At 28.9% G+C, this 66290-nt stretch overlaps 9 protein-coding genes across 16 annotated transcripts in view; 6 read left to right on the top strand and 3 right to left on the bottom strand.

Annotated features, from left to right (window-relative positions):
• Positions 1–4181, bottom strand: part of LOC127257186 (uncharacterized oxidoreductase At4g09670-like) — a 5610-nt gene extending 1429 nt beyond the window's left edge. Inside the window, exon 1 of the mRNA XM_051283562.1 lies at positions 3638–4181. Within this exon, the coding sequence (XP_051139519.1) occupies positions 3638–4117 (480 nt within the window). The 5' untranslated portion in view covers positions 4118–4181. The remainder of the gene's footprint in view (positions 1–3637) is intronic.
• A 16207-nt stretch (positions 4182–20388) lies between these two features.
• LOC127257165 (probable F-actin-capping protein subunit beta) lies at positions 20389–24230 on the top strand. The gene is made up of 8 exons (XM_051283520.1): positions 20389–20590; positions 21906–21976; positions 22107–22220; positions 22445–22527; positions 23119–23192; positions 23299–23418; positions 23546–23641; positions 23909–24230. Exons 1-8 carry the CDS (start codon positions 20462–20464, stop codon positions 23990–23992), a joined length of 771 nt encoding a protein of 256 aa, XP_051139477.1. The 5' UTR covers positions 20389–20461; the 3' UTR covers positions 23993–24230.
• Positions 24231–27685: 3455 nt separating this feature from the next.
• LOC127257430 (uncharacterized) lies at positions 27686–28405 on the top strand. Its single transcript, XM_051283849.1, has 2 exons — positions 27686–28079; positions 28167–28405. The coding sequence occupies exons 1-2, from the start codon at positions 27708–27710 to the stop codon at positions 28335–28337; spliced, it is 543 nt and encodes a 180-aa protein (XP_051139806.1). The 5' UTR covers positions 27686–27707; the 3' UTR covers positions 28338–28405.
• A 6111-nt stretch (positions 28406–34516) lies between these two features.
• LOC127257239 (polyadenylate-binding protein 5-like) lies at positions 34517–36273 on the top strand. The gene is made up of 4 exons (XM_051283624.1): positions 34517–34766; positions 35081–35856; positions 35944–36021; positions 36100–36273. The coding sequence occupies exons 1-4, from the start codon at positions 34517–34519 to the stop codon at positions 36271–36273; spliced, it is 1278 nt and encodes a 425-aa protein (XP_051139581.1).
• Positions 36274–40037: 3764 nt separating this feature from the next.
• LOC127257237 (polyadenylate-binding protein 5-like) lies at positions 40038–43923 on the top strand. The gene is made up of 7 exons (XM_051283622.1): positions 40038–40221; positions 40619–41394; positions 41482–41559; positions 41637–41726; positions 43073–43348; positions 43434–43640; positions 43714–43923. The coding sequence occupies exons 2-7, from the start codon at positions 40678–40680 to the stop codon at positions 43921–43923; spliced, it is 1578 nt and encodes a 525-aa protein (XP_051139579.1). The 5' UTR covers positions 40038–40221; positions 40619–40677.
• LOC127257393 (uncharacterized) lies at positions 42733–45626 on the bottom strand. Of its 6 annotated transcripts, XR_007839973.1 has the most exons (7): positions 45384–45626; positions 44930–45242; positions 44659–44832; positions 44164–44484; positions 43729–43917; positions 43501–43623; positions 42733–43360 (listed from the first exon to the last, which is right to left on the bottom strand). XR_007839973.1 is itself a non-coding variant. In XM_051283788.1 (5 exons), the coding sequence occupies exons 1-4, from the start codon at positions 45429–45431 to the stop codon at positions 44183–44185; spliced, it is 837 nt and encodes a 278-aa protein (XP_051139745.1). In that variant the 5' UTR covers positions 45432–45626; the 3' UTR covers positions 42733–43917; positions 44164–44182. The 6 variants fall into 6 exon arrangements, 1 of the variants encoding a protein (XP_051139745.1); XR_007839971.1 differs by having other exon boundaries at positions 42733–43371; positions 43501–43917; XR_007839970.1 differs by having other exon boundaries at positions 43501–43917.
• Positions 45590–47313, top strand: LOC127257394 (uncharacterized). 2 transcript variants are annotated; one of them, XM_051283790.1, is made up of 2 exons: positions 45590–46369; positions 47071–47313. In XM_051283790.1, the coding sequence occupies exon 1, from the start codon at positions 45624–45626 to the stop codon at positions 46269–46271; it is 648 nt and encodes a 215-aa protein (XP_051139747.1). In that variant the 5' UTR covers positions 45590–45623; the 3' UTR covers positions 46272–46369; positions 47071–47313. The 2 variants fall into 2 exon arrangements, with proteins under 2 accessions (XP_051139747.1, XP_051139746.1); XM_051283789.1 differs by having other exon boundaries at positions 47052–47313.
• A 1105-nt stretch (positions 47314–48418) lies between these two features.
• LOC127257465 (protein PIGMENT DEFECTIVE 338, chloroplastic) lies at positions 48419–53078 on the bottom strand. The gene is made up of 8 exons (XM_051283898.1): positions 52246–53078; positions 50599–50673; positions 50438–50509; positions 50012–50092; positions 49828–49925; positions 49608–49733; positions 48946–48994; positions 48419–48836 (listed from the first exon to the last, which is right to left on the bottom strand). Exons 1-8 carry the CDS (start codon positions 53017–53019, stop codon positions 48663–48665), a joined length of 1449 nt encoding a protein of 482 aa, XP_051139855.1. The 5' UTR covers positions 53020–53078; the 3' UTR covers positions 48419–48662.
• Positions 53079–60514: 7436 nt separating this feature from the next.
• Positions 60515–65885, top strand: LOC127257458 (type IV inositol polyphosphate 5-phosphatase 3-like). 2 transcript variants are annotated; one of them, XM_051283889.1, is made up of 11 exons: positions 60515–60661; positions 60779–60884; positions 60993–61076; positions 61796–61874; positions 61956–62060; positions 62231–63017; positions 63751–63935; positions 64569–64677; positions 64887–65029; positions 65238–65466; positions 65640–65885. In XM_051283889.1, exons 1-11 carry the CDS (start codon positions 60617–60619, stop codon positions 65652–65654), a joined length of 1887 nt encoding a protein of 628 aa, XP_051139846.1. In that variant the 5' UTR covers positions 60515–60616; the 3' UTR covers positions 65655–65885. The 2 variants fall into 2 exon arrangements, with proteins under 2 accessions (XP_051139846.1, XP_051139845.1); XM_051283888.1 differs by having other exon boundaries at positions 60779–60890.
• The last annotated feature ends 405 nt before the right edge of the window (positions 65886–66290 follow it).

Below are 66290 nucleotides of genomic sequence, written 5' to 3'. Positions count from 1 at the left end.
ATATAATTTAAATAAATTTGAAATATGTGTTTAAATATTTTAAATTTTATATCTTAATAAAAATATTATTTTATAGATAATAAAATTTTAAATAATATAAATAAATAAAATATATTCGTTTTATTTATAATTGGTAAATTAATTTTAAAAAGAAAAAGTTTTAAATATAGATAAACATATTTATTTATTGAGAAGATAAATAAAAATAAAAAAGTTTTAACTGGGTCTTATATCATGTGTGATGTTATATATTATAAAATTAATTAAGTTTATATTTGTTAAATATATTTATATTTAATAAATTTTACTAAAAATAAAAATGTCAATTAAAGTGAAAAAGATGAAAAATGAAATAAAGACAATTGAAACGGGACGAAAGGGGTATAATGTTTTTCTTTAAAAAAAAAAAATCAATTTAATAGTAAATATTTTATGTCTATATATGTACATTAAAAAATTAGTTTTAGCTGGTTAATTTTTATTTTTCCTTTTGTTTTAATAGTAAATTAAATAGTAGAAGGAAATTGTGACTAATTAAACAGATCCTAAGTGTATATTTAATTTCTATTGACGAAAATTATATACATAAGTTATTACACAACACGCCATATGATTAATATACTATATGATAAATTTTAAATAAAAATATTTATCTTATTTTTATAGATTTATTAGAAGATGATCTACTTTATTACTAAATTTGCAATATTTAATTTAATATATATTTTTAGGGAAAATACACGACGTGTTTGTTTGGGAGTTTGGATTTTGAGTTGAAATTTGAATAGTAAAAATTTTGAATTTAAACAGTTGTATGATGTGGTATAAAGAGGTGTTGATGTGATGTTTTGAATGTAAAATTGATTTTTTAGTATAATATAAAAAATGAAAAATAAGCGTTTGATTTAATATTTTTAAGGAAAAAAAAATAGGATGAATAGTGAGATTAAAATCCAATCCCCAGACAAACACACCGGATGAACAGTGGGATTAAAAGATCTTATTTTACACTTTTACTATAAATTCGGAATAATAATAATAATAATAATAATAATAATAATACAACACACCACTACCACACACCCATTATCTTTAATAAATAAATACATAAAATTGTGAAGCCAGAACTAAAAAGTGTCATCTTATCCTTAGGCATGTCAAATGGGGCGGGTTAGCCCCGGGCCCGCTCTTAATGGGGCGGGTTCGGGTCTAAATAATATGTTTTGAGGCGGATTGTGAATTTAAAATTTTAAACTCAGTCGAGTTTGGGGCGGGTTAAGGGTTTTATTAAAAATCCGCCCCAACCTGGACCCGGACCCGAACTCAGATATTTTTTAAAATTATTATAACTAATATATATATATATACATTTATATAATAAAAATATATTATTTATTTACTTAAATAATTTTAAATATAAAATTCAATTAGTCTCCTACTCCAAATAATTTTTTAAAATTATTATACTTAATATATGTATATTTATATAATAAAAATATATTATTTATTTATTTATCTTATTTTTATGAATCAATATTTGATTGTTTTTAGATTTTTTTTGTGCTTTTAATGCTATTTATTTTAGTATTCAATTGTTAAAAAAAATATTTATTATTATATATTTTTAAATAAAACGAGTTTGCTGGGTTGGCCCCGAACCCGGAGGGTTTGGGGCGGGGCGGATCCTGGGGCCGAGTGGAAGCGGGGCAGAGCGGATTTCGGAGCGTAATATTTTTTAGCGGGGCAGGTCTCGGGGCTTGCAGAACCCGTCCCGAACCCGCCCCGTTGACATCCCTACTTATCCTCTAGAGAACAACGGAAGAGTTTTCTTTTTTCTTTTTTTTTAAATAAAAATAAAAATTTACAAAACATGATAGCAATTTCTTTTTTTATTTTTTTTAAAAGATTTACAAAATATGATAGCAATTTTTTTTTCTTAAGATTTTACTAAATATGATAGGAATTTGAAAATATTATAGGTTGTTTTAATGTTTTAATTCGAATTTTAAGTTGAATAATTGTGTTTGTTTTTTATTTAAAATTTTTAAATAATATTTTGATATTATAATTTATGACAAGAAATAGTATATTTATATCGAGATGTTTAAATGTTATCTCGTATTATATGAATAAATGATTGATCTGAACCTTTTTAATAAAAATTATTCTTATAATATATAACTCTTCTGTTTTTTTTTTTTTGTTTTTTTTTTCAACAAAAAATAAACTCTTTTTATTTCTAGTAAGTTCTTTAATTTTAACATATTTAATAAATATAAATCAACCTCTTTATTTATATCTCTTTTTTATTAATAAATATTTTTATTTATTTTTAAAATTTTCATAGTTTATAAACCTAATTTATAGTAATAATAAATAAATATATATTGTATTATATAAAAATTATATTCTCTAAAAAATAATGTTAAAAATACTTAAATACATATTTTAAAATTATTTTAATTATTACTCTCTCCGTACCACATAATTTGTTCCTATTTTCTATTTTTGTCCGTCCCACATAATTTGTCCTTTTTCTTTTGGAAAATTAATTATACACTTCAATCATATTTTAAATTTTAAAATTTAAATTTTTTTAATCTTATTTAAACTATTTAGTTATCTTAATCTTAATCTATAATTATTTTTACTAAATAATAATTATTTTTACTAATATATTTTTTTAATTACTTACTAATTATACTTTACCTAAATTCTCGTGTCTACAATAATATATTCATATTACATTGGATGGAGAGAGTAAATAACTAACTTCACTATCTAAATAATTAATTTATACTGCTAAAATTTAGACATTCGAAGACTTCATTTTATGGGACGGGGGAGTATTAAATAAAAAAATATTTTTATAATTAAAAAAAAAATGAATAATGCAGGACTAAAATAAAATTTTAAATAAACATACCCAGAGTTTTGGACTAATTAAAAAAATGAAATATTAAATATATATTGGAGCCAAAAATAAATAAGAATTGTACTACTCCGTCCACGAATTAACGTTCTACTTTCCTATTTGAAATGTCCAACAATTATTGTCGTTTTTCGATTTTTATACACAAAATTTACTCTTTTACGCTTACTTTATTTACTCTTTCATTTTCTATGAAGATTAAAGGCAAATTTTTTATTTTATAACAAAAACCCTAATTACCTAAAAATGCGTGTAAATATCAGATAGGACATTAGAAAATGGACGGAGGGGGTAATATTTTTATTTTGATAGAAATATTTTTAAATTAATATTTTACATTAAAAGAATAGATATTTGATTAAATAATAAAAATAAAAATATACTCCCTTGTCATATAGAAAGTAAATATTCATTTTTTGTACGGTATTTAAGAAATAATATTATTTTAATTATAGTGTTAGTTAAAAGTAATAATTTTTTTTTATATAAAAGTAATAATGTGATGTAAAATAAAAGTATTTGTGGAAAAATATAAAATATTTAATAAAATATTTATTTTGTAATTGAACGTTAAAAATAAAAATACGTATACTTGCTAGTTGACTGAAGGAGTATGTATTTGAGCCAAACAAATCCTAATAAATAAAAAAAGAAAAAAAAAACAATAATAATATAAGTACAAAAATAAATATATGTATGGTGTACCGCTTTGAGTTTGCCAAAGCGGCGGTGATCGGAGAGAGCCGCCGTGATCGCCGCCGTGCGGGGGTGGTGCATCCACATGGTGGCGTCCATGTACTGCACTCCGTTCACTCGGCACGCCGCCAGTATCTCGTCCAGCTCCGCCACGTTCAGCGCCACCGGCTTCTCCAGCAGCACGTGCTTCTTCTTCTCCGCCGCCAGGGCCGCCCACCGCCGGTGGAGGCTCGTCGGCAACGGAATGTAAACGGCGTCAACGTCTGGGTCGTCAATAACGGCGTCGTAGGAGCCGTAAGCCCTAGCCGAGCCGGGGAAGCCGTTCTCCTTGGCGAAAGCCTCGGCTTTGGCGAGGGATCGGCTGCCGACGGCGACGACGGTGGAGTTGGGAGAGAGGATAATCGCCCGCGACACCTTACGCGCTATATTGGCGCAGCCCAGGATCCCGAACCGGACCGGCCGCTTGTCGGCGACGGCGGCGGCGGCCATTGCTAGGTTAAGGTAATTAGGTGGGTGGATAAGATTGATGGAATTGAATGAGTGATTGTATGTACTAACACACATACTTATATAGACTAAATTATACTATCTCCCTCCCCTCCTTTAAATGGTCACATTTACTTTTACTTTTTAGTACAAATAAAAAAAAAAATTACAAAAATACCTAATTAGTATTTTATAATACTAATAGAATGATATTTGTACAAAAATTATACAAATATAAGAATATTTTTTAATGTTAAATACAATAACGCAAAAGTTAAATGTGACTTTTAGAGGCAGACGAAGGGAGTATGGCATTATCTTGTGTTTTTTTTAGTAAAAATCTACAAAATATGTTGTATTTTATTTATTGCGTGAAACCTCTTATGTTGATATAAAATTTGCACGAAATATCGTCTTTGTTCAAAATGATGTTTGGTTATAAATAAATATTTAAATTACGCAAATTTTGTACAGATAAAAAACGTAAAATATCTTAAATAATTTTTTTAATAAAATAAATAAATAAATAGTTTATCAATCATTTATTTCTATAGTTGTTTTTGTAAAAATCAGATAACAATTTGTATCCAAAAAACTATAAAATGAATGATTAATCAATTTTTTTTTATTTTATTCAAAAAAATTACTAAAATATTTTACTCTCACCGTCCAGTCCCGGTGCAAGATTGTCGTTTACTTTTTTCACGTAGATTTTTAAATACTAGTATTATAATGAGTTGTAGTGAAAATGACAAAAATACCCCTATTAGTATTGTATAATATAAAAGTAATGACATTTCTGTAATATAGTGTAAGTTGGAAGGGTATTTATTATGTTAGGTAGGTACTACAATTATTAAATTAGGAAATGGTAACCTTGTTTTGGGACGGACGAAAATTGAAAATTGCAACCTTTCAATGGGACGGAGGGAGTATATTTTTTATTTGTATAAAACTTAGCGTAACTTAAGTCTTTATTTAGAACTAAACATCAGTTTTGAACAATGTGATGGTTCGTGCAAATTTTGCATTAATACAAAAAAGTTTCACGTAATAAATAAAACACAAGATATTTTGTACATTTTTACTAAAATACCAAAAAAAATGTCATATAATTTAACCAAATATATATTGCGATATTTACTGTAATTTGGGTTAAGATTTTTGTTTTATTTTCTTTTAAAGTAGAAATTTCCACGACGCCCCGACTTCTATCCATTATTGCTCTTTTTGAGAAAAACCAATAAAATTATTTTTTCATCCAAAAAATTTATTTAATTTTGATTGGACGAATATTAAAAATAATAATATTACAATATTAAACAGAGTGAGTGAAAAATAAAATAATGGCATTATAGGAACTTTATTAATAAGTTTGATAAAATAATAATAATAATATACACTCGGTAAGTAGAAAAATACATAATAGTAAAATTGTTACTATTTATTAAAAAAAAAGGAAAAAATCGTGGGTGAGTAAATATTTTATTAAAAATAGAATATGCACAAGGGTGTTCTTATATGAATTTGAAAAAAAAATGGTTTGAGTTTAGTATTAAAATAATATTTGATAAAATATTTTGTCAAAAAAAAAAAGATATATATTTTAGAGAAAAATATAAAATTTAAATAGTAAAAATTAAAAAGATTTGGCAAAAAAAAAAAACGCATCATAAATTTAACGGATGGCCAAAAAGATGTTAATATAATTTTGACGGATGAAAAAAAAAAAAAAAAAAAAAAAAACTAATTATGAATTCATATAATCATAAGATTATGAATCCAAAACCCTTCTATGCTACTTGGGTTTATACGTGGTTTGCAGAGAGAAATAGTAATATAATAAATTTTTTTTTTTTTCGTTGGTCTCATAACAAAGTATCAATTTTTTAACATTATAAATATTTTTTCAATTTATAATATATTACATAAATATCATTATTTTTATATTATACAATACTAATAAGGGCAATTTAGTTTTTTTTATCTTTACTTCTACTATATTCCAATATAATACTAATATTTCTAAAATTCTGTACAAAAAGTAAATTGATATATATAAATATGGGACGAATGGAGTAATATTTTGTATTGAACTATTAAACTTTTTTTTAAGAGTTAGGAATATTAGTATTATATCGAGATGCAGTGGAAATAAATGTAAAAAGACTAAATTACATTTATTAATATTGTATAATATAAAAGTAATGACATTTGTATAATATAATGTAAATTGAATGTGTATTTGTAATGTTAGGTAGATAATACAATTACTAAGAAATTGAAATTGATACTTTGTTATGAAACGGACGAAAATGAAAAAATGAATAGATTGTTAAGGGACCGAGTAAATATTATATTTCCTACATCCGAAATTTAAGTAAGTTTACTTGGACATCGAAATTAAAAAAATAATCTTTTTTCCATTTCGGACTAAAGTATCCATTTGAAATTTTATAATAGAATAAGAAACAATAATAGTATTTTATTGGTTAGTAAAAGTGTGTAAAAGATATATGACATTATTGGTTACCCAAAACACTTTCTATTTTATGTAGGATAAACTGTTTTTTAGTCTCGTAACTGGACCCCCTTATATTTTAGTCCCGTAAGTGGAGCATGTCGCAAACTAGTCCCATAAGTGAAGAATTTTCGTTGTTTTAGTCCTCCAGCGCCGGAGACATCTGCGTGGCTCGTCGGAGATGGCGTGTCCGCCAGGTCAACGACACCTAGCGGACACATGGATTTTTTATTTTTTTTTCATTTTTCTAAATTTTTTTAAAACTTATTTTTAATTTATTTTTAATTTTATTTGTATTTTTTTATTTTTTTTATTTGGTCCAATTAAAAAAAAAATTTAAAAAATAAATCCACGTGTCCGCCAGGTGTCGCTGACCTGGCGGACAAGTCACCTCCGGCGAGCCACGCGGGCATCTCCGGCGCCGGAGGACTAGAACAGCGAAAATTTTTCACTTATGGGACTAGTTTTCAACATGCTCCACTTACGGGACTAAAATAATAAGAGGTCCAATTACGGGACTAAAAAAATAGTTTACCCTTTTATGTATATATATAATAATACATCTGTAATTTGCATTAAAAAAAATATAGGTATTTTGATATTAAATGTGATAATTTTTACTACAATAGAATATTGATATTTTTTAGTAGATAAGACAAAAAAAAAAAGTTAAAAATAATATTTAGGTTGAGATGAAATAAATAATATTTTAATATTAAAATAAGATAAAAAAATTAATGTGAATATTATGAGAAATTCATTAAAAAAAATTAATAGAAATATAATAGGTAAATAGAAAAAATAATAATAAATTAATTATTATATGTTAAAAATAAATAGTACTTCCTCCGGCCCTTCTAAGAGTTACATTTATCTTTTGAATCATTATATTTAACATTAAAAATACCATTATATTTATATATTTTTATACAAATGTTCTTCTATCAATATTATAAGATACTAATGTAAATACTTTTGTAATTTTTTCTTAATTTATACTATGTTTTGATATAATAATTAATATTCAAATATCAACATGCAAAAAGTAAATTGGACCCTTAGAACCGAACGAATGTAATAATATTTGACATAAAGTCATTTACTACTTATAAAGTACGGTGGGTACATATAATGAAATTATAATAGAGATGATAATAGGGAATAGAATTTTAGAAATATTGAATTAGTCAAAAAAAATTAAAATTTTATTATTCTATTTGGTAAAATAAAAAAATTCAATTGGAAGAAATATATATATATATATAAATCAATTGCTCTGACTCCATCCACTTATTATGTTCATATTTTTATTTTCGTTCGTCCAACTTATATTGTCATTTTTTTTTTGAAAAAAAATTATACATTTTAATTTTATTTTAAAATTTTAATTAGACTAATTAGTTATCTTAATTTTAATTTATAATTATTTTTATTACATAATAATTAATTACACTAATATATTTTTAATTATTTCCTAATTATACTGCTCCTAAATTTCTGTATTTACAGTAAAATAGACATGATAGCCGTTACGGCGTGGGTATTATTTATTTGTCTATGTATATAGACACAAAATACACAATTTAAAAATTGACATAAATGGTGTGATGACGGCGACAGACGATAAGATTTGAGGAAAAAATAATAAATATTTATACATAGTAAAAAAATATTGAGATAGATTAGTAATAAATTATGATATTATTTTATTATTTTTTATATAAGTAAAATTGTTGGTATTTTAAATATTTTTAGTATTATCTCTCAATAAAATATATATACAATATTGATATATTATTTTATAAATAATTAAATTTTATATAATCTAAATAAAAATATATTTATTTATTTATTAATAATAAATTTAAAACTAATTTTATAAAAAAATGATCGGTGTTTTTACTTGTAAGATTTTATATCTGATTTTACTATTCTAACTTTCTTTTCCTCCAAAAATATCAAATTAAATACTCAATTTTTATTTATTTTATTAAACTAAAATATAATTCTACATTCAAAACATCACGTCAATACATATTTATATCACATCAAATAACTATTTCAATTCAAAATTTTACTATTCAAAATCAAAAGTTAAAATAAAAACCTCACAAGTAAACACAGAAGAGTTTAAAATAGAGATAAAATAATATTTGTTTATTGATGAGAGATATTGAAATAAAAAGATTTTGAGTGAATATTTCCATATAAATATAAGATGCTAGAAATTTAATTACTCCCTCCGTCTCATTGAAATGTTACAATTTTCTATTTTCGTCCGTCTCAAAACAAGGTTATCATTTCCTAATTTAGTAACTATACTACTTACCTAACATAATAAATACCCTTTCAACTTAGAATATATTACATAATTGTCATTACTTTTATATTACATCATACTAATATGGGCATTTTTGTCTTTTTTACTACAATCCAATATAATATTAATATTCAAAAATTTAGGTGCAAAAAGCAAATGTCACCGTTGGGACGGAGGAAGTAAATTAATTTAGATTTGTTATATATGCTTAAGATGAATAAATTTAAAAAAAAAAAAAAACATGGATCTTCTTTTATAGGGCAAATCAAAAAATTAGTCATCTGTGATGAGACTAAAAAAGTAATTTTTTTCGTAATTAATTCAATTCTCTTCGTTTATCTAATGATGAGAGAGGAGTCAAAGTAGAAAATAAAAAATAATCTATCTGTCCTAAATCAAATAGTCTTTTGCAAGTTTTTAATAAAATAAAAAATAATAATATTTTATATGGTAGTGAAAGTATATTTAAGAGTTTTTGATATTTTTTTGTTTGTATAAAATAATTTAATATATAACTGTTTAAGTAAAAGTTAAAGGTACTTTAATATTAATATATTATTATTTTTAAAAAAATAAAAAATACATATTTTAAAGTAGGACGACGAACATAATAAAAATGATACTTTTAAATGAGAAAAAAAAAAATCAATTCTTAAGAGCAAAGAAAATAAATTCATTTTTTTTTAACGTCGTATTTCTTTTTGCCCATATGGATAACTTTTCCAGACTATTATTGCATACGCCAAAAAATCCCACTATGCACGTCAATAATGTTGGTTTGAAAAATTAATTTTCGGCCTTGAACTCTTGTCGGGGAGGTATGGTGAATTTTTGGACATCTCGACGTGATTTTCGAATAATACTGTTATTTTCGTTCGGCTCAAAAAGTTCTATTTATTTTTTTATATTGATCTTTGAATATTAATTATTATATCAAAATATAGTACAAATTAAAAAAATTAAAAAAATATTTTAATTAATATCTTATAATATGTAAAAAAAATTATACAAATATAAAAATACTTTTTTAATATTAAGTAGCTAAAAGTAAATGTGACCCTTAAAGGCGGACAATGGAATATACGCTAAATTTATGGAAAAGTTATGTAAATCAATTAATTGAAAATTGTTAAATATCCCGATCAAAAAATAAATAAATTGTGAAATTATACTACTCCCTCCGTCCCAAAACTATAGTATGGTTTGTGTTTGACACAAGATTTAAGAAATATTGATATTATAGGGGTAGTGGATAAAAAATACGGGTAAAAGACTTTTTTGCCCTTACGAGTGTATTAGTGTAAAAAATAGTAGCAATTGTGTAATAATAATGAAAAAGTAATGGTAATTTTATAGTGATATGGTTATTTATGAAAATAAAACTATTATTTTGGGACGGACAAAAATGATAAAAAGACTAATATATTGGGACGGAGGGAGTATCATTTTTCGAAAAAACAAAGATTTTGTTGATCTAATAAATTTTTTTGACACGATTTTCAATATCTATAAAATTTATACTCCCTCCGTCCCATTGGAAGGGTGACATTTGTTTTTTGCACATAAATTTTTTAATATTAGTATTATATTGGATTGTAGTAAAAAAGACAAAAATACCTCTATTAGTATGGTGTAATATAAAAATAATGACATTTGTTTAATATATTGTAAGTTGAAAAAGTATTTATTATGTTAGGTATGTAGTACAATTACTAAATTAGAAAATGGTAACTTTGTTTTGGAACAGACGAAAATAAAAAATAAAAAATAAAAAATAATAACCTTTCAATGAGAGGAATGAAATATTTTATTTTCTTATAAAAATTAATAATTCAATACAAAATATTATTTTTTATATTCTTGATACAATTTTTATACTTCGTCATGAAAAAACATTCCAAATTAAAACACTAAACACACAAACCCAAAATATATATATAAAAAAAGTGAATAATAAAAAAAAAAAAGTAGAGAATAATTTGTAGGATGAATGGTTGGGTTTCTCCTTTTGCTAAGAGGCTCACTTTAGACAAAAGATTTTTTTTTTTTTTTTTTAAGTTTTTGAATTTTAAAAATAGTAAAAAAATATACAGAATACTACTTTTCATCTTAAGATATATATATATATATATTTTTGTGACACCCCACACACGCATCCACCCAACGACCCAACTCTAAAGCTAAGGATGTCTCACCGCTTGATCTACAAGGATTTCTAATAATTGCATTCAATTGGTTTGTTCATTTATAACTTATTTTTATAACATCCATATTTTATACTCCCTCCGTCTAGCTAGAAAGTATATATGTTTCTATTTTGGGACGTCCAATTACAAAGTAACCATTTCATTAAATACCCCATTTTTTCCACAAATACTCATACTTTACATCACATCATTACTTTTATACCAAAAAAGTAAGGGCAAAAATGTCATTTCACTACTTTTATCTACCTACTATAATTAAAATACTATTATTCCTTAATCTCCGCGCCAAAAGTAAATGTATACTTATTTAGTGGACGGAGGGAGTATTAGTACTTCTATCCGACTATAAGGATTTCATTTTTTTTTTGTGTATTAATTTTTTAATATTAATTATTATATTAAAACGTAATACAAATTAAAAACTATTTGCAAAAATATTTTCATTAGTGTTTTATAATACTAATAGAAGGATATTTATACGAAAAATTGTATAACTATAATAATATTTTTAATATTAAGTAAAATGACGCAAAAGCTAAATATGACCCTTAACGGTCGGAGGGAGTATCTCATTAATGTGCAATTAACTCTACAATTTTCTTAAGTCAATTAACTTCTAGGTTGACAAAAATAAGTACGGCTTGAAAACCCGGTTTGAGTACGGTACGAAAAATCGTGTTTGGGCTTTTAAAAGTAGGCCCAAAAATTTTTGGGCCGTGCCTAACCAGACACGCTAATGAACCGAGTTGTGCCCGGGCTCATGAAGGTCGGACTGTTCCTGGTCCGGCATTGTTTTTAAAATTAATATTTAAATTTTAATAAATATATATAGAGTAAAAATCATTTTTGGTCCTATTCAATATCATAATTATTAATTTTGGTCTCATTCAAAAAAATTATCAATTTTGGTCCCACTCAAATGAAAATTTATCAATTTTAGTCTCAAAATGGTTGACTGAGACTGAACATGGCCGTGTTGACTTGAACACGACCGTATTGGATGACTCAGAAGGTGATTGGACGTCCCAGACAGCCAATACGGCCGTGTTGATTACCCTGCACTTCTGAACACGACCGTGTTCCTGCCCGTGTTCTGAATACAGTCATGTTCATGCCCATATTTTCAACACAACCATATTTTCAATATAATCATATTGTAAGTCATTTTTATTACTCCCTCCGTCCCATGTAATATGGGTGTATTACTGTAGACACGGGAATTTAGGTAAAGTATAATTAGTAAGTAATTAAGAAGTGTATTAGTAAAAGTAATTATAGATTAAGATTAAGATAAGTAAATAGTTTAATTAAAATTAAGAAAATTATAAAATTTAAAATGCGATTAAAGTGCATAATTATATTTCCAAAAATAGAAAGGACAAGTTATGTGGGACGGACGAAAATAGAAAATAGGGATAAATTATGTGGGACGGAGGGAGTATTATTTTCACTTTTTGGTTAAAATTATTTGATATATATATTTATAATTCAACAAAAATATTTTTTACAATTATTTAATAATATAAAAAATAATCAATTTTTAATATTTTAAAAATATATAAAAATAATAATATATTAATATATATTTTTAATAATCATCATTATATATATTTTTAAAAATTTATCGTAAAATTATAAATTAAATATATTATTCAAAATAATATTTTAAAATAATACTCTCTCCGTCCCACGTTGGATGTCTGGGTCACTAGACACGAGAATTTAGGATAAATATAATTAGTACATAATTAATAATACATTAGTGAAAATAATTATTATATATTATAAATGACTATAAATTAAGATTAAGATAAGTCATTAATTTAATTAAAATTTAAAAAAAAAATTAAAAAATAGTGTGTAATTATTTCCTAAAAATGAAAGTGACATGAGATGTGGGACGGACAGAAACGGCAATGTAGACATGATAAGTGGGACGGATGGAGTATTATTAAAAATATATATTAATATATTATTGTTTTTATATATTTTTAAAATATTAAAAATTGATTATTTTTTATATTATGAAATAATTGTAAAATATATTTTTTTTGAATTATAAAAATATATATCAAATAATTTTAACCAAAAAGTGAAAATAATAATAAATATGACCTACAATATAATTATATAGACAACATGGTCGTGAACATGGCTGCGTTGAGAACATGGCTGTGTTGATAACATAGACATGAACATAGCCTAGAACAAGGTTGTGTTGAGAATATGGGCAGGAACATGGTTGTGTTCAGAATACGGGCAGGAACATGGCCGTGTTCAGAAGTGCAGGGTAATCAACACGACCGTGTTGGCTGTCTGGGAAGCTCAGTCACCTTCTGAGTCATCCAACAAGGCCGTGTTCAAGCTAACATGGTCGTGTTCAGTCTCAGTCAATCATCTTGAGACTAAAAATTGATAAATTTTTATTTGAGTTGAACCAAAATTGATAATTTTTTTTTTAATGAGACCAAAATTGATAATTATAATATTGAATAAAACCAAAAATAATTTTTGCTCATATATATATAGTAATGTTTGGAATGAAAATAATAATTAAACATGATTTAATGGTAAATTTTGTTTACTTGTGAGGTTTTGGTTTTGTGTTTTGATTTTGAATAGTAAAATTTTGAATTGAAATAGTGGTTTGATGTGATATAAATATGTATCGAAGTGATGTTTTGAATGTAAAAATAGATTTTAGTGTAATAAAATAAATAAAAATTGGATGTTTGATTTGACGTTTTTAGAGAGAAAAAAAAATTAGAATAGTAAAATTAAAGATAAAATCTTACAAGTAAACAGTATGTTTGATTGTGGATTCAATTATTAAATTCGACCCAACTCGCTTAAACTCGCTCAATTCGAAAATGGCTCGTAAATTTGTTCAATAATTTTTTAAATAGATTAGATGATCCCAACGTGACTCGACTAACACGAAATTGACCTGTTTACCCATTTTAAAAATATTAAAATTAAAATTTCACAAATCAAACTATAAACATATAATAAGTCCCCTACAAACTAGAAGTAGTTACACAATAAATAGTAAATATTACTAAATATATTACTACATCCGTTCGGCTGTAAGGGTTTTATTTACTTTTTGTCATATTAATTTTTGAATATTAATTATTATATCAAAACATAGTACAAATTTAAAAAAAATTGTAAAAATACTTCCATTAGTGTTTTATAATACTAATACAAGGACATTTGTATAAAAAAATTATACAAATATAAAATATTTTTAATATTAAGTAGAATGACGCAGAAGGTATATGTAACATTTAAAGGCGGATAGACGAAGTATTAGTTTGTGTTCTTTTTAAATTTAAAAAAATCAAAAAAAATATTAAATTAAAATTATTTTACATATATAATAAATATATTAATTAATATTTATATATTATAAACAGATTCTCGTGTTGGATTAGGATTGAATACCTAAATTCTAACATAATTTGTTTATTATCGTACTAAGTTTGTGTTGACTTGCATATATAAATGGAACAAAATTCTTAATTCAAATCCAATTATTTTGTGTCAAATTCACAGTGGATCATATTTTGCCACTTCTAACCGGAAGTCTTCAAAATCGGATCACTTTTATTGATTAAATTTTGTATAATAATAATAATAATAATAATAACTAGAAAATTTATAAGAATTTAGAAACATTATGTATTTGTTCTTTTATATTTTAAAAAATTGTATTTAATAAAAAAGTATTTATTCATATCTTTTAATAAAAATATATATATTTTTTAAAATATTTAAATAATAATAAAAATTTTGACCCATTTACCAAAATATTTTTACCTTTTGAATAAGACAAATAATATTATTTTAATTTAGTTTTTGAAGTTTATAAACAATTCTAGTCATACTATTTTTCAAGTGTATTTAATACTCTCTCCGTCCCATATACCATGTCTGCTACACTTTAGACACAGTATTTTAGGAGGGGTGTAATTAGTAGTGTTATGAGAAAACGAGAAAGAAAACAAATAAAGAACACAGAGGTTTTATGTGGTTCGGTGACGGTGTGTCAACCTACACCAGGGGCAGGAACCGGAGAAATTTTATTATACTAATTCAGAGATTTACAATATGTCATCCGACTAAGAACCATAGTTGTCTATTTACAAACACCCCAAAACACCCTAAACCCTAAGCCCTAATTTGTTATTAATTAGGATAAGCCCAAAAGGAACCCTGCCAATTAAAACAGCCATTTCGCTTTGGTTTCGAGTCGGGTAGACCGCTAAATCCAAGTCACGTTTCAACAATCTCCACCTTGACTTGGAGTTTCTCCAACCGCCAAAGGTTCGTCAGTATCTCTCAGTCGTCTCATTCCTGCCAGATGCCCCAAGAGGGCTTTACCTCCTACAAATATTCACCAAGTTCAACCAGTGCTCAAACTTCTCCGTCGGTAGCGCCTTTGTCAACATATCAGCTGGATTGTGTTCTGTAGCTATTTTCTAAATAGAAAACTTGTCTTCCTCCAGAACATCACGGATAATATTCAACCTTACATCAATATGTTTGGTTCTATCATGATACACTGGATTTTTAGCTAAACTCAAAGCGCTTTGACTATCACAGAATAACACCGGTTTCTCCACCTTTAGACCCAAACTCTGCATCAGACCATGTAACCAGATACCCTCCTTAATACCTTCAGTCATTGACATGTATTCCGCCTCAGTCGTCGACAGTGCAACCATAGGTTGTAAAGTAGACTTCCAACTGACTGCACATCCAAACAGAGTAAAGATAAAACAAGTCAGTGATCTTCGTTTCACCAAGTCACCCCCGTAATCAGATTCTGCATAGCCAACAAGACCATCACCATGGCCTTTATCATCATAAACCAGACAAATATCAGATGCTCCTTTCAAATATCGCAAGATCCACTTTACAACTCCCCAGTGAGCTTTACCCGGATTAGCCATAAACCTGCTCACCACACTAACCGCATAAGCGAGATCCGGTCTCGTATATACTATCGCATACATAAGACTTCCAACTGCACTTGAATATGGAACCGTCTTCATGTAGCTAACCTCTTCATCTGTACCCGGTATAGTGCTTCGATCAAGTTTAAAGTGTGCCGCCAAAGGAGTACTTACTGGTTTGGACTAATCAACAGAGAATGCCTGCAAAACTTTCTCAATATACTTTTCTTGAGAAACCCATAACCGTCTTGCTTCTCTATCACGCCAGATCTCCATACCAAGTATTTTCTTTGCCGCACCCAAATCCTTCATCTCAAACTCACCTTTTAGTAGAGCCTTCAAGTCATTAATTACAGCCATGTTCTTAGCTGCAATTAACATATCATCCACGTACAACAGCAGATACACAAAGGAATCAGTAGAAACTTTCTTCGAGTAAACACAGTTATCAAACTGATTACGAGTATAACCATTAGACACCATGAATGAGTCAAATCTCTTGTACCATTGCCTCGGAGACTGCTTCAAGCCATACAAAGATTTCTTTAACAAGCATACCTGGTCCCCTTTAGAACTGTAGAACCCCTCCGGTTGAGACATGTAAATCTGTTCTTCTAGATTACCATGAAGGAATGTTGTTTTTACATCAAGCTGCTCCAGCTCCAGATCAAAAGCACCCACCATTGCCAAAAGAACCCGAATGGTTTTGTGTTTCACCACAGGAGAAAAGACTTCATGGTAATCGATTCCTTCCTTCTGTGAAAACCCTTTTGCCACCAGTCTCGCCTTTAACCTAGCAGGTTCAACACTAGGAATTCCCTCATTTCTTTTAAAGACCCACTTGCATCCCACTGGCTTCACCTCTTTTAGTAGTGCAACAAGATCCCAAGTCTTGTTCTTTTCAAGAGACTGCATCTCTTCATTCATTGCCATAATCCAGGTTTCTGCATCTTTACTCGCCACAACTTCTTTATATGTCTTTGGCTCATCAGAGCCAAGATCATCACCAACCGCTAGTGCATAAGCCACAGAATTCATGTCACATGTATTGACACATCCTGCAAACCTAGCTGGTTTCTGAATATTTTTCTTTCACTTTCTTGCTTCTATGGAATCTTCAACCCCAGTACCAACGTCATCAGCTTCCCCCTCAACCGGTTTCCCTTGAGGTTTTGACTGATCTGGTTGATCTGATTGATCAATAGTATTATCCTGCTGCTCTTCCTCTAACACAACTCTGTCAAGAGTCTCAAACTCCACCATCTGGTGCACCATAATCTTTTGTACCTGCAATACTTTCACAACCTCTACTCTGATCAAGCATAGCAGATTCATCAAAGGTTACATCTCTGCTAATAAGAAATTTACCAGGATTTTTACCTTCTGTACACCACAATCGATAACCTTTTACTCATGTTGCATACCCTAGAAATATGCATTTTACCGCCCTCGGCTCCAGCTTACCATCATTCACATGAGCGTATGCAGGACATCCAAATATTCTTAGATTAGAGTAATCAGAGGGTTTACCGGACCATACCTCTTGAGGAGTCTTTAAGTCAATTGCAGTTGATGGAGATCTATTAACCAGATAACTAGCAGTGTTAACTGCTTCAGCCCATAATTGCTTAGATAAGCCAGCAAATATGCGCATACACCTAGCACGCGCCATGAGGGTTTGATTCATTCGCTCTGCAACTCCATTTTGTTGTGGTGTGTGTCGTACAGTGCGGTGCCTCACTATATCTTCTTTCTTGCAGAAATCATCAAATGGAGCGTTGCAGAACTCCAACCCATTATCAGTTCTTAGAGTCTTGACCTGTTCACCCGTCCGTTTTTCAACCATGGTCTTCCACTCCTTGAACTTCCCAAACACCTCATCTTTAGTTTTCAGAAAGTACAACCAGACTTTTCTCAAATAATCATCTATGAAAGTGACAAAGTAAGAACACCCGCCCTGCGATTTCACCGGAGAGGGACCCCATAGATCTGAATGAACATACTCCAGAATTTCTTTTGAAGTGTGATGACCAGTACTAAACCTTACCCTGCATTGCTTCCCTTTTACACAAGCCTCACAGAATTGAATTTTACCTATCACATCCCCACCAAATAAACCCTGCTTGCTCAACACAGACAACCCTAGCTCACTCATGTGACCTAATCGACGGTGCCAAAAATTTGTCCTGTCATCATGTTTATCCAAGGACTGGGATACCGCCGCTGTTCCCATCACTAAACTGCCATGTAGAAAATAAATTACATGCTGCAGTTTTCCCATCATTACCAGAGCACCTTTCAGGACTTTCACCCACTCATCTTTACCATGATATTTTAAATCATTCTTGGCTAAGGTGCCAAGAGAAATCAAATTCTTTCTGAGTTCAGGAACATACCAACAGTCAAATTTCCTGACAGTACCGTCATGCAATTTTATCTGCACTACCCCGCTCTCTTTTATGGCTAGAACCCCATCATCACCTAACTTCACATTTCCATTCCACTCCTTAAAAGAAGTGAGTAGATCACGAAAGAACGTCATATGGTGAGAAGCACCGGTATCCATAATCCAGGAATCAGTAGTACTAGCACTACACGCTGTCAGAACTTCACCAAAGTCCCCATCATCATAACTGTCTTGTACCACAGCAGCGCTGCTGCCACTGTTACTAGAATTAACTTTTGTATTTTCCTTCTTCTGTGGACAATCCCTTTTAACGTGTCATTTCTCCTTGCAAAGATAACACTTAACTTTGCTAGAGGATTTTGATTTTGAACGCGACCTCCCATTCCCGTTACCCCTCTCCTGTGTTCTTCCCCTACCTGCAAACAGACCTGAACCAGAACCCTCTTCCAGAGAAACTTTTCTTTTCAATTCTTTGGACATAAGAGCATCTTTCACATCATTAACAGAAATTGTAGTTCTACCATATAGCATAGTATCTACAAAATTCTCATGTGAATCAGGTAGTTAACACAATAAAATTAGGGCTTGATCTTCATCATCTACTTTAACCTCAACTCATTGAAGATCAAGAATGATACGATTAAAGGTATCAAGATGATCCTTTACCTGAGTACTTTCGGACATCCGGGTGGTGTAAAGACGTTGCTTCTGATATAGCCTGTTCGTGAGAGAGTTGTTTTGGTACTTCTCACACAGTTTATTCCATAACCCAAAATCCGTTGTCTGATCTACAACATCTCGTAACACCTCATCAGTAACTGACAGCAAGATCGCGGAATGAGCCCTTGCCAAAATCTCCTTATTTACCTCCTCCTTCGTGTCTTTAGGAAACTTGTCTTCTCCCTCCAACGCAGCCGCACATCCTTGTTGAATCAAAAGTGCCCTCATCTTGACCTTCCAGAGCGTGAAGTCATTCGACCCATTAAACTTCTCCAGATCAAACTTATACGAGGACATCTTCAATCAATGAGATATGGCTCTGATACCACTTGTTATGAGAAAACGAGAAAGAAAACAAATAAAGAACACAGATGTTTTACGTGGTTCGGTGATGATGTGTCAACCTACGTCCACGGACAGGAACCGGAGAGATTTTATTATACTGATTCAGAGATTTACAATATGTCATCCGACTAAGAACCATAGTTATCTATTTATAATCACCCCAAAACACCCTAAACCCTAAGCCCTAATTTGTTATTAATTAGGATAAGCCCAAAAGGAACCCTGCCAATTGAAACAGCCCTTACGATTTGGTTTCGAGTCGGGTAGACCGCTAAATCTAAGTCACGTTTCAACAAGTAGATAATTAAAAATGTGTTAGTGAAAATAATTATCCTATAATATAAATAATTATAAATTAAGATTAAGATAACTAATTAGTTTAATTAAAATTAAAAAGTTTAAAATGAGATTAAAGTGCGTAAATATTTTTATAAAATAAAAGTGACATAAAATGTGAAATAATATGGAGAAGGTAGATGGGATGGAGAGAGTATTTTATATTGAGATTTACCGTCGATATTATATTTATAAATTGATCTACCATTGTATCTGTCAATATGAAATTTTGATATTTTGATGTTTTTTTATATTGAATATTTTGATGGAAGTGTAAAATTATAGTAATTTTAATTTATTTTTTCCCAACACATTCTTAATAATTAAAAAAAAAAAAAATCCTTCAAAATACGAAACACTAGAAAAATGCAAGTTTAATTTTAAACTAATTAGTATTTTATTGTTTTATTATTTTTTTTAATTATTTGTAATTAGAAATGAGTAAATGAAACTGTCAGTTCGTCCCTAAACTTGGAACCCGCTCATTCACAAGTTACTGCAATTTTTTGGATTTTCAAGATTCGACGAAAATGGATGCGGCAATGGGATTGATGCGGAGGATTCCACCCAAGCATTCGGAGGCCGCTCTATCAGCACTGTTAAGCCTTTTGCCGCACCACTCCTCGGATCTTCTCTCTCAAGTTGACCAGCCTCTGCAGGTAAGAAATTTGGGGCTTTTTTATTGGTGATATTGGCTTTATTATTGCCTAGCGTGTTTGGAATCTCTGTCGATCGGATTTTTGGTTTTGAAGGAAATGGAAATGGAATTGGATTCGGATTCTGCAAATGCGGTTATTTTGGGGATTTAGGGTTTGTGGAAGCTGTTCTCTTTTCTAGGATGCTGCTATAATGGTTTTAACAACTCGCAAAAATGATTTCTGCTATTTGTTCTGACAAATGCAAGAAAATGAAGTTTGAAATGCAAATGGATTGGCACACAATAAGGATTTTAGAAAATAAAATTCGAAATGAGGGTGAATGTTTCTTTTGCTGTTCTTGCAAAATAATCGATTTAGTTATTGAATTATTGATCAGTAAACTTTTCTTAGATTTCTTCGTGTCCTTATTCTAGCTAATGATTTTCATATACTGTTGGTTTTTGCTATTGCTCATGAATTCGGATTGGAGAATGTCTTTTAAAAATCGCTGTAATCTACCTTCAATGGCACAAACGAGTTTCTCATATCATTATCTGATGTAGATGCTCATAACCATTTGAAGCTAACTGAATGATAAATGTTTTGTCAAGAAGATGTTGAATGTTGAGATTCATAGATCTGTTCTATATGTAAAGTCATATGAATTTGATTATCTGGCCTAATAAAAAAAAAGGATTACATCCAAATATAAATATATACGTGTCGAAGTCAAATTTGAACCGATATCAATACTTGTATTGAACTAAAACTTTTCAATTTTTTATTTTTCTCTGTTTTCTTATTGTGAATTTGAAATTTGTACCGAAGCAAATTACCTAATCCTGTACCAAAATGAAGTCAGTAAACTTAAACAGATTGTCATTTTAAATTTGAAATCAGTATTCGCAATTCATATGTTCTCAAAATCAATTTCTCTCTGAATTCAAAATTTCAAATTAATGTAGTGTTAAACTGACCTTGAATCACTGAGTTGAATTCTAATTTGGTTTCTGAATCAATAAGTACCAAGCTTGCACACGTTTATTAGTGGTTTAAAGTCTGTTGTTTTGTTTGTACATGTACGACAAAGGTGTTGCATATTTTAGTTTGACTATTAACTAGGCGACACAATCCAGTCTCGATTTCTTCCACGTCCTAAATTACCCTTTGAGGAGCCATTTTTGTCCAGATTTATCGATCCATTTTCAATCTATAGTACTTTCCATTTGAAACGTAGGGTATTTAATCGCTGAATTTTCTAGGTGATCTTTAGTCGTGTGACATGCAAAATATATTTCTGTCTATATTGTTCGTCTAAACATGAATCAATTTTCAGGTTTTATGCGATCCAGAAAGCGCAAAGGAGTTCATTTTGTGTGAGTATAACAGAGATGCAGACTCATATAGGTAAGCTGTCTAATCTTGAGGCATTTTGTTCAATTCAACTATTTAGCTTTAACGATATATATTGGATATGTTTTTCCTTGATTTTTTTTACTGAAAATATATTTTTCGTTTTCATCCCCTGTTTGGCAAGATCTCCCTGGTCGAATAAATATTATCCCTCAATAGACGACGGGCCTTATCCATCTCCAGAGTTGAGGAAACTTGAGATTGAGGCAAACGACATCTTTGCTATCTATCGTGACCAGTGAGGTCCTTTACTTAGCTCTTACTTTCTGTTTTTATAGGCAATCCTCATGCAGATGCAACTTTTCTGTCGCAATTTGCACAAGCTTTTAAATAACAATGCCTTGGTGTTTTTGCACCCTATCTTCATAGCAACATGACATTTAGTGCAGTGGTCTCTTATGTTATAGAATTCTTTATTTCCTATATATTTCTTGTTTCTCTAAGAGCCAATCACGTGGGCAGGTATTATGAAGGTGGCATTTCGTCAGTGTACATGTGGGAGGACGAAAATGAAGGTTTCGTGGCTTGCTTCTTGATTAAAAAAGGTAATGGTTACTTGTTTCTGGAAAATTGCTTCATAGTTTATGGTTTAGGGTAGACCTGACTATGGTTCTGACACCATAGTTTCCCATTCCAAAATCATCAGCTTTGGTTCCTGTTTCAATTATTGTGCTATTTATTGCAGTCCTATTTTTATGAATTATTTGTAAATTTGATTCTATATTATCACAACCTATTATATAATTTAATGTGATAATTATTTTAAATTTCTTAACAAATTTTAAAATGTAAAAAGGAAAAAAAAAAAAAAAAGTAATTAAACTGTAAGATATTAAATTTAGATTTATTTCTATTTTTATTCCCAAAAGATCTAAACTATAGCATACCTATTAAAAAACTTTAAACTGAAGTGTAGTAGCAGCTAATATAATATATGCATATTATGTAATTGCTCTAATTTTTTGCATTTTTTTTTCCAGTTTTTTCCACTATGCTTTTTTGTCAACATATCCATTTTCCATACAAAACATCACATCCGACTACTATTTCACCAAAAAAATAACAATGATCAAAATCTAAAAATTGGTGTTTAGCTCTCTCTCTCTCTCTCTCATACTCAATTGTTTGCAATGAAGATGGATCGAGGACTGCTGATGGTAAAAGAGGATGCCTGCAAGAAGGATCATGGGATGCAATACATGTTATCGAGGTGCATTTTACAGATCACTAGACTGAAGAAGGAACTAGTAGGAATTGAGAAACATGATTGCTCATCTTACTGCCTTGATTATTCTTGACTGTTTATGTATATCTAGGTGGGACCGGAGGAGGAAGAAACTGCTCATTACTGCCTGACAAGTTCTGTGATGCTTTCATTAACTACAAATGATGAGTCCTCCGGCACCTTCAATTTGTCTGGTTCAATCAGAAGACAGGTATTTGGTTCTTCGGTTCTTCCATGGATTTGCAATTGTACCACACAATAAACTGCAATTCATTTTTCCTCAACTACATTTTTTTCCATCACCTCATCACTTACTTCTTTTACTTTTGTCTGCATAGATGAGTATGGATCTCTCAGTTTCCGATGGCCATTTATGTAATATGGGAAAAATGATAGAAGAAATGGAGAGCAAGCTTCGAAACTCATTGGATCAGGTGTGCAATTAACCTTGGGAGTGTGAATTATATTAAAAATGCTAGAATTGAATCTGCTCTAATTTCAAGTTCAACAAATTCGAACTGGGAACCTTGATTTGAGTTGTGAATCTCAAATTTTCAAATATTGCTTCGAATTTGATAGTATATCGATAATTGTTTGGAATTTGCATTCTCCAGCGTGCCAAATACAATTTCATGCATTTATCTCGTTTCAGTATCAAAGATGAACCAATTATTATTATTATTATTATTTTTTATTTCCAGGTCTACTTTGGGAAGACAAAGGAAATGGTCTGTACCTTACGACCGCCTTCTGAAATCATAGAAATGAGACTTCCCGACATCTGAATATATGGCATTCTTGAAACTCTGGATTGGGTGTGTAATCCTTCCTCTCATCATTACTTATTTTACTTCCTCTGTTGTGTGTAGTTGGGGCGGCGTGGCATTGGCTGTTGAATTTTAGGGTATTACAAACCATTATTATACTTCTTCCGGAACTCTTGCGTCGATGTTGTTCTTATGTGAGCGTATGTAAAATGTCACCTCTTTCATTGACGATAGAAATGCATAGAACTATTCAAAATCTTGGCTCTTGATTACGGTATGAGCATGCTATACTTCATTCGATCTTTCATCTTGGGACCATTTGCTCGATGCTGACTTGTTTTTTACTTTAATTCTTTTTTTTCCCTTTAAATTGCACAGGAAAAGTTAACTATTGAGCTTACATATGTTTTTTCATCTGTAATTGCGAATTGAGTTTTTCTTGCAAACTTTGTATGTTTACAAGTTCTTGTTAGGCAAGAATCTAATTTTTGTGTCTTTTTAAAAGCTTTTTAATGGCTTATCTTGACAGAGTTGTTTGAGCTGATCTTGATCTTGATCTTGAACTTGAGCTCGACATGCAATATGATCAAGAGTTGGATTCAAGAACTTTTGGCTTAGTTTCTTTTGGGATTGTGCAATTTTTTCTACTTTTTCTAAGAATAAATTATAACTATAAAAGTTAATATCTTAAATTTAAGTATGCTTTGTTAGAAAAAAAGATTTGGCTTATTTTTTCTACTAAATTTTGTCTTTATAGTTAAATATTTTCAAATTTTGATATGAATATGTAATCTTTGTATATAATATAAATGAAAAGGAATGTTGTGCTGATACATTTATATCCTACTAAATCTATTTTTCATTCAATAATAGATAATGGTAACTAATGGAGATACATAGTACGGTTTGTACCTTTCAATTTTATTTTATTTTATTATTACTTTTTTTAATGAAATAGAATCACATCCTTTTAAATATATGTTTGAACTCATGACTTTACGGCCACAAATTCATTCATTCCGTTAAGTCTATCTCTTATGGGACAATATGAGGTTTTGTTCAATATGAGTTTGTTTATTCCGTATTTTGGTTTGAGATGTTTTTTGATTGTGTGATGATAATTAATATAGATACATAGATAGTGGCGATCATGGAGATACATAATGTGGTATATTTTATATTGACTATTAATTTTATATAAAATGATAAAAAAATATATATTATATATATTGGGAAGGAGTCACTTATAACGGATATTATTTACAGATTTTTTAATATTAGTTTGTAGTATAAAATATAAGAAATACTCTTATTAGTATTACCGTCACATCATTATTTTTATACCGAAAAAACAAGACAAGATTATATTTACACTACTTTTAACTACTCATACAATTAAAATATTACTTATATAGTTTTTCAAAAATTATTATTGTTATTATTTTTATTCCATAAGCTATTTGAAATAACTGATTTACCAAAACACTTAAATTGACTTTTTTTTATTGGTCAAACAGCTAGAAAAATATTTAATAAAATGAAAATTCTTAAAAAATTTCTTTGCCAAACACCTTTAAAATATTCATATTTTTTATTTATTTATTTAGTTTTAGTTTTAGTTTTTCTTTTTACTATAAAAAATAAATAAATAATAACAAAACAGAACATACTTGTATTAAAATTTATACTTAATATTGGACATGTATTTTTAGGTGAAGGGGTATCATTTATAATATGTACCTAATTATTTTTTAAGATGCATAATCATCATGTGTTTATTTGTAATTTAGTTTTGTTTTGTTTTGGGATTTCCAATTTTTCTTTGAAGTATTGAATGAAATTGTATGGTGTTTGATTATTATATTTTATTGAAACATTACACTAATATAAGTTTTAAAATACAATTAAACCAAATACGACGAGTGGTGGAGTCCTGAACTGGAGGAAGAATAAAATCTTAATAATAAATTAATAACTACTTATATATTAATGAAACATTCCCATGATAAATACATTGGCTAAATTAGTAACAAGAATATAAATGTGATATACAAATTATCTAAATAAAATAAAAATCTTACAAATCTTTAAATAAGACAATTATGATAAATATAAAATATATTTTCTAAATATATCTTTAAAAATGAATATATATATATATATACTTAATTTTAATAATATAATATAAAAATAGGTGTTTTGATCAATATTTTTTAAGGATTATATATATAGTACTCCCTCCGTCTCATAAAACTATGTATTTGTTTGTTTTTTGCACGGAGTTTTAGAAATATTAGTATTATATTATAATGTAGTAACAATAAAGTAGAAATGACTAAAATAACCTTATTAGTATTGTGTGATATAAATTTTTTTACATTTGTGTAATATATTGTAAGTTGTAAGGGTATTTGTAATGTTAGGTAGACAGTGCAGTTACTTAAAAAAGAAAATAGATACTTTGTTATTGTTATGGGATAGACTAAAATGAAAAAATAGATATTTTATTATGGGATTGAGGGAGTATGAAATTTCAAAAACTATCTTTAAACAAGCAAACTAAGTTTTGATAAATTTATATTCTAATCATAATACTTTTATCTAATTTTTTGTAATAAGTACCAATAGAAATAAGGATAAAAAATACTATAGAAACTAAAATAAGTAGGATGAAAGTATCAAATAAAAACACAAAGTAAGGTATGGTAGGAGTGAGTTCATCTAAAATAATAAATCACTATCAAATACAATCACCGTTTCGGACGAAAGTATCCATTTAAATTTTTATAATAAATTAAAAAATAATAATATTTGAGTGATTAGTGAAAATCCGTAAGATAATTTTGATAATTTTATGATTTTTTATTTATGTATATTTATAATTTATATAAAAATTAATAATATTTTGGTATTAGCGTGTAATTAAAAAACAAAAAATTTTCAGTTGATATAAATTATACATTGATTGGTCCTACATGCTTTTTTAGTATTTATTTCAAAGACAACATATACAACATTTTGGTCGTGTGAGAGTAAATTACTGACCGTGAGATTATGAATTCAAACTCACAATACTTTCAAATATTGTGGGTCATACATGGTTCGCATACTGTCTATATTTTTTAGGAATGAATCTGTGACAACGAGGTCATAGTTTAAATTTCTTTTATGTCACTTGGTATTGTTTACCGCATATGGTTTTGTCTAGTGTAACTTGTCTTATTCATTTAGTTTACATACTATTATAATGTTCGACCAGAGATTTATCTAGAAGACACGACAATAAGTTCCAACGTGACAAAAAATAAAAATAAAAAATATAGATTGACTTTTTTTTTTCTTTTTTTTTTTTTGAAATAGAAAATTTTCAATGAAATTTCAAGTTTTTTTTCATTTTGTTAATTTATGTCAATTTAATTCCGTCTTTATCAAATAAAATTTTATTTGTATACAAGGAAAGTATATAACATAATGTGCATTAATTACCGAGAACCTTAGGGTTTAATTTAATGCTTGGGGCAAAGTCGAGGGGCACAAAAGAAATTTCCTTATTTTCAAAAAGAGTCCTTATTTGTAATTAGTGTAAAAACTAGGCTAGGGTTTCAATTTTAATACTTGGGGACAAAGTTTTCCCATAAATCCCTCGATATAAATATAATACAATAATTGTTTCTCAAGTCATTTATACTTCTTCTCTCACAGTCAGTCACGTGTTTTTCATACTCACTCTTCCATGGAGGACGACGACGACGACGCGCAGTTATCTCCGCCGTGCAAGCGCCGCCTCCTCCGCCGCAGTTTATCGTCCGACGAATCGACCATTGAAGATAGTGCGGTAGCCATAAGTTCAACTCAACCTGTAGTTCCACCAATCATCCTCCGGAAAGAGCAAATTCCACGGCAGCAGATTGTTATCGCCCTCGCCGCGCCGACGCTATATAATTGCTTCAGAAAACGGTCAAATCGCGCTGAATCGATTCAGAATTTCGATATTTCGGTGCGGCGGTCGTGCGGCGGCGGCGTGGTGGCAATTAGCGGTGTTTATAGGGTTTCGGATCTGTGCTGTCAACGGTATTGCGATATGCTGCAGTACGCGAAAGGGAAGGTGAGTGGTTGCGCTGTGGTTTCGAAGGGGATTTTGGTGGTTGAAGGCGGAATTAATTGTATCAGAAACTTGTTTAAATTTATGCAGAAGGTGGATTCGGTAGAGGTAATTTGGGAGGGGAGAATCAATCAGGCGAAATTTGGTAAGTTCTCTGTTCTTCATTGCAGTAGTGATTTTGCTGCCTGTAAATTCTTTGCTGACCATGGGGCTTTGCATTATTGGGAGGTTGCTATCAACAAAAAATCCACCTCGAATTGATTCGTTATCATTTTCCTGTAAATTCTTAGCTGCCTGTAGATTGTTTACACAATTTCGTGTAATTTTGGAAAGGATAATTTCATATATATATATATATATATATGGAATTGAGTTCATCGTCTAGTTCTACTTCTAGTCTAATTTGATCGATAATCCATGAATTTGGTGATTAATATGCATAGTCAAATGTTTTTTTTTTTTTTTTTTTTTTTTTTTTTTTTTTTTTTTTTCAAAATATCAAATTAAATACTAATTATTTATTTTTTCTAAATTTTTAAATTTTAAAAAACCTCCAAAAACCCCCTGTCTAAACAAAGCCTTAAAAGTTTTCGGTTAATATTTAATATATATAATTAATCATAAAAAAATAAAAAATTAACACAAATTTTAATATGAAGATATATTGTATGAAGATATATTGCTTGAGTAAATTAGCATAATTTTCCCATTAATTATTTTTAAATATTTGGTATATGTTGAAGATTATAAATTTATTTGATGACATATTTAAATTAGGAAATATGTTTGATAAATGCATTCAAATATTCTTAAAATATTATTTTTTGGCTCTTCAAACTTAAGATGGATGAATTTTTATTTTTTCCTTCTTCTTAATTACAATTCCATTAATGATTTATATATATATATATATATTTATCTATAATATATTAATGTATCTTTAAATTTTCAAGAATAATTTTTATATATTTACTAAATAAAGATTTCATTTTTGTGACATGCTATATATTGGGGTAATATTACTTTTTAAAACATAATTTTTAATAGTATGAGTAGATAGTATAAACACTTTGATTTAAATCTTATATTACAAATACAATAAAAATATAAATATATTACTACATATTGGAGTTACTCATGAAGAAGAACACAATTTTACAAAATAATTAGTATTTTTTAAAAATATAAATTAAAAAAAAAATAATAGAATAATGATTATAAAAGAATTATGTGAAAAATTAAATAAATTAAAAAACTTGATTTATTAAAAAAAATAATAATGTAATATTATTTTTGTATATTTATAATTTTAAAATATAAATTATTTATTTAATTGGATTGAATTTTAATTATAAGGGTATTGATTATCTTTTCAATTTTAAATAGCTCACCTAAAGGTTTTGAATAATATTAGTAATTTTTCAGTGGTAGCATAATTATTAAATAATTAAAAAATAATAGAATAAAATCACTGATAACATCTGCCTCTTTGATAACACTTATTTCAATAACATTTAAATTTGGTTAGTATTAAAAGTAATTTCAATGTGGGCAAACATAAATTTAACTTTATGTAAAATAATAGGGAATGATTATAGTGTCAAAAAAATCATTATTTATACGGGAAAGTGTTTTATACATAAATATATATTATATGTAGAAATCAACTGTAATAATATTACATGTAATAATATTTTATGTTATATATTAGTACGTGATGTACTATCAATAATGTATTGAATTTTATATAGTTACAGCCACCAAAATAATATATATATATACAGACAATATATATTAATAAAAATAATTAAATAAATTTGTGAATCCATTGTAAATGTAAAATTTTAATTCTATAAAATGTATTTTTTATATTTAAAATAAAAACCTAATTTTATGGCACCCTAAATGTTAAAAAATACATATACTATATGCTTTGTATATTTTCTTTCATGTTTTATAAGATATACTCTAATTGGAAAGAAATAAACATATTAAATATAAATTTAATACACAAAAGAGTAACCAAAATGACAAAAATGTGGTTATTACTATTATTATTGCTAAATTATATATATATATATGGGTAAATTGTTTTTTTAGTCTCGTAACTGGACCCCTTTATCATTTTAGTCCCGTAAATGGAGCCTGTCGCAAATTAATTCTATAAGTGAAAAATTTTCGCTGCTTTAGTCCTCCGGCGCCGGAGACGCCCGCGTGGCTCGCCGGAGGTGACGTGTCCGCCAAGTGTCCCGCCAGGTCAGTGACACTTGGCGGACACGTGGATTTATTTCTTTATTTTTCATTTATTTTTAATTTTTTTAATTGAACCAAATAAAAAATACAAATAAAATTAAAAATAAATGAAAAATAAGTTTTAAAAAAAATTTAAAAAATAAAAAATTAAATTAAAAAATCCACGTGTCCGCCAGGTGTCGCTGACCTGGCGGACACGTCACCTCCGGCGAGCCACGCGGGCGTCTCCGGCGCCGGAGGACTAAATCAGCGAAAAATTTTCACTTATGGGACTAGTTTGCGACAAACTCCACTTACATGACTAAAATGATAAGAGGATCCAGTTACGGGACTAATATATATATATATATATACAAAATATTTTCCAAAAATAATTGGGGTAGTTAGGTTAGAAAGTTTGATCATTATATATGGAATTAAATATATTCCTTATTTAATTATATAATTAAATTTAGTATATATTAAATAAACTTATTAGAATCACATCAAATATCTACTCACTTTGAGATCGGATTTATAAAAATTGATTCCGCTTTAATTCTATATATAATTTAAATTTCAATTAAAAATTGGCAACTGCTAAATAAACATAAATAAAACTAGTTCATTTTGTATTTTTTTTAATGAATTTATTTTTTTATATTACGTTTGAAAATTTATGTCGATAATATAAAAAAAAATAATATTTTTTTTTGAAAAGTTGATTTATTAGGACTAGTCAAAGTATATAATATATATTGTGTTAAAATATGAGTACATATTTATACTTCTTCCGTCCGGTCATATTTACGTTTTACGTCATTGTACTTAGCATTAAAAATATCTTTATATTTGTATATTATTTTTTTTTACAAATATTCTTCTATTAATATTAAAAAATACTAATTAAAGTATTTTTACATTTTTTCTTAATTTGTACTACATTTTGATATAATAATTAATACGAGCAACATATAAAATTTAGTTCTCAAATACAGTTAGTATATTATTTGAGTTGTTTAAATATTTGTTTAGATTTATTTTGAAATTTGAATTTGAATTTAACTTTTAGTTTAAATTATGAGTTGTTTTTTATATCATTTTAAATCAAAATATATTTTTCTTAATAAAAATATTATTAAAATAATAAGCGTATGTAATATATTACTCCCTCCGTCCCATATAATTTGTCCCTATTTTCTATTTTCGTCCGTCCCACATAACTTGTCCTTTCTATTTTTGGAAATATAATTATGCACTTTAATCGTATTTTAAATTTTAAATTTTATAATTTTTTTAATTTTAATTAAACTATTTACTTATCTTAATCTTAATCTATAATTATTTTTACTAAATAATAATTATTTTTACTAATATATTTTTTAATTACTTACTAATTATACTTTACTTAAATTCTCGTGTATACAGTAATACACTCATATTACATGGGACAAAGGGAGTATTTCTTTTAGAAAAAATATATTTTTTTGAAGAATTATAGAAGTAACACAATAAAAATTCCAACAATGCCAAATTAGCAATTTCAGCATGCAGAAAATATATATATATATATATATTTAAAAGTAAAACCAATATGTCACTTACTTCTCCATTCTTTATTTTCTCTAGAATCAAACAAATTAAAAAATTATTATTCTAGAACATTTTGCTTTACTTTTATATGTACATGAAATTACTAAATAAAATTAGTTTATATAATATTTTTTATTTATATAATTAAACTAAATTAATTTTATTGTACGAAACTTCTATGCATATATATATATATTATTGATATAATTAAAATTATTTCAAATTTAGAATATTTTTGTTTATTAATTAAGATTTTAGATATTTTTATTATAAGATAGATGACAGTTAAAGTACTTCATGTTTTTTGTTTGCTTGTTTTCTTTTGAGTCGGTTAATTTATATATTTTTTTAATGTCAAATTTAGAAAGTCGTATCCGTCAAAAACTAAACTTCTCATTTATATTTGACTATATTTTTTTTAATATTAAAAATATTCTTATATCTGTGTAATTTTTTTTTTTACAAATATCATTATATTTAGTATTATAAGACACTAATATAAGTTTTTTTTTTTTTTGTTTTTCCTTTTGTTGTACAACATTTTAATATAATAATTAACATTCAAAAATCAACATGAAAAAAGTAAATGAGAAATTTAGTATTAGACGGAGGAAGTATTATATATTGAATTATTGACTTTTATAAATTAATATGATATATGTATATATATTATATTTTTGTAATATTTATAGAAACCTAAAAATATATTGAATGAACAAATTCATTCTATCATGTCTATATATTATATTTTCTAGTTTTAATATTTTTAAGAATCACATAAGAATAAAGTACTAAATAAACATTTATATATATAATAATAAATTAAATCATATGACAGAATAACCAAAATCACAAACAAAAATATCACTATTAGTATTATTATTGCCAAATAATTATATTTATATATATATAGTAAGAAACAATTACTTTCAACAAATATTTATTTTTACTTTCCAAAAATGATAAATGGTAGTGTGATTAGAAAGTTGATCATTATTATATATGGAATTAAATATTTTCTTTATATAATTGTATGCTTAAATTTAGGGTAAATTATATAATACTCTCTTTTATTTTTGTAAAAATGCATAAAACATCATATGTTATATTTATTGCGTGAAACTCCTTGTGTTAATATAAAGTTTGCACGAAATATCATCCTTATCCAAAAGCGGATGATTCTAAAAAAAGACCAAAATTATTCAAATTTTATAAAAATAAAAGAAATAAAATATCTTAAATAATTATTTTGAATAAAATAAATAAATAGTTTATTAATCCTTTATTTTATAATTTTATATAATTTACCCTTAAATTTACTACATTAATTAAACTTACTACATTAATTAAACTTATTGGAATCATATCAAAAATCACTATGAGATTCGTGTTATAAGATAACACATTAATTCTAACTTGAATTTTATATTTTATATCAAATTATTTTAGTGAAGAATTTTAAAATTTAAATTTAAAAATAAATAAAAACGTAAAGTGTATAAAATGATCCTCTGCGACACAAAATTCTACAACCCAAATATCGTAACGTTTGTTTAGTAATCGGATTATTGAGTTAGAATTTGAATTGGAAATAATTTGTTAATTAATATTTTATTTATAATTTAATATATATAAGAGTTAAAAATTTTAAAATATGTGTTTAATTATTTTAATAAAAAATATATAATATTTTGTAGAAATAAAATTTTATATAAAATGAATTAATAAAAATATATAAATATATATTTATGATTAACATAAATTAATTTATAAATAAATTTAGAATTTTGAACGTTTATAAATATATTTGTTTATTTATGATTGAAATAGAAATAAAAGAAAAATTGATGAATTTTAAATGAGTCATATAATATTTTTTTTCTAAAAAAAATGAAAACACAGTGCCAAAGTCCATATGGAAAAACCAACCAAACACAATTACCAGACAAAACTATGCCTTCCCAGGTTGTTGAATGTATTTTCTTTTTTATTTTATATAATATATTTTGATAAATATATACTCCGTAGTAAAACTTGTTCATTAAATTTATCTTATTATTAATTTTAACAAATTTAAAATAAATACAAACATATCCAAAAATATAATAAAACAAATATTATCAATATAATATAAATATATTAGATAATAATAATAATAATAATAATAATAATAAAATAGTGGAGCCCACAAAAAATTATTTAAAAAATAATAATAATACTAAAGAAAATTACACATTATCCGTCCTCAAACAGTTTTAAAATATATATATATATATATTATTGGATTACTAAATTAGCTTAGATTATCCGTCCTCAGATATTATTAGATTATTAAATTAGATTAGATATTATATTATATTAGATACATTAGATTAGATCTAAAGTATCAACTGTGGAGCACAAGGTACAACACTTAGAAAAGCAGATACTTGAAAATCGTATCCCGCCTAAATTTCTCCCTGCCCTATTTATACCGCTAAATCGGTTCGTCTTCTATCCCTCTTTCTTTCTGCTTCCGACGACTTCGAGAAATTTTAACATCTGCGTTCTTGCTTTTGTCGATTTTCTTCGTTGTTTGCTGTTTACCTACAAATTAATTAATTGCAATAGCAGCGATGGAAGTTCCTCAGGCGGCGGTGTTGTCGGAGACGACGAATCCGGCGCCGGCGCCGGCGGTGGTTCCTGTATTTGAGCGGTTTTCGAAATCTCTTTACGTTGGTGATTTGGAGGCATCCATAAACGAGAAGAAATTATTTGATCTATTTAATCGAGTGGTTCCTGTTGCGTCTATTAGGGTTTGTAGAGATCGAATTTATGGCTTTTCGCTTGGCTATGGTTACGTTAACTTTCTCAGTCTATCAGACGGTAATTTTAATTTCTTCAAACTTAATTTCAGTTATTATTGTTATGTTTTTCTTTTCTGGTTTCATGCAAGTGAAATAATGTGATTTTTTTTTTCAATAAATTTTGATTTTAGAGAAAAATTTTATTGGAATTTAATATTATTATGTTAAATTTGGTTAAATCAATGCTTTTATCATTAGTATTTATTTTGATGGGGACTAATTAAATTTTCTTATTTATCAGTCTTGGTTAGTAATTTACTTCATCTCTCTTTGTTTTATTTGAAAATTTCGATTACTAGGATGTTTATAATTTTTTGTATTAATTTGCTACAGCTTATCGTGCGAAAGATACTTTGAATTTCACTATTGTCAATGGAAGGCCTATCAGAATCATGTTTTCTCAAAGAGATCCTACTATGAGAAAAAGTGGATTTGCTAATCTGTATATCAAAAATTTGGCTTTGTCGATAGACGCTAAGGAACTTCACGAAACTTTCTCTATATTTGGAAGAATACTTTCTTGCAAGGTAGAACTTGACGCCAATGGAAGATCCAAAGGATTTGGGTTTGTTCAGTTTGATAAAGAGGAATCTGCCGAGAATGCAATTAAAAGATTGAATGGTCTAATTATAAATGATAAGAAAATGTATGTTGCGAAGTTTATTCCTCGTCAAGAGAGGATTAGGAGGAAAGGATTACCCAAATTTACTAATGTTTATGTAAAGAATTTTTCTAAAAGGGTAACAGACGAGGATCTTAAGAAAATATTTGGGAGGTTTGGTCCAATCACTAGTGCAGTTGTTATGAAAGACGCCAATGGAAATTCCAGATTGTTTGGCTTTGTCAATTATGAAAACAGTAGCGACGCAGTTGCTGCAGTGGAGAATTTAAATGGGACCTCTTTAGATGACAAGGTTTTATACGTTGGAAGAGCTGAGAAGAAGGCAAAAAGGATAGCAAAGTTGAAGGCTAAATTCGAGCATGAAAGGAATATTAGATTTGAGGAGATGAAAGGTGCAAATTTGTACTTCAAAAACATTAGTGAGCGCATAACTAGTGATGATTTGAAGATGCTTTTCTCAAGATTCGGAACCATTACATCGTACAAGGTATTTGTAAAAGATGTTTGAATTTATATTATATATACGTATATATTTTCATGTGTTGCCACTCAAATTTAATTTTATTTTCTACAGATTATGTGCGACTCTAATGGAGTAAGCAAACGTTTTGGTTTTGTGGCCTTCTCTAATTCCGAAGAAGCTATAAATGCTGTAAGATAGATTTGACTAATTATTTCTTTTTTTCTATGAACAAAATCTAGAGGATGATTATAATTGTTTGCTTTGCAGCGGAATTCAATGCATGCGACGATAATAGCGGGAAAACTTTTATACGTCGCCGTGGCTCAGCGCAAAGAAGAAAGGAAGGCTTGGCTCCAGGCATATCATCTTCAGAAGCAAAACAACTCAATCCTATCAAGACTCCGATCGAGATATGACGAGCCAATGGATATTATTATTTGAGGGATTTTCTATCAAATCAACTTGGAATTATTATTATTATTATTATTATTTTAATTATTTTTTTTGATAACGAACGCGTGAAATTAATTTTTTATTTGCCTCAATTTTTGGATATATATTGTAGATTGGTTAAATTATTGGATTTGTTTAATTTTTGAAATGGATCAAATTATTAATTTCTTGTTATGAATGGTGGAATTAATTTGTCTGTTAAGTATGGATTAATTGTGAACTGTTAGGATCGATGAATTATCGAAATTATGGGTTTGTTTATTTAGTCTTTTGGTTTGAATATATATTCGGAGTTGTGTCGGAAAAAAAAAATAGTGGAATAACACACCCAAATTTATTAACTTTGTAAATAAAAATACATTCATATATACAAAAAAACATATAGTTGTATTCACGTTGATTAAATAAATATTAATGTAATTTTTAAAATATAAAATTGATTTTTAATATAATAGAAAAAAATAAAAGAAATAAATATTTAGTTTGATACTTAAAAAAGAAAAAGAAACTTTTAATTTTAAAAGTCATACATAGTGCACAATATAATTGAGTTTTAATTTAAAAAGTCATATACATAGTACAAAATATAAATAAAAATGACACAACACAAACAATGAAGTGCTGATAGTTGCAGCCTTTCATTGTGTTTTCTTTTTGTACGTTTTGAATTTAATTTTTATTAATTATTAAAAAAATAAAATTGAATGCATCAAATCGAAATTTTATTTTTTTATATAACATAAAAAATTAAACTTATATTTTAAAATATCATATTAATATATAGTTATAACATATCATATAAATATTATAATTCAAAATTTTATAAATTAAATATTCAAAACCTAACTCACAACTAATTAATTTTTATAAATTAAATATTAATATTTCTAAAATTACATGTAAAAAATAAATAGATATTTACTTATGGGACGAACGGAGTATATACAATGAAAATGTGCATATATAACTATTGGTGGCAATCATACAAGGAAACACAGAAGTGCAAAAATATTTATACTCCCTTTATCCTACATAATTTGTCCTTTCTATTTTTTGAAATATAATTATGCATTTTAATAGCATTCTAAATTTTTTAAATTTTAATTAAATTATTTATTTATCTTAATCTTAATCTATAATTATTTTTACTAATATATTTTTTTATTACTTATTAATTATACTTTATCTAAATTCTCGTATTTACAGTAATAGTCTCATATTTCATGGGACATATGAAGTATATGAATAATTTAGTAAAAGTTGAGAGTTATTGATAATTACGATATTTTTATAAATAAGTATAATATTAAAAAGTACAAATTTGTTATAAATAGAAAACGTATATTTTTAATGGACACACAAAATATATATATATATATATATAAATAAATAAATTGAATTGATGGGTGGAAAGAGTATTATTTACAGCCAATGTATTGAAACAATTACTTTTCTATCACTTACTTCAATTGCATTTAAATCGATTAATATCAAAATTAAAGTAATTTCAATATGTGGTGGGAAAACATAAATCTAATTTTGAACTTTATACTTTTATTTAAAATTGACGTAAAATAATGCTCCCTCCGTCCACCGGCATCTAGTTTTGTCATTTTAGTCTGTTCATTGCAAATATATCTATTTTTTTTTTAAAATAAATGTACCTTCCACTAAAATATAAAATTACCCCACCCTTTATATAATATTACACAAATGCCATGAAACAACACCACTTAATACCATAAATGTTAAGGGGTATAATAGTCTCTATGTATATTAATTGTACCACATATCAAACGTGCAAAAAGTAAACGAATAGATAGGCAGTGAACAGAGGGAGTATCTATATATATATATAATCCGAAGCATCATATATTATATGTTCTCAAGCAATTCAAATATAGTAAAAATAATAATAATAATGTTTCTCTAATGATTTGTTAGGATTTTTACTATTTATAAAAAGAAATTTTTTCAAAAATATTAAATTAAACACTTATTTTTTTATTTTTATATTACATTAAAAATTAAATTTATATTCAAAATATCAAATCAATATTTATTTATATCACATTCTGCTATTTCAATTCATTTTTTTACTATTTAAATCCTAACAAAAAAATCTAAAACCCCAAATGTAGAAAAATTATACTCCCTCCGTCCCTGTGTCCCTATTTTTGTCTTTTCCATATAATTATATATTTTAATAGCATTTTAAATATAAAATTTTAGTATAATTTTTTTTTATTTTAATTAAAATATTTAATTATATTAATCTTAATTTATAATTATTTTTACGGATTATTTTTATTAATACATTTCTTAATTACTTACTAATTATACTTAAATTTAAATTTTAGTATCTACAGTAATACACCCAAGTTACAAGGGACGAAGGGAGTAATATATTTTGTATAATTTCTTTAATGTTTTCTAAATATGTCTAATTTAAAATAAATAAATAAATATAGTAAAAATGAATTAATTAATATATTGAATAATCAAAATAATAAAAACAATAATGTTTGTTTGGTTACCGAAATTTATTTGAAATACATTTTTTTATATATATACAAAAATAATATTAATTTAAATTTGATATTTAAAAAGAACAAACTCCCTGTATATATATATATATATATATATGGTAAAAAATAGTAGTAACTTTCTAAAAATGACAGAAGGTAGTTACGTTTAGAAAATTTCATCATTATATATGGAATTAAAATTTATTAATTAAACTTATATCCAAAATCTTCTCATTCAAAAATTTGAGTTATAAAATCTACATTAACTTTGGCTTTCATTCTATATATAATTTAATTTCAATTGAAAAATAAGCCAACCGATAAATAAACATGTAGTATATAATTTAGTTTTTTTAATTTTTTAATATTTTAATAGATAAAAAAATTAAAATAATAAGATCAAAACCAACATCTCACTATTAAACATCCTAGCTTTCCTTCACTTTTTTTTTTTTTCTTTTTTTTACTTAATATAAAAAAAAAAACCATGTTTATCTATAAATACAAAATAAACACACCTTTTCGTTGATTTGTATTTATTTATTTTATTATTATTATTATTATTATTATTAATTATATTAAATATTATATTCTCTTAATAATAATTTTAAAACTATATGAGAATAAAATACTATATTTATTTATTTTATTTTTTAATAAAATATTATTTTAAAAACAAATAAATATTATATATGTAAAAAAACTGTATTTTTACTTTAGAAGCGGACATATAATTCTCACATAATTTTCTACTATATATTCCATAATTCATTATTTCTTTCGCTTCTGAAAATGAAGACAGATTCAAATCTGCATTTTGTTCTTTTCTACGATTTCGGGGTTGATTGTTGCTCCACAGTTTTCCTAAGAATTGGGATGGCAGCAATGGCAGTTTCTGAAAAATAAATACTATATTTATTTTTTTATTTTATTTTTTAATAAAATATTATTTTAATAAAAAATAAATATTATATATATAAAAAATAAAAATAAAAACTGTATTTTCACTTTAGAAGCGGATACATAATTCTCTACGATATATTCCATAATTCATTCTTTCTCATTCATTCTTCTTTCATTTCTCTTCTGAAAATTACGCACAGATTCAAATCCGATTTCCTGAGAGTTGGAACGGCAACAATGGCAGTTTCTCAGACGGCTATGGTGTCCGAGACCAATTTGGTGCCGGTGGCGGCCGTTCCGGTTTTGGCGCCGCCATTGATAGGAGGAGGAGCTTTTCCGAACTCGTCTCTTTACGTCGGTGATTTAGAGGCATCAATAGACGAGAGAAAATTGTATGATCTGTTTAATCGAGTGGCTCCTGTGGTGTCGATTAGGGTTTGTAGAGATCAAATTGACAACTCCTCGCTTGGCTATGGTTATGTTAACTTTAACACTCAAATAGATGGTAATTTTAATTTCTTCGACCCAATTTCGGTTATTATTATTATTATTATGTTTTGCCATTTTCGATTAATCATGTTTAATTTTTGGATCTGCCTTCTATGTGATTGCATGCAAGTTTTTGTTAAATTTGTATTTCTATTTATTTAAATCGATATTGTTATCATTAGAATTTATACTCATGAGTTGTTTTCGAGATGGATAGATTTTCTTCCTTTAATGGGGATTGATTAATTACCATTTTATATGAAAATATTATAATTTAGTTGTCCGATTAAAAAGTCACTTTCATTAAATTATAATTTAGTTGTCCGATTAAAAAGTCACTTCCATCTCTCTTTGTTTAATTTAAAAGTTTGATTAAGGAGACATTCATAATTTTCTGCATTCATCTGCTGCAGCAAGTCTTGCGAGAGACGCTTTAAATTTCAAGGTTGTGAATGGAAAGCCTATTAGAATCATGTTTTCTCAAAGAGATCCTACTCTAAGAAAAAATGGATTTGCAAATTTGTATATCAAAAACTTGGATTCGTCGATAGATACTAAGGCACTTCATGAAACTTTCTCTACATTTGGAAATATACTTTCTTGCAAAGTAGAACTTGACTCCGATGGAAGATCCAAAGGATATGGATTTGTTCAATTTGATAAAGAGGAATCTGCAGAAAATGCAATTAAAAGATTGAATGGCATGCTGATAAATGATAAGCAAGTGTATGTTGGAAAGTTTATTCGTCGCCAGGAAAGGAATAAGGAGAAAGGATTACCCAAATTTACTAATGTTTATGTAAAGAATTTTTCTGAAAAGACAACTGATGAGGAACTTAAGAAAATGTTTGAGAGGTTTGGCCCAATCACTAGTGCAATTGTTATGAAAGATGCCAATGGAAAATCCAGATCGTTCGGATTTGTGAATTATGAAAACAATAACGATGCAGCAGCTGCAGTTGAGTACTTCAATGGGACTTCCTTAGACGACAAGACATTATATGTTGGAAGGGCCGAGAAAAAAGCTGAGAGGAGAGCAAAGTTGAAAGCTAAATTCGAACAGGAGAGGATTAGTAGATTTGAGAAATTGAAAGGTGCAAATTTGTATTTAAAAAATCTTGATGAGAGTGTAACCGACGAAAAGTTGAAGGTGCTTTTTTCAGAGTTTGGAACCATTACATCATGCAAGGTATTTGTGAAAGATGTTTGATTTTACATTATATATATATATATATTCATGTGTTGCTAATCAAACTTACTTTGATTTGTTTTACAGATTATGTGTGATGCTAATGGAGTAAGCAAAGGTGCTGGTTTTGTGGCATTCTCTAATTCCGAAGAAGCTACAAAAGCCGTAAATAAATTTGGTTAATTATGTCTTTGTGTTGATTGAATTAATCTTGAATATGATTATAATTGTTTGCATCACAGCTGAATTTAATGAATGGGAGGATGATAGCAGGAAAACCTTTATACGTAGCTGTAGCTCAGCGCAAAGAAGAAAGAAAGGCTTGGCTTCAGGTGATGTATTGAATTTTTCTTTCGATATTAAAAAACAATCATTCATTATTTTGAGAACAAATAAGATATGAAAAAAATAGCTAGTGAAGATTCCTTTTATTCTAACATGTGGTTTGAGTTTATTTTCTTGTATATCAATCAAATTGATACTATAGACATCTATTTGTGATTTTTGTGTTTTGTTTTATTTTGCAATTTGAAACTCTTAAAAAGAAAATAGTTGTTAAATGTCACAATAATTTACTGTAATTGGGACTACGTCTGTCTGTCTGAAACGCAGTCGAACAAGGAGTTGTTTGTGTCACAATTGTTGTTTTGGTTTATTAATTAGAGTTTATGTTTTAGCCTTTGTCTTAATTTTCAGTCTGTTTTAGTGAGTATTCGATTTATTTTTGTTGACTATAATTTTGTATTTGAGTTGATATTGAAAATGGCTACAAATATTATAGATGGATTTAGTTCATAATATTAGTTTTTTAAAAAGGATGATGAAATAGGCCAGGCCAGGCCAGGCTTTGGTTAAATAGGCTTGGCCTGTCTTAAAAAGATATGGCCTGAGCCTGGTCTACCAGCCTGAAAAAAAATATTTTTAAAGCCTGAGCCTGGCCTTTTTAAAAGCCTGGCCTGGCCTACGAGCCTGTTTAAAAGGCTACATAATAATTTATTATTATTATTATTATTATTATTTTTTTTTTATAAATTTCGTACTATAAATAAAAAATAAAATAGATACAATTATTTATATTATATATAAAAAAATAAAAAATTCTGTTTTTTAATGACAAAAATAATCATTTTTATTGCCATATAAAAATACAATATATTATACTAATAATTTGCAAAAAAACGTATATTACAATTCATTCAAATATATATATAATTATTGGGAATAAGTCTTGCAAACTCCAGACAAAAGCTGATAGAAATTACTGCATAATGACATTAAAAAAAAACTATTATTATATATAAAACTATTCTTATTTTATAATAATAAAAAATAATTTTATATAATAATAATATTATTATTAAACAGGCCGGCCTGTTTAGTAAATAGGCTTTTTCATAAGCCTAAGCCTATTCTGTATATATAAACAGGCTTTAACAAAAATCTGAACCTGGCCTTTCTAATAAATAGAACAGGCCAGGCCAGGCTTGATGTAGGCCAGGTCATAGGCCCCTGACAGGCCGCCTGGCCTATTTCCACCCCTAATGATGCATGATGTTTGTTGGATTTTTATATAAAAATCTTCGAACGTCTAGAAATATTTACTAAAAGAAGTTTAGACATCGTGGCCAACTATTACATTAGGTCTCTGCGCTTTGTATCAATAATTTTTTTGTTTCAGGCACATTTTGCTCGATTGCGAACCTCCGGGACAATATCACCATTGCCGGGAATTCCTGCGCACCAAACGGGTTCGCTTCAGTTTAGACATCAACCACTTTACATAGGACAGGTTAATCCTGCATTTGGATTCCATCAACAGCAACTATTAGCCGGATTGCCGCCTACTATGTCGTCAAATTTTGTACCATTCCATCTTCAACGACAAAATCAACCCGTAGGACAACAACGCTCCGGCCCAAGAAGATGCGGCAATTCTCAACAACAGCAACATCTGGTCTCTCTTTGCCTAAATGGTTTCTTCAATTTATTCAAATCCAAAACTTAAAAAATCTACGTACTTTCTAAATTGTGTGATACAGCACAACTCGAATCAAGGTTCCAATCGACATACAACAAATCAATGCAATGGAGTTAATCATTCATTACCTGCCCAGACTCTAATGGGATCAGTCGTGCCTATGCGTCTCAATGCATCGGCTGCCATGGAAATTCCGATCCCGGTGCCTATATCGAGATCTACACTTGCTTCGGCTTTGGCCTCGGCTTCTCCTGAGAACCAGTGCATGGTTAGTTCCACTGTTAAGTTAGCATCAATTATTGCTCGACTACTTGGCTAAAGACATTGCATATTATCTGCAGATGCTCGGCGAACACCTCTACCCGCTCGTCGAACGCCTCAAGCCCAATCATGCGAGGAAAGTAACTGGCATGTTGTTGGAGATGGACCAAACTGAAGTGCTTCACCTCATTGAATCTCCTGATGCTTTGAAGAAGAAAGTTGCGGATGCTATGGAAGTGCTTCGATTGGCAGCAACAGTACCAAACACGGGGAATCAGTCTTTGCTGTAAACAGGTTTTCGTGTTAAAGATACTTACTTAGAATTTAAACTAAATTATGCAATAAATTAGACATGACAGTACGGCTCTATGTTTACAAACATTCTTTGAAAGATTTGGTATTATTCATTGCCAATAATTTTCGAAAAAAATATTGCATCAAATACCATCAAAGTCTTTTTATTGGAATAATGCTAACTATAACTTTGCAACTCACACATGGTTATTATCTAAACTACTGAAAGAACTCACAAGAAACTGGTACTGATGATCATAGAAAGTCGGGGTGAATATCATCCTCGACTCTTTGATCGTTGATTAGTGATACGACCACATTGTCTTTATCCTGATCTCCATGATCCGACGAGTTGCCTCTTTGCAAGTTGTAGTAGCTATTGTCTTCCTCTTCTTCTTCTTCTATAAAGCTACTCCATTTAGAAACTTGCCCCTTAGCCAATCTTGAAGCATAACTCTTTTCCTCTTCTGCAATATGAACTGCTTTATCAGTTTCCTTTGTCGTCTGTTGCACAGAATTGGTAGTTTGCTTGAATTCATTCATCGACTGTGAAATAGCTGCATTTGACGGGCATCACAGCAGGATTAGTTCATAACAACCATTGATCACATCGTAGTTTTATTATACTGCGATTTTCAATTTTGGTCCTATATTATACACAATATGCTATGAATCTATGTATTGCAATATCAATCTCATAGTTTACTATGTGCAAACTTCAGTGTATTTACCTTTATCATGATCCTTTGTGTGCCTCTGGTTGAGATTACTTCTTCTACTTGGAAACAATGGCTTCAAAAGCTTCTCAGTGCTTCCTTGTTTGTTGGATGTATAGTTTTTCACTTTTGGCTTTTTGAACAGAGACTTGGGCATCTCCAGCACAATCTTAGGATCGAATTCGTCCCCTGAAGAGAAAATTCATCCAAAATCAATATAAAAAAATTGGCTAAAAATGATGAAGAAAAACGAACTAATTGGCCTTAGACGAATTTCATCGAACACCTTGTGTGAGGTTTTCATCTCGGAGATTTTTTCCGCTGAGTTCTTCATTGCCATCGTCAATGTACTCTGTCCAATCAGTTCTTTTCTTCTTTGTTGCTTCTGGTTCGTTGCGTGGAGAATTGGAGGCGTGGAGTTCCTCCTCAAAGGCGAATTGCTGCTTCTGGTCTGATAAGTGACGAGACATGTTGAAATTCTGGACGAACAATCGGATATCCTTAGCTGCGGTACTCTTGGCAAATACCTTGCGAACCGATTGCTTCTCGTTGCACACCACGCAGCTCCACTTGTTGCTGCTCTTCTTCTGCTGCTTCACCTGATGTTCGTGCAGACCGTACAACTCTACAGTTACATTTCTTCCGCACAGACGCAGCCACACCGCAAAACGCATATTCATATATATATATATATATAGAGAGAGAGAGAGAGAGAGAGAGAGAGAGAGAGAGAGTATTGCCTGCATAGTGGAGCACATGAAGCACTGAAGAGCGATGAAGTCCGGCATGGTTGATTTCTGAGAGCTTCTGAGGATTAACTTTGGCGCGCGAAGAAACGAAATTGGGACAGAGCGTAATTATCATAATCAAACCTAATTTGGTAGTTTATATTGGGCCTGGACAGGCCCAATTTCAAAATTTTAGATCCATTAAAGTAGTCTTCAGCAACAAATCGAAACCCTGGTGCACTTCACGCCGCGATGAGCCAAATGCTCCGCCGTTCCTATCTTGGTCTTCGCAGCCTCCTCTCCACCTACGCTCATGGAAGATCTCTGAATGCCAAACCCCTCGCGCAATGCAGCTCCACAAAGCTCCATCCTTTTTGCAGTCCAGCACCTGCGATTCTACCGATTCAGTTCAGGATTACGCCGAATGCTAGAAAATACAGCGCCGAAGCCGACAATGAACTTGAGAAGGAGAATGAGGAAATAAGCGCGGAGGATCACAGGAAAATTGATGAAGAAATCGACAATATGGATCTGAGTGATAAGGAAAAGTTCAAGCTGAAGCTCGGGGAATACCTTAACAAATACGCGGGAATGAGCGAGGAGGAGATTGAGAAGCTTGAAGCACAGGTCGATGCTGCTTTCGATGGGGAAGAAAAGGAGATTCGGTTCGAAGATTTCGAGCAAGAGATAAAGATCTTTGAGGATCCTTTCATCGACAGACAGCCTCCTCCGGAGCCCGATGAGAAAACTAAGCGCGAATTGAGTGAGCTCGTCGAAACTCTCAAAGAGTTGGTGGATCAAATGCCGGAGCAGAAACCTCGTAAAATGCACGGTAAGAAGGGGAAACAATCTGCCGATGAAGGATTCGAAGATGGCGGATGGAGTAACAAAATCGAATGAGTTTCATAAATTAGGGTTTCATTGCGCCAAATTATGCCAATAAAGGTTGAGGATGATTAGGGTTTTCTGAATCTCGCCTGCTGTGCCGTGCAATCGAGGTATGTAAATAGCCCTGTTATGATCATTTCAACAGTTTGCCATTCTTGATTGGTATTGTTAATATTTAAGGATCTATGATTAGGTTTATCGTATTATCAAGTTTCATGATCACAGAGGTTGTCTAGCAGAAGACCCTTAGATGTAAATTTATGGCTGTGGGAATATGATAATCAATGTATTTCCATTAGAATGGACAGCTGATCTACCCATTTTAATAGAAAAAAGTTAGCAAAAAAATATGTTTCATATATACTCAATTATCACTTTTGTCGTTATTTATCTAGCTGGCAAAATATATCATATCCGTTTGCAACAATAGCCATTTATGTCATTTGTCCTTGCATGACAAAAATAACAACTTTTGTAAACATGAAATATATATTTTGACGGCGAAACAAATAAATGACATAAATGATAATTGATACATGGGATATTTTTTTGCAATTTTCTCCAATTTAATACATTCCATATTCTATGTTAAAAAGATGGTTGGCTTCATAATCATTTTTAAAGTCTTTATTTTTGTTACATTGCAAAAATGTGTCATGAAAGTTGGTGTGAAGCTTTTCAACAAATTTATATGGAATGCATCTCTCAATGTTGTATAGGTAAAAAGAAAAAAAAAAAAAAATCCACTTAGCAGACTAATTATAGTTTCAATTCAACTTTTGTATTTTACAGATTGGTCCACTTTCCGCAGGTCTCGGGTTTGTTCTACGAAGGCATGGTAGACGATTTGAAGCTTCTGGTACTTGTTCTTTAATAAGTAGGGGATTTAGTCAAGATCTTGTTGTAGATCCTTTTCTGTGGATAAACTTCTTTTTCCGAATCTTCTTCTTGCTCTGTAGCCGTTTGGGATGAATTCGACATGATACACTTGTTCTGAAATTCCATCCAACTTTACTTTCAACTAGCTAATGAAAAACATCATATAATGTATTAAGTGTGATGGATTTTAGATGCATATTGATGGCATTGTGAAGATATCTTGGTAGGGCCTAAAGTTTTACATCCTTGACAGCATATAAGAAAATAGATATTAATCAACCAGATGATAGTGGATTTGTAGGTAACTAGTTCTTAATTTTTTAATTTTTTTTTTTTTTTTGAATAAGTGAATCCGCAGTCGCTACTCGTAGGTGTCTAATTCTTGATCGCTCTCTCTCTCTCTCAATATATATATATATATATATTATTACATGTTATTATTGAAATTATTTTGTGAAGGGGGCTTGTTGGCAAATATGTATGTGATTTTGTATAATGTTTTCTTACATGTTTTTGTTGGCAAGTATATATTTCAAATACTGGTATATATATGTGAAATGGGAATGGCATAAGATATACAAAACGTTTGTATTACACGTAGTACATGATGTATATAATAAATACATATGTTGTATGTTTATAATTACAATGTGTATTGTATACGAATTATATTATATGTCAAAATTAATTGTTGCATGTGGGCGTGAGATGATATATTATTAGTTTATGTATTGTATTTATATTATATTAATATACATGTTGTGTTACCTGTACCTGTATCTCTTAGGGCACAATGTGACCGAATTTTAAAATTCAACACCTCAACTGCATTAAGATCTGAAAATACTTAATCGGTCATTCAATTGTGTTCATATTATTTTTTGGCATACTATTTAGTATGAGGGTATGTTTTTTTATTATTATTTTTTTGGGTTATATTTTGTTTTTTTATAACTTAAGAAAATAAATAATACAAAAAGCTATATGATCTTTTACTCAAAAAAACAAGAATGCATTTTATTTTTTTTTTTTTTATGAAACCCTAAACAATAGGAATATATGTAGCTCAAGTCACTGAATTCAATTTTTGAAATGAACCTAAACGAACCTAGAGTCATGTTTTTGGGAATATTTTATTTAGATCCTTTTGTTTATTTACGGATACATTTCAATTGCAGCATAATAGAATTGACAAATAACTCGAATTTAAAACAAACAAGCATATCAAGAACCAAAACGATCGATATAAAAAAAAAAATACTGAAAATAACAACAATAACTAAAATGATCGAAATAACTTTTGCCCACATCAGAATAAATCATTCAAATTCAAATTTAATATCAAAATTGCATTGATATATATATTTCAATTTTTGCTAAAAAAAAAAAAAATTTAAAACCTTATGCATCAATATGTTAATTTAGTAGCTTTTTTTTTCCTTCTGCTATCTATCATCATTTTATGTCAAGCTTTCTCTTTACTAGCATGCTCTAGTCTATCATCAAGCCCGAGCTTTTCGAACATTATATATCGTCGTCCTTCTCAAATCTGAACCATTTCCAGTTGGAATATAGTCGTTCTTCATCTCCGAAAGGCAATCCGTCCATCGGAAGGGCATTGCTGCTTTCTACTTTCGAAACCGGTGAAATCTTCTTCCTATATAATTTTGCCATCTCTTCAGCTTCTGAATATACTCTCTGCACAAGAACCATGACAATGTTCGACTCAACAATTTTATGTCCAGGAAAGTAAAGTTCTTACTAAGACTAAACAAAAAATGGAATTCACGATTGTATTATTGCTCGCCTTCTTGTCCGATAAAAACAGGCCGGGTTCGCTTTCAAGTTCAGCAATGCTGTGCAACAAGAATCAACAACAAGAATCAGAAACAACTATATACTATCAATAACTAGGAAGAAATTATGCCATTTGATCACAGAAACATTAATCGACCAACAAAATAGTTACATGTCGTTTAAAATGGATTTACAAATTATATTGAAGTAATTGAATATGTAAACCGCACGACAATTCAATTATTTTAAGCACGAATTCAATCGAGAATGACACATCATTCAAGCGTGCAAAACTAGAAAGCAAATGGCAAGAATATCGACATATTTAAGAACTTCTCAACATGAAGATCGTTACAAATATCGAATGATCTTTGCCGGGCAACCCAATGTCCTACGATTTTGGAAATTCGTAAATCAACTCAACGATGAATTCATCTACGTGTTCATAACTAGTATATATATATATTCACTATTGTATCTCAAGTGAGATCCCAAGCCCAATGACACAAAACGTAAACGGTTTGAAAAAATCATCATGTAAAATTGTCAATTATTTAGAAACCATATGTCGTAATTTTACTCCAGAGCCGTCAAGCTTTTCATTCAACAAGAAGAAAGTAAAACTAATAATCCCAGTTCGATAATTGAGAAAAAAATCATTAGCCAGCATACCTAAGGGAAATCTTCCCGGGAAGCATCGACTTCACGACCAAAACTTTGACCTCTTCATCAACTGCCAATACATCATCAACAGATGTAATTCGCTCTCGACTTATGTTTGAAATATGCAGCAATCCACTACAAAGGTATCAAAAAAGGCTAAGATTTATTGAGAAATTTATCAAAACTAAATTCGAGAAATTATAATTCACTAGCATAGGATTGGATTCACCTTCGGTTAGTATCACCAATCCTTATCTGTGCACCATACTGAAAGATTTTCTTAACTGTCCCGACAAGAAGTGTTCCCTCTTGAAGATGCACCTTTTCCTATTTCATTTGTTAGATTGAGACGAGACGTACTTTTAAGAACCAAGAAACGACACAAAAGGAAACAAGAAGCCAAGAAGACGAACCCAAGCTTCTTTTTCGCTGAGAATTAAGTCGTTTGTATCTTCATTTATTCTAGTAATTAGCACGTGTATCCTACGACCCACCTGCAATATCAAGATTTGAGTTATGAGTGGCGGCAAAATCGTGATGACCCAATAGATGTGAACTTAAGAAGTCAATCCTTTATGAACTTAAATGCTAACCGAAAGGAAATACATATATTATATATATACAAACACACACACATATATATATGTGCTTCATTAACAAGTGAGCCAAAGCAAAAGAAAATCGTAAACAACCAGCTCCTAAAAACTTAAACAAGAAATCGAGGAACTCATTTGGGCATTCCAAGCCAAATATTAAAAGTGTGCCGAACAAAATTATTCCAAAGCAAGAAAAGAGTAAGAAAGTATGTAAGAGAAAATACGAATGAGAATTAGCCTTACATTCTCTTTCAATTCTGTGAAATTGTTAACGCGATTCATCAATTCAGCTTTAGGTATGAACCCCCTCAGCCCCTACAATTCAAATCCAAAAAAAAAAGTGATCTTAGATGACTTTCGTCACTCAGTATGTATCAACTAAAACAAAGAGAATGAATGTTCACCTCTATTCTTGTAAGAAGACCTCCTGTATTCCATTCTGTTATTCTAACCTCAATCGGCTCATTGAGTTGCTGAATCTGACATGACATGAACCACGAGAATATTTCAAAACATTGCCCTTCATAAGAAAATGATGCTCGCCAAGAATAGTAAAAGACGACATAACATCGAGAAGGAAGAATAGTCTAAGTTCTTATAGATGCTAATTATGAGACTAAAATTACTGAAACCGACATTCGAGTACATGTAGGCAAAAATCAGTGCTCGTCAAATGTAAATGTATTGATTATAGATGAACTAACTATGTTCGAAATTTTATCAATAGACAATAATAATGGACCATTCCGTAACTCTTGTCAAACTTGTTTTCGCACAGGACAATCTACCATAACATATGTTTTTCACCTAAAAAGCATAATATATTACATTCAACATTTATTTTTTTTATTCAAATCATCATATTCATCCATCATTTTCAATTCAATTCAATTCAATGCATACATACAACACCCACCTATAATTTAAAACAAATATTTTCCAACGGCTATCTTTCATTCAAAACATAACACCAAACAAAGGTTTCGTCTATTTTTAATTCAAAACATCACTCTCGAGCCATTGTATCTACAACAAAACATCCTAAAAACACGTTTATACACACTGCTATAACTTTTTTGGCACTATTCATCAATAACAATAAAAAAAAAATCAGGACATCAAATACTTTCCTCCTCTTACAAAATATCACCTCAAATCCGCAACTTCTAACTATTTCCGAAACTCCAAACTTTCAAAACATCTAACTTTCAGAAATCACAACATCAAATATTGTCTTCTTCTGACAAAATATCACATCAAAATACGTAGCTCTTAACAATTTCCAAGATTTTCCAAGACTCGGGTGTGTTTGTCTGTGATTTCAAACCAAAATCAACAATGGTTTCCAATAAAAATACACAAGTGTGCACTTGTTTGTATAGGAGATTTTCCCCGACTTCCATTATTCATCAAAAGTTTCCCACTAAAGATATCAAATCTAACGCCTATTCTTTATTTTTATATTATACTTAAAATCAATTTTTAAGTCCAAAACATCACATCTAACGACTATTTATATCACATCATACAACTATTTATTTCACATCATACAACTATTTATTTCACATCATACAACTGTTAAGATTCACATATTTTACTATTCAAATCCAAACCCGCAAACAAACACACCCCAAATACTATTTAAACAAAACTTCGAATTCAATGTCCCAATTTGAATCAATTCCAAACCAAAATCAAACAAATCTCCATCAGCACTACATCAACCTCAAAAACTAACTATTTATATCACATCTAACGACTATTTATATCACATTATACAACTATTTATTTCACATCATACAACTGTTAAGATTCACATATTTTACTATTCAAATCCAAACCCGCAAACAAACACACCCCAAATAATATTTAAACAAAACTTCGAATTCAATGTCCCAATTTGAATCAATTCCAAACCAAAATCAAACAAATCTCCATCAGCACTACATCAACCTCAAAAACTAACTATCAAGCAAGCCAAAACACCATAATTCAATTCAATTCAAATGAAATCACCACAGAAGAGAAAGAAAGAAAGAAAGAGCAAAAACCTGCCTCACTCTGTGCCAAGCAATCCGCCGGAAGAACCGTCTAGCCGACAGCAATGGGCGGCCGCCGAGCGTTCTCCCAAGCACCTCCGCAAACACCACCGTCCCCACCTCCACAACAGGCCTTCCCGGCAAAGCCCTGCCGCCCACCGCCTCCTCGTACCTCACAATCCCCACCTTCCCCGGCGCCAAAAACTCCTCCGCATCCTTCTCCAAATCACACAGCAAATACTCCATCTCCCTCTCGTACAATGGCAGCACATCCTTAGTCAGCATCGTCCCCAACATATCCGCCCCCACATTCACATCCAGCTTATTCTCGTTTCCCGAAACCACCACGCCCACCACAAAATCACCCGCCTGAGGCTCGTAATACTCCACACTGATTTCTTCTCTCTCCTCCTCCTTAATTGAACTCTCAGCCTCAGTTTCCGAAGCATTGTTTTCTTCTCCCGAGGGCTTGAAAAACCTGTAGAAGGAATCCAGTACTTCTTCTTTATCGATTTCTTTCACTTCGGCTTCGTCGGCGGGCTCGGGCTCGTTCTCCAATTGCTTTGGAGAAGGCTTGTCGAGCAATTCGGGCTCGGTGGTTCGGGGTACTCCATTTTCTGCACAGAATCGAACATGGACTGGTCTGAATTTCGGCAATCGGAAGGAGAAGCGCAGGGATTTGTAGGTGGGGAGATTGGGGGTTTTAGAAGGTGGGGAGATTGAGATGAATGGGTGGAAGAAGGGATTGGTAGTCTTGCAGTAGGAAGCATGGATAAGGATTGACATTTCTGCTTTAGCCTCTGATGCTCTGCTTCGTTTTTATCTGTTCCGAGTTTCCGTCGACTGCAAAAGATACTTCACCTTCCCTTTCTCTTGTTTATGCATTAACCAATTTTAAAAATTAAAATTAAAATAATTCATTATAATTAAAATTTTTGAATTAAAAATTTGAAAATAAAAAAATAGACAAGATAAATAGACAAAAAAAAATATTATTATTAAAAAGTTAATAAGAAGAAGAAGAAGCAAGGAAAGAAAATAAATATATTTATTTTAAAGTATGTTTAATTTTTTTATGAACATATGAAAAATATATTTGGCATAATTTTTTTGAAAAATATATTTGACTGCCAATATTTTATACACTATTGTTAATATATACTTCATTCCTTAGTTAAAATTAGCGTAGAAATTAAAACAAAAATTAAATATTTTATTGAAAAAATAAAATTAGTTAAAAATATATTTGAATGTAATTACAAATTAAAGTATATAAAGAGATAGTGTAATAAAATTTGTGATATTTATTGTAAATAAGTATTAAATAGAAATTAATAATTAAATATTAATTTGTTAATTTTTGTTAAAATTAATAATGAAATAAATTTAGCTGACAAAAAAAATATATTTTATCTTCTCATAAAAATAAATATTCAATATCAAATATTATTTTTTCATTATTTTTCTTATATTTTACATTAAAAAAAAAATTAAACTCAAAACACTAAACAATCAAAACCTAAAAAAATATATTTTCACCCTTTAAAATTTTTTGGCACAAATTTTACAAAAAATAATAATTATTATAATATTTTAATATTATTTATATAATATTTGTAAGGTTATAATTGAAATTTTAAAGGGATATTAATGTTATTTTTGAATTAAAATAGATTAATGTATAAAACATGAAAGGGTGATTTATAGACAAATTAAATTTGTAAAATGAACATATTGTTATAACATTTTATTTAACACAACATTGTGTTAAATAAAAAACATATGTTGTCAAATAAATATATTGTGTTAATATATTTTTTGTATTAAAATCAATAAAAATATGGATTCAATGAAATTATGTTGGATGAAATTATGCAATATACTATTAGTTCGCATGCATTGGTATTCATGTGCATGCCGGTGTGTTTTTTTAGGTTTGAATGAAAAAAATTTCATTTAAATAATAGTACTTAATATGATATTTTGTGAAAATATTTATATTTAAATTAAATTGAAATAATAAAATTTAAAAATAAAATAAAATCTCTTAAACACACCCAAAAATCATAATACTTCAATCACAACTTGGGGTGTGTTTATTGCGTTGTTTAAAATTTTGAATTGAAATAGTTTTTTTATGTGATATAAATATGCGTTGATGTGATATTTTGAATGTAAAATTAGATTTTAGTGTAATAAAATACATAAAAATTGAAGGCTTGATTTGATGTGTTTTTTTTTTAAAAAAAAATAAAATTAAAATAGTAAAATCAAACATAAAATTTTACAAATAAACAAAGTCTCGTTGAAATATTGAAATGGACAATATATTGAGAATGTGTTGTTGTCATAATTTCATTCACGTACAAGTACAAATCATACCCATTGGGTGCATATTCTTAATCCGATTAAATGAACATCAATTATACACTATATTCATACGAGTGCGGATTCGGTCAAATCAGTATATTTTTTTATTTAACCGGATTAATATATACTCTTTCTGTCCCATAAATATTAGTCTTAATGGAGTTGGGCGTGAGATTTAAGGAATATTGATATTATATGGGTAGTGGGTAAAAAATATGGATAAAAGACTTTTTTGGCTTTATGAATGTATTAGTGTAAAAAGCAGTGGCAATTGTGTAATAAAAATGAAAAAGTAGAGGTAAATTTATGGTGATATAGTTATTTATGGAAATTAGACTATTATTTTGAAACAGACAAAAATAGTAAACAAGACTATTGTATTAGGACGGAGAGAGTATCGTACAAATAAACATATATTTCTGCATAGTACTATATATGTTGTGTGAAAAGATTATATATTGTATTATAACATAACATACACTCCCTCTGTTCAATTCCAAATGGACTCTTTTGAGTTTTGTAGTAGATTAAAAATAATAGTATTTTATCGGTTAGTGTAAGTGTCTAAGAGGTTTTAACATTTTTGCCCTTTTAATTTATGTATATAATAATTGTATATTTGTAATTTATGTAAAAATTAAGAATATTTTGATATTAATGTATGATTACTTTTATTAAAATAAGAAAAAGATACTTTGGAGTAAGACAGCCAAAAATGATAAAAATGATATTTTGAATTAAAAAAGAAAGATTATAATATATGTTGATATTGTCAAATTAGAACCATGTTAATGTAACCAGAACAGCACGACGTTCATGCCATACTTATAAGGTGTGCTTGTTTGAAGGTTTTAATTTTGAGTTTGATATTTGAATAATAAAAAAAATTGAATTTGAACAAATATGGTGCGATATAAATAGGTGTTATATGATATTTTGAATATAAAATTAATTTTTAATATTATATAGAAAAAAAAAATGTTTGATTTAATTTTTTGAAAAAATTATTCTTTTTATAAATAATAAAATTCTTTTAAATTCCTTCCAACAAAGACACCCATAATGTATTAAAATAGTGTTGGGCTTTCGATGAGCCTATGGCAGGATTGATACATGTGTTTATTGTATTTTTTATTATTGTTGTTTTATAATTTTAAATTAAAATCAATACTATTTATTTTATATTATTTTCAAAAAAAATATATATATTAGTTACAATATTTTATATATACATATATATTATTATTATTAAATACTTTTAATTATGAATTATGATATTTTATAAAATAATACAAATTCTATATAGAAGAATCCAAGCATAAAACTGTATCTAAATCTAAGGAAAAAAAAAAAAAAACCCGAAGCAAAGATACATGATGCACGTGACATGTAAGTGGAAAGTGAAAACTAAAGCGTGACTTAAAAAAAGAAAAAAGAAAAAAGAAAAAAGTGTTCCTTTTTTGTGGATGTATTTCGATACTGTGATAAAAAAATAAATAAATAAATTATTTTTGAGTATATATTTTAGAGTATATTAATACTACTATTTATTTATAATAAAAAATAAAATCTAAACATATATTTTATTAAAAAAATTAAATATAAATAATTTTAATCACAACAAAAAATATTGTTTTCTAAAAATAAACGAATTAAAATGTTATGAATAATATTTAACTTAATATAATGTTTTGAAGATAAATAAATATATAATACAATATTATTTATAAAGTGTGAATTATAATAAAGGAATTATTGCTTCCTTTTTAAAAATAAAAATATATATATATTTTTAAGATATTATATTCAAACAAAAAATAAAATAAAATTTTAAAATAGCAAATCCATTATTTATGTATTAAGCAATATAGTTGTGGGACACATAGGGACAACTTTTTATATCCCCTCCGTGTAATAAAAAGATACTATTTTATATCTTTGTCTGTTTCAGTATTATTTTTTAATTTAGTAACTGTATTATCTGTCTAATATAATAAATATTTTTACAACTTACAATATATTATACAAATGTGATCATTTTTATAACACACCATACTAATAGAAGTATTTTCGTCTTTTTTACTACAAATTAATATAATATTAATATTGCTCTTCTTGCGGGACGAAGAAAATAGTATTTTTTATTAAAAAGTGAAACGATAATAAAGTTAAATGACAATCAAACAAAAAAAAATAAGAATATTTGAATAACTGAGAAAGGATATCTTTTTCGAGCCGGTGGTCTTTAATCATATACTACATCCGACTGTTTAATTTGGTGGGTTTTGAAGTTAATTCAAACTAAAATATTAATTAAATTTTTATTTAAATAATATTTTAATATAATATTTATAAAAAATATAATATATTTTTATTAAAAATTATCTAGAATTAATAATTTTAATTTTAATTTAAAATCATAATCAAACATATCTTTTATTAACATATAATTGAATTGGGAAAGAAAAAAAAAAAAAAATATATATATATATATATATATATACCAACAAAGACTGAACAAGGGACCTGTTTGCCTGAAACGTAGGCTATTATATTGGGGCCCGTGTGTTCTGTTTAAAATTGACCGTGATAATACTTGCATTTATTTAAGGTGTGTTTGTTTGGGGAGATTAGATTTAATTTTTACTATTCGTTCTATTTTTTTTTTTTTTTCTAAAATATCAAATTAAACACCTATTTTTTATTTTTTATATCATACTAAAAAATTAATTTTACATTCAAAACATCAAATCAACACCTATTTATATCACATCATACAACTATTTAAATTCAAAATTTTTACTATTCAAATCCTAACTCAAAATTCAAACCCCCAAACAAATAAGGTTAAAAATAAGGTTAATATTTTAAATTAAGGTTCGGTTTATATATATATATATAAATTAATTTTGAAAGAACTAAGAATAATAAAAATATTAATATTGATATAATATATTTTTTAAAAAATAAATATTTAATATACTCGTTAAACATAAAAGGGTGTGTTTGGTTTGTAAGATGGTTGGAAATAATTTTTTTTTATTTAAAATATAGAAAATTGTGTAAATAATATAAAGATAATGAATGCATGCAGTGTATTGATTTATTTGAAAAAATTGCTAAAAAAATTAATATAAAGAACAAACCAAAAAACTTAATATTAAGAAAAACAAAATTTGTATCGAAACTCAAATTTGATATTTTATAACCGAAAGGCTAGAATTTTTATTTTTTATTTTTAAATTGTGAAAGTAAATACAAAATAATAATAGTAATACATATACATATTAGCATAGATCAGCAGCTAATCCGGTAAAATCAGTATGACGTTACCTTGATATGTTATCGAGGTAATAAGTACATGCAATACTGATAATTAACATATATTTATACATATCTTAATATATTTATAATATAATATACATTATAATAATTCTAACATATATTGATTCAGTCAAAATAGCACAATACTCTTTGAAGATGTGATTGCTTGTTTAGGCCATCTCCAATCCATCATCTCCATTTATTCAGTTTTAACTCCAAATATGCAGTTGCTACCGTTATTCCAACCATAACTCCATTTTTTACTATTATTCTTCAAATATTCAATTTTTCCTATTATTTTAAACAACTTTTTATTTTTATAATTTAAAATAAAATTTTAAAATTTTAAAAATAAAAATTAAATTTATAATTTTTTTTTAAAAAAAATTTGGTGTTGCACTGTAGCAAACTCTAAATTTGGTGCTAGGAATGGTGCTGGATTGGAGCAGCTCGGCGGCAAAAATGGTATTAGAACGCCAGATATAGAGCATGATTGGAGATGCTCTTAGTGATCATGTTCTTAAAGACAACAATGTGACACTTCCATTGAACCGTTTTGTGTGTACTGAAAATGGCAGCACACCGTGTGCGGCCAAATATGGAAGTACATCTCCGATCAAAAAAATAATAATAAAAAATAGAAGTATATGACTCAATAGAAGGTTAACTATACTCCATTCGTTCCAATATAATAGTCTTATTTATTATCTTTGTCCGTTTTAAAACAATAGTTTCATTTTCATAAATAATCATATCACTATAAAACTAGCTTTACTTTTTCATTATTATTACACAATTATCACTACTTTTTACACTAATATACTCACAAAGACAAAAAAAATTTACCCGTACTTTTTATCCACTACCAATATAATATCAATATTCCTTAAATCTCGTGTCAAACACAACTCAGACTATAGTTCTGGGAAGGAGAGAGTATTAGATAAGTCTCGTAATGGATGGCTTGATGGCATGGGGAGTGAAATGGTGATCGTGAAGTCATAGGTTCAAACTTCGATCACACATGGTTAGTTTAGTGTGACTTGCCCACATATGTTATAATTTATTTAATATTTAACTAATAAATTTAAATAAAAAATAATAATTTTATTATATATGAATTTAGATAATCTTGGATGGACAAATTGTATATAAATACATAAAAATCATAAAAAATTGGATTTGGGGTCAATTGCCCCTCTTGATACTAAAAAAAATCATAAAAAATTGGACTTGGGTCAATTGCCCCCAAGCTTTAGTCTAGTTTCATCCCTGTCCATCGGATCTACTTTGTAGGGTACTAGGTTTTATTTTTATATTAGATAATGTTAAATATCTTTTCACTTTAAAATTTAATACTTCTTCCGTCAACAAACTAACGTTCTATTTTTTTATTTTTTACTTTTAAATTTAATACTTTCTCCGTCCACAAACTAACATCATATTTTCCTATTTGAAATATCCAATAATTATTGTACTTTTTCTATTTTTATACATAAAATTTATTCTTTTATCTTTATTTATTCTTTTTTTTCTATACACAAAATTGATGACAAATTTATTATTTTATAATAAAAATTTTAATTATCTAAAAATACATGTAAATATCAAATATAACATTAAAAAATGGTCAAATGAATCTTGTATTTGAGTGCTACAGTTGTATAAGTTTTGTTGATGACGTATGTCTTTGCACGCGAGGGAATTTCATATGCATTAGTCAACTAACAATTTGTTCCCTTTAGGAGCTGAAGTTTGTATATTAATAGTAATATTTTTAAAAGAAAATCATACAAAAAAGTCTAATAAATCAAAATTCAAAAATATTTTAAAAATGACAGCGGCTGTAGTGCTGAATTTTATATTTAATATTGTGCTGATCAGTACACTGTGTGTTAATAGATAACATACTGTATAAATTACAGACAATACAAAACATGTTTTAATATAATACAAATACAACACATTATTTTCACGCAATATATACAACAATAATTTTAATACATAACATAGTCTCGTACAACATATGCCATAGTTATTACAAATAACATGTAATAAAAAATATATGTTATTTTTTTTATTTTACGCATGTTAATTTAAAAAATCAGTAAATTCAAAAGTGCTAAATCTTATATCGTAACAACATAGTATAAATACACTTATCAGCATAGTATTTTATTATTATTATTATTATTATTATTTTTATTTGTATAAAGTTATTATTATTTTATAATTTAAAAATTTACAATTACTGCAAAATAGATGTGAACCATATATAACATAACAGGTGACATAATGCTATGGAAGTAGCAGCATATGGCTGTGTACACAAACACAATTCCGGACCCGCCGTCTATAAAATTATTAGTCAAATGATTCGTTGTCGGCAATTTTGGATTACGACAGAAAATACAAATATTTTTCCGTAGTTAAGATAGCTTAGTCAGCAGCCATTCATGTGCCGTTTAAATTAATTAATTATTTTTAAAATATTTAATTTATTTATTCTAGATTTAATAGAGAGCAGCTGATTGGTGCACAGGTCAATGCAATGTGCGTGTCGTCATATATCCATCACATTCATGTACCACAACGACTACGACTCTGCATTTGCAGTTTTTTTTTATCGCATTTGTGTTTTTTCTCGCTGCTCTTTTGGAATTGCTTTCCATTTTAATTCTACTCCAAAATGAGGAAGCAGAGCTCCGGCGGAGGCCACCGCCAGCAAGCCGAGGTAATGTCGTCGGAAATGTAGGGAATTTATCGGATTATTTGTTTATTAATTTGTTGGTTGTTTGCGCTTTGAGAATTTGGGGGTGAGATGTTGTTGTTGTTTCGGATGCGCGTGCAGCTGTCGTGGAGACGCGTGGTGGTGCGGAAGTGGCTCAACATCTCCACCAACAACTCCGATTATTCCGCCGATACGGAGTCCGATTCGGATTCGGATGGCGACACAGGTACAGGTTCGGCTTCGCAGTTCGCACCTAATTAACCTTCCATGCGACGTCGTTTCGGTTTACCGCTTTACTAATATATTGTTATCGATGTTTGTTTGGTTTTTGCAGAAGGTTGTGATTATACCACGGGCAGAGAATCGCGGTTCAAGCATGAGAAGCAGGATGCAGTTCAGGTTGATGCTAATAGTAATGGTAACGTGCTGATTGTTTATAAGCATTCTAATTTCCAGAATTCATGAAATGTCTCATCTTATTTTATTTTAATTTTTTATTAATTTTTTTTCATCTTTATGGCTCCTATCCTTTTAAGTTTTAAAGTTTCATTCCAATAAAACTTTCTAAATATGACTAATTCTGATTACAAATAATTTGTTCAAAATTCAGCAGACATCAAATATTAATTAGCATTTGAACATAACTAAACTAATTTGTCCATAAGGGATGGCCTAGTGTTGCGGAGTTGGATGTGTGACCAGCTAAGTATAGTTAAAATAAATATGATATACAACATTAAATATATTTGTCGTTATACAGTTTTTATTTTTTACTTTTTTTTTAATCTCATATTGGTTATTATACTCGTTCAATATATAAAAATTTGGTGTCATATATGAGTACCTCAGTCATCAAATATGTAGAATACATATATATAGTCATTATTAGTTAACTTCTTTACTTTGTACGGATAATATAATAATATGCTTTATAATTGTTGATAATGTATGTTTGTAATTAATTTTCTCATTTTTCATGTAATATATGCACCTAAATATTTTTCTAGGCAGAGCATTTTAGATATGTGTTTTAATTTATATTCTAAAATATACACACAAATTAGATAAAGTAATTCACACAAATTTTAATTGCTGGGAATAGTTATTAAGTAGAATTTGAATCTGTTCGGTTTTCAGCTTCAGATGGACTTCCCAAGTTAAGGAGACGAAAATCTGAGACTTTTAGAGCTCAGTACATACATGCTAAGGAAATCAAGTATGCTGCCTGTCTTCCTTGCGTGTTCATAATATAAACAACCTTGTTCATAATATTCAAGCCTACCTTTGATTTTGATAGAATATGTGCTGCAACGTGGAATGTCGGGGGAAGAGTTCCTCCGGATGAGCTAGATCTTGATGGTTGGTTAGATATTGAGGATCCTGCAGATGTTTATGTGATCGGGTTAGTTTATTATGTTTTCCAGTCAGTTGGTTTTTTTACATTAATCTACATATTTTATATATGTAGTATAGCTCTAAAACTACTCTTGTTTGGATAGTTAGTATGTTTGTGTTCATGTCATCTCAGTGTTGTAGACCAAGATTTTTGCCCTGTATGTTGTAACTCTGCAGCCTCCAGGAAATCATTCCCCTGAATGCTGGTAATATATTTGGAGCTGAAGACAGCCGCCCGATTATTAAGTGGGAAAATATAATACGAGAAGCACTAAACCAAATCCCGCCAAAAATGAATTTTAAAAGCTTTACTGATCCTCCTTCTCCGTCAAAGTTTAAGGCATCTGAAGATGCTCCAAGCATAGAAGATGAAATTGTGCTTGAATCAGACAGCGATGTCGAGGAGGAAATTTACCCACTGAATGAAGAGTTGGAGGAAATCAAGGATGGGATAATCGACTTAAGAAACTCAGGTGATCAAGAGTTAGAACGGCAATTTTCATCTCCCAAAAAGCTTGACAGATTGAATTGCCTAAGGACAGAGAGTCCTGAAGAAAATGAAGAAGTTCCGGATGCACAATACTTAAAAAAATTTACCAGAGCACTTAGTGGGACGGAGAGGATTGGATTAAGTTGGCCGGAGCGACCTCTTCATCTCTTAGCACCACATGTCTTTGAGAGACCTAAATCTTTCAAATCTTCTAAATCTTTTGGTACATACAATTCTTTTAATTCGAATATGGTTCCTGATAGGAGGATACAGTTGGACTTAGCTTCACTTTCTAAGCTTGATCTTGAATCCTTGATCAACCGAAAGAGAAGGCCACCATATCTTCGAATTGTTAGCAAACAAATGGTGGGAATCTTTCTTACTATATGGGTTCGTAGGAACTTGAGAAGGCACATACAAAACTTAAGTGTATCTACAGTTGGTGTCGGTGTCTTGGGCTACATTGGCAACAAGGTTTGTTCTGTTCTTCTTGCATTTTGATAATCCATCTACATATCTTTGTGATAGTTTTTCATATGAAAATAATACAATGGCTAACCTATCATATTCTCTTAGTAGATTAAAAGGGTCTATTTTAGAGAGCTTTTTTGAAACGTCTCATCACTTAATATGCCTTATGAGTTACGATACTGTAAATTGTATTTACTTATTAGATGTGCTGTAGCATTTTTATAGGAAGCTATTTGAGTGTTCCATCAAATAAATAAGGTGCTTATAATGTATATTTTAGGCGATAGGGTATTTGATTAACATAAATACTTTTGTTGTTGTTAAATGGATAAAAACATACATGACACTACTGCAATTACAAAGGTATGGATAGCCATTCTTGACGAACATTTGAGAAATTCTTCCAAAATAATCTCATAAATAATAGAACTTCTTTCAGTTTAATTACATGCTTATTGACCAGTTTTTTATTTATAAAAAAATATGATGGATAATATTGTCGTTCAACCGAGATCTTTCAATGATGTTATGACTCTGGTTAGTTACATTATACATTTTACAGAGCTTATAAACACTTTCAAACACCTCTTAGTTTGCTCTAGATTTATTCACTATTGTCAGCACTGGTGTTCTAAGCTAACCAAAGCCTGAAATATATTCCATTTGATTTTGACTAAGTTTTACTTATGTATAAACATTTAGTTTTTGTTATGTAAGAATGTTAACTCTCTTTCAGGGGTCTATTTCGGTCAGCATGTCTATACATCAGACGCTCTTCTGCTTTGTTTGCACCCATCTGACGTCGGGCGAGAAAGAGATAGATGCAATCAAAAGAAATGCAGATGTGCAAGAAATACATCGGCGCACACAGTTCAACTCATTTGCCAGTATTGGGCTTCCCAAAAGAATCTACGACCATGAGTATGCATATATTTATCTGATCTTCAACTCTTCCTATAGACTCAAATATCATGTTCATGGACAGGCAGTGCTAACTTTAGGAAAATCGATGCATGTTTTAGGCACATCCATTTATCTACTTATGCTATCATTTACATTATAATCACAGTGGTGTCTCTCTTTTGCGAGCATAAATTGTATCTGTAGTTTAAACATAAGTGTCGTTCCATGTCCTAAACCTGGTAAAAATAGCATGATGCCTCACAAGAAAGGCCCATTTCAACTATAGTTCGATTAGAATACATTAATTTTGATTGCATCTCTAATGAAAATTTCTATTTGAAGTTACATTATGACAATTTTAGCCACATAAGCATATTATAGACTAAATCTGTCAAAATTTGGTTTCATCTTGAAATTTCTTAAATAATGCGACCAAAGTTCATGCGTTCTAATACTTTCTTGTGTAACTAAATATATGCTATTTTGCTTCAAAACTAGATTTAAAGTAGTTGTTCATAAGTTTGTGGTACTCTTCATGAGTTTCGATGATCTTTGACTATGTTATATTCGTCCTAGTTATTTGTTCAGCCAAGTCATATTCATGTGAACTTGGTAAATATCATAACAAGTATGTATTATGTCGTGGCACAGGAGAATAATTTGGCTGGGAGACCTAAATTATCGAATCAATTTATCGTATGATCGAACCCGAGAACTGATATCCAAAAAGAACTGGTCCATGCTATCCGAGTGGGATCAGGTGATTCTGAATTCTCAGTATAGTCGTAATCTTTTTCTTGATGTGATCGAAAGCCGCAAATACAAGTCCTATTGTTTAATTCTATTTGTTGCCAGCCTGTCCTCTGCATGCTCTGCAATTTTTCTAACTTATTTTAACTAAATGTATTCGACTGATACAAATAGTGAGAATTTAAATATGAAACTTACTGCCATTGTAATGTATTGCAGCTGGTAAAGGAGCTAAGAAAAGGCCGCGCATTTGATGGATGGTCTGAAGGCACTTTGAGCTTTGCCCCGACTTACAAATATGAACTCAACTCTGAATCTTACTATGGAAAGGATCCCAAGGCCGGGAGGCGAACCCCTGCATGGTTTGTGTTTTGTTTGTCCGAATACTTTTATTTAATTGAGTTTTAATTTTTTTTCCAACTTACCTGATTCATATGCACTTGACTGTATTTAAGCTATTATCTCTATGATCCTATCATTTCATAATGTAGAAGCATTTATTTGTTGAATTTTCAGATGTGTGTGTGTGATCATCTGTGTATGTTAACATCTTTGCATTATTGTGTCCAGGTGCGATCGTGTACTTTCATTCGGAGCAGGAATGAAGCTTCTGAGCTACAGGAGATCCGAACTCAAACTATCCGACCATCGCCCTGTGACAGCCTCTTACACAGTGGAAGTCGAAGTATTTTCACCTCGAAAGCTGCAGCGAGCTCTCACATTCACTGATGCAGAGATCGACGAACAGGACATCATCTCTGAAATTCGAACAGGCAGCCGGTTTAGACCTCCCGATCAGGTGAGCAGCGAGTTCATTAGCAGTACATATATTAAGATCACACATTTGTAAGGTAGTTTAAACTTTCGGTAAGATATTATAAGGTAAACATTCATCATATGTTTGGTATTAGCTGTTTAGGCGATATGGTTGTTCGATATTTTGCCATTAAGGTCTGCGGACGATTTTCGCAGGATTCGACATATTAGGGGGTGAGGGACATTAGCTTAGGAGAATGAAGATCTATGACTATTACTATGCGTGGATGAACATTGATGTAAGTTGTTACGCATTCTTTCTTTTTATTCTTTGCATTGTCTGCTAGCTATTGTCAATGGTGGTATATATGGCGTGTGTATATTTATGTGTTTTGTTCGTGTTCGTGCTCACCTTCAGAGGAACTATATATATATATATGTGTGTTGTGTCTCTTCTATTGTGATTATTTGTATCTTGTGATTAGAATGTTTACGAATTTGGTTCTTGTGTATATTATGAAAGAAAAATCTGGTTAGTTCAAATTTTACGAAAAAGTTGTATTTGGATTTAAAAAGAACAGGTTTAAAAATTAATCGAACGGTGCCAATTTCGACCCAAATTTTAAATTAAATACTCTATTTTTCTCTCGACACTCTGTTCATTTCAGCTCGTTTTATAAAAAATATCAATTTCTTTTTTAATAACTGTACTAAACTATCACTATAAATACCTTCGTAGTTTACAACACTATAGATAATAGTTTAGTTTTTTTTTTATTTCTATTTCATTCCAAAATAATATTTGCAAAACTCGTGCAAAAAATAAAGGAATAAATAGACATGGAACAGAGAGTAAAATTTTTTAAA

Source organism: Andrographis paniculata, unplaced genomic scaffold (genome assembly GCF_009805555.1).
Source record: "Andrographis paniculata isolate CXL003 unplaced genomic scaffold, ASM980555v1 Contig57END, whole genome shotgun sequence".
NCBI lineage: Eukaryota > Viridiplantae > Streptophyta > Magnoliopsida > Lamiales > Acanthaceae > Andrographis > Andrographis paniculata.
Note: the sequence above shows the minus strand (reverse complement) of the source record. Positions and strands in the feature narration are given on the sequence as shown.

Coding starts and splice junctions, on each gene's coding strand:
- LOC127257165 (XM_051283520.1), top strand. CDS start 20,462: ATGGATGCGGCAATGGGATTGATGCGGAGGATTCCACCCAAGCATTCG. Junction 23,419..23,545: donor CTGGTTCAATCAGAAGACAG/GTATTTGGTTCT, acceptor TTGTCTGCATAG/ATGAGTATGGATCTCTCAGT. Junction 23,642..23,908: donor TTCGAAACTCATTGGATCAG/GTGTGCAATTAA, acceptor TTTTATTTCCAG/GTCTACTTTGGGAAGACAAA.
- LOC127257430 (XM_051283849.1), top strand. CDS start 27,708: ATGGAGGACGACGACGACGACGCGCAGTTATCTCCGCCGTGCAAGCGC. Junction 28,080..28,166: donor TGCAGTACGCGAAAGGGAAG/GTGAGTGGTTGC, acceptor AAATTTATGCAG/AAGGTGGATTCGGTAGAGGT.
- LOC127257239 (XM_051283624.1), top strand. CDS start 34,517: ATGGAAGTTCCTCAGGCGGCGGTGTTGTCGGAGACGACGAATCCGGCG. Junction 34,767..35,080: donor CTTTCTCAGTCTATCAGACG/GTAATTTTAATT, acceptor AATTTGCTACAG/CTTATCGTGCGAAAGATACT. Junction 36,022..36,099: donor CCGAAGAAGCTATAAATGCT/GTAAGATAGATT, acceptor TTTGCTTTGCAG/CGGAATTCAATGCATGCGAC.
- LOC127257237 (XM_051283622.1), top strand. CDS start 40,678: ATGTTTTCTCAAAGAGATCCTACTCTAAGAAAAAATGGATTTGCAAAT. Junction 43,349..43,433: donor CTCAACAACAGCAACATCTG/GTCTCTCTTTGC, acceptor TGTGTGATACAG/CACAACTCGAATCAAGGTTC. Junction 43,641..43,713: donor CTCCTGAGAACCAGTGCATG/GTTAGTTCCACT, acceptor TATTATCTGCAG/ATGCTCGGCGAACACCTCTA.
- LOC127257393 (XM_051283788.1), bottom strand. CDS start 45,431: ATGCCGGACTTCATCGCTCTTCAGTGCTTCATGTGCTCCACTATGCAG. Junction 44,833..44,929: donor AGATGAAAACCTCACACAAG/GTGTTCGATGAA, acceptor TTTTCTCTTCAG/GGGACGAATTCGATCCTAAG. Junction 44,485..44,658: donor CACAAAGGATCATGATAAAG/GTAAATACACTG, acceptor CGTCAAATGCAG/CTATTTCACAGTCGATGAAT.
- LOC127257394 (XM_051283790.1), top strand. CDS start 45,624: ATGAGCCAAATGCTCCGCCGTTCCTATCTTGGTCTTCGCAGCCTCCTC.
- LOC127257465 (XM_051283898.1), bottom strand. CDS start 53,019: ATGTCAATCCTTATCCATGCTTCCTACTGCAAGACTACCAATCCCTTC. Junction 50,093..50,437: donor TCACAGAATTGAAAGAGAAT/GTAAGGCTAATT, acceptor TTGATATTGCAG/GTGGGTCGTAGGATACACGT. Junction 48,837..48,945: donor TGTTTTTATCGGACAAGAAG/GCGAGCAATAAT, acceptor GTTCTTGTGCAG/AGAGTATATTCAGAAGCTGA.
- LOC127257458 (XM_051283888.1), top strand. CDS start 60,617: ATGAGGAAGCAGAGCTCCGGCGGAGGCCACCGCCAGCAAGCCGAG. Junction 62,061..62,230: donor GCAGATGTTTATGTGATCGG/GTTAGTTTATTA, acceptor GTAACTCTGCAG/CCTCCAGGAAATCATTCCCC. Junction 64,678..64,886: donor TGCTATCCGAGTGGGATCAG/GTGATTCTGAAT, acceptor AATGTATTGCAG/CTGGTAAAGGAGCTAAGAAA.